The 70,442-nt window shown below is 46.9% G+C and overlaps 3 protein-coding genes and 1 pseudogene across 5 annotated transcripts; all 4 read left to right on the top strand.

Annotated features, from left to right (window-relative positions):
• Positions 1–11,439: 11,439 nt before the first annotated feature.
• LOC103301696 (D-3-phosphoglycerate dehydrogenase-like) lies at positions 11,440–13,083 on the top strand (annotated as a pseudogene).
• A 9,249-nt stretch (positions 13,084–22,332) lies between these two features.
• On the top strand, positions 22,333–48,233 carry FATE1 (fetal and adult testis expressed 1). Of its 3 annotated transcripts, none has more exons than XM_054726199.1 (7): positions 22,333–22,414; positions 27,489–27,559; positions 43,101–43,427; positions 44,139–44,266; positions 46,364–46,470; positions 46,865–46,943; positions 47,685–48,233. In XM_054726199.1, exons 3-7 carry the CDS (start codon positions 43,322–43,324, stop codon positions 47,814–47,816), a joined length of 552 nt encoding a protein of 183 aa, XP_054582174.1. In that variant the 5' UTR covers positions 22,333–22,414; positions 27,489–27,559; positions 43,101–43,321; the 3' UTR covers positions 47,817–48,233. The 3 variants fall into 3 exon arrangements, with proteins under 3 accessions (XP_054582174.1, XP_027991264.1, XP_008156943.1); XM_028135463.2 differs by lacking the exon at positions 22,333–22,414 and adding an exon at positions 25,839–25,880 and having other exon boundaries at positions 47,688–48,233; XM_008158721.3 differs by lacking the exon at positions 22,333–22,414 and adding an exon at positions 25,839–25,880.
• Positions 25,840–28,016, top strand: PRRG3 (proline rich and Gla domain 3). Its single transcript, XM_028135461.2, has 3 exons — positions 25,840–25,880; positions 26,970–27,130; positions 27,489–28,016. Exons 1-3 carry the CDS (start codon positions 25,874–25,876, stop codon positions 28,014–28,016), a joined length of 696 nt encoding a protein of 231 aa, XP_027991262.1. The 5' UTR covers positions 25,840–25,873.
• Positions 48,234–63,047: 14,814 nt separating the features above from the next.
• Positions 63,048–68,164, top strand: CNGA2 (cyclic nucleotide gated channel subunit alpha 2). Its single transcript, XM_008158713.2, has 6 exons — positions 63,048–63,157; positions 63,358–63,450; positions 64,084–64,254; positions 65,372–65,479; positions 66,304–66,410; positions 66,759–68,164. Exons 1-6 carry the CDS (start codon positions 63,048–63,050, stop codon positions 68,162–68,164), a joined length of 1,995 nt encoding a protein of 664 aa, XP_008156935.1.
• Positions 68,165–70,442: the final 2,278 nt, after the last annotated feature.

Here is a 70,442-nt window from a genome sequence, read left to right as displayed (position 1 = left end):
ACCCTACAGAATCAAAACATGTCAAAGGCATGGAGGCAAAGGTCAACAGACAGGACAGACAAATTGCAGTATTTAGAAATGTGAAAGTGTTTGTGTAATCTGTATAGGGCTCTACCCCCAGCCAGTGGGGAAGGTAGCAGGGAGCGGGGCTGGATGCTCAGCTTTGATGAGCCTGACTTCAGCTGAGAACCGGGCTTGGGTCTCTGGGTTAGAGCTCCACTCACAAGGAGATTTACACCCAGAACCTTGAAGCATATGGTTTGCTAGGAAAGCCTAGGGATGTTTATGGACAGCAGTGGAGTGGGGCAGGAGGTGGGGCCACCCAGTTTAGTGCTGCTCCTTTATTCTCTTCCCATCACCTGCCTGTGGCAATGCCCATCAATTTCTATCTGGGATGTGATGCCAAGGAAGGCAAGACACTGAACTTTTATTTTAGACTTCTACCTGCTACCCACTTGCTCTGAAACCTTGGGCAAATCACTTTGTCTCTGGTATATAAGAACAAAGATAAGAGGTCTGCTCTAAATCAAGGAACCAATGAATGAATGAGTGAACAAATGTCATCAGTCTATCCCCTGAGTCTGGCCCCTGTGCCCCACCCCCAAGCTCTAATAAAGACACACAGGGGGTGCCTTGTCCCTGAGAGTAATGACATACTATAGAGACTGTCCACCCCTTGTTGTATTCACCTCCCCCTCCTCTCCTATCCCAGTCCTTTCTCCTGAACTTACAAGCATGCTCAGGACAGAAGTCCCCTAGAAACCACCTTTAAGACCCAACTCCTCCTTTGACTACTGCACTTTCTGCTTCCTCAGTCCCCAACCCCCACTTGAGAAGTGACCCATGATTCCCAAACCTCAGTACCCCACCTCTGCTCTTCCCGCTAGCTTCCAGACCTTTAGATCCCATTGAATGCTGGACATCTCTCCATGGGTGTTCCCCAGACAAGTCAACATCAACACAGCCAAACACAGGTTCTTGAGCATCTCTTGAAACGGACTCCCCTCTCAGGGACAGGCACTTTCATCCTCTCAGTCAGATGAGCCTTGACTCCTCCCTTTTCCCAGTCTGTCTTCTTGGGCATACTTATCTGTTTCTTCCACTAACACAAAGTAGGGAACAAGGAAAGTGTTACTAAATGAGGGAATAAATTAATTATTAACAGATGACTTGATAGTCTTCACTGCCTTATGTTCCCAGCAGGGTTGGGCATACAAAAGACACCAGGAAATATCTGTTGAACAGTGGGCTCTCTCCTCTTCACCAGAGCCTCCCCATACCCCTGGTTAAACACAAGTGCCTTTCCAGGCTCTGGTCACTTAGCCCTAGGGGCCTCTAGGTTGGGCCTAACTTGTAAGGCTATATACCATGGTAGTAACCAAGTCTGATGATTTGGTTCCCAGGGCCAACACATAGGTTGGGCTTCTTGATACCATCTTCCTGCACCTTAGGGTGCCAAAGAACATTCAGAGCCTATTCCTGTGGTTGATCAGGGCTGAAGAATTGTCCAGAGTCCAAACATGGGCCAAGAGCACAAGATTAGTAAGAACAAAAGATGTTCCCTTATCTGTGTCTTAGGGCTCATGGTTTATTTTGTTCCTGCCCCACACACCCCACCACCGGCCATCTGGTGGTACCTAGAGCTTGGGTAGGCAGTACCATTCACCTCCATGCCATAGAGAAGTTAAGTCAGGCAGAAGTACCACTGGCGCTCTGGGCACAGACCCCCAAACTTTAGGTGGGGCTTCGTCAAACTCATTTCTTATCATCTCTTGCCCCCTGGTGTATGGTTCCAATATTACAGCTCTCTTGTGGCCTTCCCTTGTGACCAATTTAGTTAACATTCCTGAGCACCTACTCTGGGCCAGACCCCATATGCCAGACAGAATTCTATTCTGAAGATTTCAGTCCAGCTCTTGGTCAGATCCCTGGTATATCTCTCTTCTCTACTCTTCAACTGTCCTCTGACTCATGATCCATCATATAATCACTTCCTCTTTCCCTTTGTCACAATTGACTGACAAATCCCCAATTTTGGATGAACCCAACTATTTGTCCTCTGTGTGCCAGCACTTAAGTGTCTCTGTGCTACTAGAGAGAATCACACAGATAGATTGTGTAACCCTATAGATTTATGATCTCCAACCTCACTCAGGCACACCTCACTACTCAGAAAGACTTCCATGTTTTTTGTTTTTCCAGTCCCATTCACAGAATGTTAATTTCCTCAAAGTCCCCATGTCTTTCCACTTTACTCCTACTTACTTTCCTTGTTCATATTCAATTTAGAAATTAGAAGATATTTAATGACAATTTCCTCATGATCCCATCACCAAGCCTATTAATCTACTTTCCTCTGTACTTAGCCTTTCCTTCTTTCCTCAAGCTAAAATGGTAAAAGTATCCCTTCTCCTTTCTAACACTGATACTTTGTGCATTCTGGATCCCATACCCTCCCACATACCCCTTTCTCCAACATCATTGAATTTCCCTTCTGTACTTGACCAGATCCATTAATGTAATATTATGTAAGCATGCTGTAATATTTCCCACCTTTAAAAAAATTCATCCCTAGATTCCTCCATCCCTCCCCAGCAATTGCCACATTTCTCTGCTTCCTTTCAAAACACTTGTCTGCAGGTACTATCTCCATTTCCTTCTTTTCTGAGGGTAGTCAACAACACACTCGAATCTAGCCTCAGCTTCTATCAGTCCACTAAAATAGCTCTTTCCTTGGTAGCCAATGAACTCCATCTTGTAAAGTTCACTCTCCACTACTGTACTCTAGTATTACTATGGCTTTCAGCAGTGTTGATTCAGTGCACAATCCCTTCTTTTTGTTAATACTACCTTCTTTAAGATTCTATGATACCTCACTTCTTTTTCTCCCATCTCCTAACTCACTGGAGGCTCCTTCTCACTCTCCTTTTGCTGGTTCTTCCTCCTGATTTATAAATATTGGAGGGTCTAGACCTTGGATTTTGGATTTTTCTCTAGCTCCTTCCTTCCACACCCTAGGTGATCACAACCAGTCTCATAGCTTTAAATTTTCCACCATGCCCTCTTCTCCTCTCCTCTCTCTCTCTCTCTCTCTCTCTCTCTCTCTCTCTCTCACTCTCACACACACACACACACACACACACACACACACACACCACAGCATTTCTTTACTAAACTAGACTCATATATGCAGTTGCCCACATTATACCCCTAAGCTCATACACCTAATTGGCATGTAAAGCTTAATGGGCTCCAAACAAAACTTACCTCCACAAGCTTGCTTGCCCCATAGTCTTCCCTCTTCAGGGGATGAAACCCTCATTCACCTAGTTCTCTAAGACAGAAATCTGGGGTTATGGTTTGAGTTGTGTCCCCCAAACATTCTTATGGTGAAGTTCTAACCCCCAAGTACTTCAGAATGTGACCTTATTTGGAAATAAGGTCATTGCAGATGTGATTAGTTAAGATGAGGTCATATCAGAGTGGGCTTCCAATTGAATAAGACTGGTGTCCTTATCTAAAAGGGGAAATTTGGACACAAACATACACACAGGGATAATGTCATGTAAACAAGAAGACAGCAATTGGGGAAAATGCTTCTATACTTCAAAGATGGCCTAAGATTTTCATCAAACCAACGAAAGCTGGAGTTGAGAACTGGAACAGATTCTCCATCACAGCACTTAGAAGAAACCAACCCTGCCAACATCTTGATCTCAACATCTAGCTTCTAGAACTGTGAGATAATAAACTTCTTTTGTTTAAGCCACTGTTGTGGACTTAATTGTGCTCCACCCCCTAATTCATATATTGAAGCCCTAAACCCCAATAAGACTACATTTGGAGGTATGGCCTTTAGGGAAGTCAGAAAAGTGGGTTCCTAATCCAATAGGACTGGTGTCCTTATAAGAAGAGAAAGGAATCTATATATATAAAAGGCTAATATGCAAAGTGTCCCCTCGAGAGTTTGACCAGGAGACTGGGAGTTCAATCACTCACTGTGCTCACCAGGGGGAGGCTCGGAATGAATGAAAGCCCGGGCCGGCAGCCGGAAGGTCCCAATTGGCTCTGATCACCGGCCAGGCCTAGGGACTCTACCCATGCATGAATTTCATGCACCAGGCCTCTAGTACTAAATATTCCTCTTTCACTGTGTACAAACAGAGGAAAGTCCATGTGAGAACACAGTGAAAAGGCCAGAAAGAGAGCCCTCACCAAGAACTGAATTTAGCAGCACCTTGATTTTAGATTTCTAGCCTCCAGAACTGTGAGAAAATATATTTCTGTTATTTAAGCCATCCACTCTCTAGTATTTTTTATGGCAGTCCAAGCTAAGACAACCACCCAGGTTGTGGTACTCTAGCAAAGTAATGCATTTGGGATCATCCTTAGCTACTTCTATTTCCAGAATTATTCATATCCACTCAATATCTTATCTTGTTGGCTCTATCTACAAAATCTATCTAGAATCCACTACACTTCACTCTCAAAGCTCCCACCATTATCTCTCACATGTCTTATTGCTATAACCTCTTAAACTGGTCTCCTTTCATCCATCCTTGCTCCTTATAGTCCATTCCCTATGCAACAATTAGAGTGGTCTTTATAGAATATAAAAACCAAGCATGTCACTTGCTTGCTTAAAACCCCCCAATGCATTTCATTGCCCTTAGAAAGGTTATGAACCCCTTTCAAAGTCCTCTAAGGCCCTGCATAAATTGGCCCCTGCCCCCTCTGTAAACTTATCTCCTCGCACTGCCCCCACCCTTGTTCACCATGCCCCAGCCGCACTCACCTCCTTTATGGCCCTACCTAGATCATCAATCACTTTTATGTCTTGGGGCTTTGCACTTACTATTCCTTCTGCTTGAAATGCTTATCTCTACCCCCTTACACCCCCTTCACTGAACTATTTGTATGTCTTTATGTCTCAGTTTAAATGTCACTTTCCAGTGGCACTGTGCAATTTTGAGTGGGATTTTTTCCATTATATTTTCTAGCAGGTTATTGCTGATTTATAAGAAAGATATTGAGTTTTATAAATATTGTCTTGTATCTATTTGCCTTGCTTAAAACATTTCTTAGTTAATCATCTTTAGCTTTGTAAATAGGCAATCATAGAATTTGCAAGTAATGATACTAGCTTTGCAACATCATTTCCAATTAGCTATGCCTCTTGTTTCTTGGTCTAATCTTACTACATAAGTTTAGCTAAAACCCCCTACCTTGTCACAAACTCTCATAACAACACAAATGATCTCATTTTGTACTTATATATCATTTTATTAAATAAATGAGTATAAATGGATTTAAACATATTGAACAAATAACTATTTAGCTTCTGTTCACACCTCTGATTCCCCCACTCTCTCCAGAGTCCAGAGAACAGATGGACAATCTCTATATGTATACTGAAAGAAAAATGAAAGAAATGGCAATGCTCTCATGGTAGCATGTAGTGGTTTGTTGAATGGAGGTAGAAATGATGGAGACCATTTCTCACTACAAGGGGAGCATCAGTTCAGGCTTCTACTGAATCCCAGTTCCAAATGGATGTCACCTGTTGGGGAAGGGATAGGGTGAGGAAACAGTCACAGCAAAGGCCTGGGAGCTATGAAAGTGTTGGAAACCCCACTTCACTCTGTCAGCTTCTGTCCTTTCTGGGCTTCTGGTTTTATTTTTTGCTCCAACTAGAGGTATAAAAAAAACTAAGAAAATTATCTGTGAAATATCTTTTTAATTCCTGGATAGATGAGGCTTTCTATGTTCAAAAGAAATGGAAATAGTCACAGAGGAAAAACAAACTAATAGATTTGTGTACATTGAAAAATAAACTTCTGAATGCCAAAAAGATAAGCAACAATAAAAGGCAAATAAAAGAGTAAATATGTGTTACATATCATTGTACCTAATATGCAAACAGTATATGTGAATCAATAAGGAAAACACAAGATTGCAGCAGAAAAATGAAAACACACAGATAATTCACAGAAAAGAAAATGGTGAATGAACATGTGAAAAATTAAACATGACAAAAACAAACTAAAACAATAAAAAATTTTATTGTTTAATAAATTTTGCAAAGAAAATGGAATTACACTATTTCTTGCTGGTGAGGGTGAGGTAAAAATAACAATTACTACACACTGGGGTTTCTTACAACCTTGTTGTATAGCAACTCAGCTCTTTAGGGACTCTTTAAAGCTGCATATTCTTTAAACAGGAATTTTAGTGCTAGGGACCCTTAATTCTACTTTGAAGAAGTAGATGCATATTCTCACTCACATGAGAATGTGGTAACTAAGAGACCCTAAAGGCAGAGGCTGGGTAGAATCTGTCTCTAATCCACATCATTACTGATTTTCCAAGAAGCATTCAGTGGTTATTTATTGAACTGAATTAAGATAAAAAAATGAATAGAAGTATAAAAAAGCATAATTAGACTACTTTGTCTTTGTTAGCTACGACCTACTCACTCTAAAGTTCACCAAGACTTAGCTGCTGGAGGTGTCCCTCAACTAATTTAAGGATGATTGAACCAAAAGGGTTAACACATTTGAAACACCAACCCCAATACTGGAGACGTAAGAGATGCTTGACAATTTTCTTCACTCACTTAGCTTCCTGCCCATGTTAAGAAGAATAAGAAGAAGAAAGAGAAGGAGGAGGAGGAGAAAGAGGAGGAGGGGGGGGGGAGGAAAATAGGAATATTTATTTTTATAGGATATTCATTTGCAGCATCATTTACAATAATGAAAAATAGAAACAACCTAAGCCCTCAATTACCTGAGGAATCATTATACAGATTTTTTAAATCTTCATAAAATGGAATTGTTTATATCTATTAAAAATATTGCAAACAACTAATAGTTACTTAATAAAATTCAACTTGTATTCCTGATTAAAATATCAAAGAGTAGTGAAGTAGGAATAAAAGGTTCTTCCTCAACATTCTATGTTAAATATATCTCAACCAATGGTAAATGAAATATTGCTGTGCACCATGAATCATTAGAGTAGAGGCATTGCCACAAAAGCCAAGGAGCATTGTAGTAGCATTAGAAGAAGAAATAAATGGCAAGCATATTGCAAAGGAAGAAAGATATTTTTCCTTATCTGCAAATTCTATGATCGCTTACTTAGAAAACTACAGATAATTAACTAAGAAACATTTTTTAGCAAGGCAGATGGATACAGGATAATTTTACAAAAATCAGCACTTTTCTCATAAACCAACAATAACCAGCGAGAAAAAAAGTTCTCATTTACAATTACAACAAATATATAATATACTAGAGGCCCAGGGCACAAAATCCCTCAGTCCAGCCTGCACCATCTCACAGTTCAGGAGCCCTTGGGGGATGTACAACTGACCACTTAAGCCTGCTCCAAGTTGTCAGTTGGACAGCCTTAGCACTGCTACAGAGGTGGAAGAGGCTCCCGCCAGCACCTCTGTGCTTGCCAGCCTTGAGCCCAGCTCAGGGCTTCTGGCTGAGCAGTGCTCCCCCTGTGGAAGCACACTGACCACCAGGGGGAAGCTGCTGCATTGAGCATCTGCCCCCTGGTGGTCAGTGCACGTCATAGCAACTGGTCATTCAGCTGTTTGGTTGATTTGCATATTAGGGTTTTATTATATAGGATATAAACTGAGTGGCCAGATTATTATGATCTCTCAATGCATAATAACCTAGTCACTCAGTGTGTGTGTGTGTGTGTGTGTGTGTGTGTGTGTGTGTGTGTGTGTGTGTGTGTATTAGAGGCCTGGTGCATGAATATTATATATTAAATATAATAGTATATATTATATATCAACATACTATATAATAAAGAGGTAATATGCAAATTGACCCTCATGCCCTCACACAAGATGGCCGCACCCATGTGGTCAAAGATGGCCACCACAAGATGGCCAGCAGGAGAGGTTAGTTGTGGGCGACCAGGCCAGCAGGAGAGGGCAGTGAGGGGGACCAGGCCTGCAGGGGAGGACAGTTGGGGGGGACCAGGCCTGCAGGGGAGGACAGTTAGGGGTGACTGGGCCAGCAGGGGAGAGCAGTTAGGGGCAACCAGGCCAGCGGGGGAGGGAAGTTGGGGACAACCAGGCTGGCAGAGGAGGGCAATTAGGGGTGACTAGGTGAACAGGGGAGGGCAGTTGCGGGCAACCAGGCCTGCAGAGGAGGGCAGTTAGGGGCAACCAGGCTGGCAGGGGAGGTCAGTTGGGGGCAACCGGGCCTGCAGGGGAGCAGTTAAGAGTCAATCAGGCTGGTAGGGGAGTGATTAGGGGGTGATAAGACGGGTAGGCAGGCGTGTGGTTGGGAGCCAGCAGTACGGATTGTGAGAAGGATGTCGTATTGCCGGTTTAGGCCTGATCCCTGTTGGGTCCCAGGTTGGAGAGGGTGCAGGCTGGGCTGAGGGACTCCCCCCCCCCCCGAGTGCACGAATTTCATGCACCAGGCCTCTAGTATATTATATACCATATACAGTATGTCCTCAGGTTATGTCAGAGATCTTTTCCTACAGCACGATGTAATGCGATTTTCGCTGTAAGTCGGAACCCACCTACATAAGCACCTACATCACTCACATGGAGCACATACACAGCAGTAATGAAGTGAAAGACTAAAAAAAATTTAAAAGATAACAATTCCTGACCTTTACTTGTGGTAAATAAATAATAAAAAACATAAAGCACATATGTACATATGTCGAAATGATGGAACATTTTTTAAAATAAATAAATGGGAGATGGCGAGGTAACCACGAAACAACATACATCGAGTCTGACATAACCCAAGGACTGCCTGTAATATCCTATATAATATGGTGCACTCCCACGGTGTGGGGGGTGGGCACGTACTGCTCAGCCAGAAGCCGGACTCACAGCTGGCAAGCGCAGGGGCGATGTGGAAGCCTCTCCCACCTCTGTGGCAGAGCTAAGGACCCCTCGGGGCATGTCTGCCTGCCAGCTTAGGCCTGTGGGGAGCGGGCCTAAGCTGGTAGGTGGACATCCACTGAGGGGTCTCAGACTGCGAGAGGGTGCAGGTTGGGGTGATGAACCCCCCACCAGTGCACAAATGTTGTGCACCAGGCCTCTAGTAATAAAATAAAGTAAAATAATATTATTTACAAATATGTTAATATATTAATATACAATATTCACAAACCATTAAAATATGCAGCACCTATAAGAAGAAACCTAGAAAACCTTACTTACTGAGGAACATCACACAAGATTTAGGGCAATAAAGAGGAATTACAAGAGCTTCATTGAAAGTATTTATATTGTAAATATATCACTTTTCCTAAAAATTAATATATAAATTTAATGCAATTACCACCAAGATAATAATGATATTCATTTTCTTTTGTGGCTTTATTAAATTAATTTAGAGTTTAGATAGAGGAGTAAATAAGCAATAATGACATTTTGGAGGGAACGAAGTAGAAATATTTGGGGGCAAGGGGTGAGAGGGTGTTTGATCTACCATATATTAACAGGTATATTAAAGCTGCATTGGTCCTAATGGTTTATGACTGGCATAGGAAGAGATGGACTAGACCAGTGGACTAAAACTAGGAACATAGCCAACGATATATAAGAAAGACATGGTAGGACTGGTGCTTCCATCAATGTAGCTCCAAGAGTTATTTTAGAAACATATCTTTAGCGAGGCTCTCTGGTCAGTAGAGAGGGCATGGGACTCTTGAAGTCTGAAGAAATAATAATTGTCCATATCAATGAAATGTCAGGGGGTGGTTAAGGGAATATTATAGGAGTCCAAGCCTCTAAGCCACCCCTTTTCTCCCACACTGGTGGAGAAATGTGGGACTCCACAAATAGATTAAACAATTAGAAAATATAGCTAATCCTTAGCTTAAGTCTTAAATAAGATTCAGTTCCAGACAGATTAAAAATGTATGTGTTAACTAATGAAAACATAAAAGTGTGTGGTTCAAACAATATATATTTTTTAATGTTGGGGGTGGAGAAGGCCTTTGCAAGCATGAAAGAAAAAGTAGAAAATGGTCAAGTATCAAAGATATGTGTACAAGCAAGGTCATAACAGCATTGTTTACAAGGGAAAAGAAAGAAATGGGAACAGGAATAGGAAAGACATAGGAAATATGGGAGGGAGTGTTGGTTCAACCACACTCTATATTGCATTGATAAGGAGAGACACCCATAAGATCACCAGTTCTTGTTAAAGGAAAAAAAGCAGTTCACAATTCCTTTGTGTTTGTGAGGAAAATGTGTATATCCCAAATACCAAACTGATTTTCACCAAGTGGTGGGATTATGGTGATTTTTAACTTTCTATTTTATATATGTCTCTTTTGCCTTAATATTTTTATAATGTGAATGTTATGATTTTTACAATCAGATAAAAACAAAGGAAATAAAAAATATTTACATTGTATGAACTAAATGATGTAAAATTGGATTTGTGTAGTGAAAAATTAAAAGGTAATATATACAAATTTTAGTAATGGCTTTGTCTAGCAGGATTGTGAGTGGTTATTTCTAGAATTGCCACAATGAGAGCAGATAATTTTTATAATCAAAACTGAAAAAATATGTACAATTACTAGGCTATGTGGTGGAAAGAGATGAGAAAGGCATGAAGGACTTGAGGGTACAGAGAGGAGCTGACAATATGGTGGGGGCGGCAAGGAAACCTGGAAGAACCAGAAAAATGTCAGTGGTAGCGCTGTGAAGGAAAGAAAACAGGCTGGGAAGTAATAAGAGGAGAAGTGGCCTCATCTGACTTCCTCTTTTACCAGTCTTCCAAACGGAGCTCCTGTAACCTACTTGTGCCCTAGTTCCCACAAGGGTTAGGTGACAGGCAAAACAAGTGGTGGGGTACTCTGTTTCTGAGAAGCCAATTTCATAGTGCAGCAAAGCAGTTGCATAGCAGTTGTGGGTAAGGTGAGGAGAAGGCATGGTGGAGTCCCTCAGTGGAACCAGGGAACTGGATGAGAAGCTGCCTCATGGCACTTTCATCTCTATAATAAAGAGCCAGGTTGTAATATCATTACCACCAAAGCTTGACCAGACTGGAAGTCAGTGCTGGGTTGCCATGGCAACCCAGTGCTGATGCTTCTGCTGCAGGCACAGTGCCCTAGCACTGACTGCTGAGGAGGCTGTGAATCAGGGCCATAGAGAGGCCTGAAGAGAGAAGCACGGACTGATCCGTTGCCTCTGTGGCAGCTTTTGACCAGCACTTGCCTCTCTCTCTCTCTCCCAGTCTGGCCAGCAGCCGCACATCCATTTCTCTCCAGGACTCCACAGGTCTGCTGATCATCCCCGCCTTTCTGATCAGGCCCTGTTGATAGGCCCAGAGATGCTGACTGGCATAGAAACTGATCAATCAGAACCAAATCTGGGGGCTTAGTGGTGTTTCTGTCCAGGGAGAGCAGTAGATCCAGAGGCTGGCTCCAGCAATGGCCTTCGCAAATCTACAGAAAGTGCTCATCAGTGACAACCTGGACCCTTGCTTCTGGAAGATCTTGCAATATGGAGGGCTGCAGGTGGTGGAGAAGCAGAACCTGAGCAAAGAGGAGCTGATAGCCGAGGTGCAGGACTGCGAAGGCCTTATCATCTGCTCAGCCACCAAGGTCACCGTGGATGTCATCAATGCAGCAGAGAAGCTCCAGGTGGTGGGCAGGGCTGGCACCGGCATGGACAATGTGGATCTGGAGGCCGCCACGAGGAAGGGCATCCTGGTCATGAACATGCCCAATAGGAATAGTCTTAGTGCTGCGGAGCTCACCTGTGGGATGATCATGTGTCTGGCCAGGCAGACTCCCCAGGCAATGGCTTCAAAGAAGGATGGCAAATGGGACTGAAAGAAGTTCATGGGAACCAAGTTGAATAGAAAACCCTGGGAATTCTTGGCCTGGGGAGGATCGGGAGAGAGGTGGCCGTCTGGATGCAGTCCTTCAGGATGAAGACTGTAGGGTATGACCCCATCATCTCACCGGAGGTCTCGGCCTCCTTCAGCATTCAGCAGCTGCCCCTGGAGGAGATCTGGGCCCTCTGTGACTTCATCACTGTGCACACCCCTCTCCTGCCCTCCACAACAGGCCTGCTGAACGACAGCACCTTCGCCCTGTGCAAAAAGGGTGTGTGTGTGGTGAACTGTGCCCATGGAGGGATCATGGATGAAGGCTCTCTGCTCCAGGCCCTGCAGTTGGAGCAGTGGGCAGGCGCAGCGCTGGACGTGTTCACGGAGGAGCCGCCTCAGGACCGTGCCTTGGTGGACCATGAGAATGTCATCAGCTGCCCCCACCTGGGTGCCACCACCAAGGAGGCCCAGAGCTGCTGCGAGGAGGAGATCACTGTCCAGTTTGTGGACATGGTGAAGGGGAGAGCCCTCGCAGGGGTCGTGAATGCCCAGGCCCTTACCAGTGCCTTCTCTCCACACACCAAACCTTGGATTGGTCTGGTAGAAGTTCTGGGGACTCTGATGCAAGCCTGGGCAGGGGCCCCAAAGGGACCATCCAGGTGGTAATGCAGGGCTTATCCCTGAAGAATGCCGGGAACTGACTGAGCCCCACAGTCATTGTCGGCCTCCTCAAAGATGCTTCTAATCATGTGGATGTGAACTTGGTGAACTCCAAGCTGCTGGTGAAGGAGGCCAGTCTCAATGTAACCATCTCCCATAACCGCACTGTGCCAGGAGAGCAAGGATGTGGGGAAGGGCTCCTGAGCATGGCCCTGGCAGGTGCCCCTTACCAGGCTGTGGGCTTTGTCCAGGGCACCACACCTGTGCTGCAAGCACTCAGCAGAGCTGTCTTCAGACCAGAAGTGCCTCTCTGCAGGGGGTCTGTCCCTGCTCCTGTTCCAGGATTAGCCCTCCAACCCTGCCATGCTGCCTACCATGATTGGGCCCCTAGCAGAGGCAGGTGTGCAGTTGTTGTCCTACCAGACCTCAGTGGTGTCCGATGGGGAGACTTGGCACGCCATGGGCCTCTCCTCCCTGCTGCCCAGCCTGGATGCCTGGAAGCAGCATGTGACCGAGGCCTTTCAGTTTCATTTCTGACCTTGGGGCTCACCAGGACCAGCCTTGGGGGCTTTGTGATTAACATTGACAGGTCACATTCCTGGGGCTGACACCACTCATGTGGTCTGACCCCTGTAATAACCACTTAATAAACAGCCCACCCTTCCCCCGTCCCCCAAAAAAAGAACCAAATCTGGGTCAACTGTGAGGAGCCAATGGCTGCCTAGGAGGAGGAGCTTTTCATGCTGACTGGCATAGAAAATGACCAATCAGAACCAAATCTGGGTCAACTGTGAGGAGCCAATGGTTGCCTAGGAGGTGGAGCTTTTGACGCTGACTGGCATAGAAACCGACCAATCGGAACCAAATTGGCCGGCGGAGGAGGGCAGTTGGGGGCGAGATCAGGCTGGCAGGGGAAGGCAGTTGGGGGCAATCAGGCTGGCAGGGGAGGGCAGTTGGTGTGAGATTAGGTCGGCAGGGGATGGCAGTTGGGGGCAAGATCAGGCTGGCAGGGGAGAGCAGTTGGGGGCGAGATCAGGCCGGCAGGGGAGGACAGTTAGGGGTGATCAGGCAGGCAGGCAGGCAAGTGAGCGGTTAGGAGCTGGCAGTCCCAGATTGTGGGATTGGGCCTAAACTGGCAGTCAGACATCCCCCAAGAGGTCCCCGATTGGAGAAGGTGCAGCCTGGGATGAGGGAACCCCCCCCCCTCCATGCATGAATTTCATGCACTGGGCCACTAGTATGAGATAAAAAGGCAAGATTAGTGGCTTGGTGGTTGAGCATCTACCTATGAGCCCAGGAGGTCACAATTTGATTGATTCCTGGTCAGGACATATGCGTGGGTTGCAGGTTCCATCCCCAGTGCAGGACATGCCAAAGGGGTGTGTGTGACAGATCTGAAATCAATTATATATATACATATCAATGTTTCTGAAAGTTTGGCCTTGCATCCATATCATCAAGTCTCACTGGCATGTTGGAATTATATTTTTATTTGGAATGTTGACCAAAACATGAGAATTTCCATGATTAAATAGCAACTCAGATGATTCCTGTGCATCACAATTTTGAGAAATACTGGCCTAGATGTTCCTTTAACCCTAATCAGGGCAGATGGCCAAAGAGACAATGATTGCCCAGTGAGAGGGAGTAAAATCCATTTCCAGGGCAGAGGTGCCAGGGACCTTTTGGCCAATGAGGGAACTTTGCCTTCCTCTTTAAGGAAGGGCCAGACTCCAACCTCAGTCATTTCTTCAGCTGTTCTCAAGTTCCCAAGACTCTGGACCCTCAGACCTTGGCTACCTAAGGAACATCCTAGGCCACATGCAGAGGGAATCCCAGGTCCCCCCTGCTGAGAGGCAGTCTAATACCAGCTGGGCAGGAAGAAGCTGCTGACACCCCTAGTCCTACAACTTCACTTTTTGTCCCACTTCCCCTGCCAGAGTTTAAAAAAAAAAAAAAACACATCAGAACTTGCTGGGAGCATTTCAGAGCCCCAGGTGTGGGTGGAGAGTGAGGGTAGAAACTCCCTTGTGATGGTATGCAGATTTCCAGTCTGAGTCTCACCTTTGGAATGAAAGAAATTAACCCAGAAGCACTCACTGTGCCAAATCATTTGCCCAACCCAGTGAATTTGTGTAGCTAGTATTTATTGACACCCCCACTGAACCAGGTACTGTATTAAACTCTTCACTTACATTATCTCATTCAGTCCTTACAAGGACATTTGAAAGTGAGATCTCTTACTCCCATTTTTCATTCTCTAGACAGAGTCTTTTGCTCAAGGCACACAGCCAAGTACAAAGACTCACTTTGAACCTGGGCAGTCTGACTCCAGAGTTTATTCTCCCTAACCAAGAATGGTATAAGAAATGGGGATGGAGGGCCTGGCCAGAGTGTCTCAGTGGTTGAGCATTGACTCATGAACCAAGAGGTCAACGGTTCAATTTCCTGGTCAGGGAACATGCCTGGGTTTCAGGCTTGATCCCCAGTGTGGGGCGTGCAGGAGGCAGCTGATCAATGATTCTCTCTCTTCATTGATGTTTCTATCTCTCTCCCTCTCCCTCTCCCTTCCTCTGTAAAATCAATAAAAATATATTTGAAAAACAGAAATGGGGATGGAAGAAGTGTGGGGAGATGGTGTGTGGTCAGGGATGGGCCTGTGAGAAGATGCAAGATTGAGTGAGGGGCAGGCAGGGGTGTTGATAGTGACTGCAGTGCTAGAAAACTGGAGCTAGTGTAGGAGTTGGGATGAGAGTGAGGAAGGAGGCATTAGATACAGTAGGGTGTGAGCAAGGACCAGGTCAAGGAGAGGATAGAGCTCAGGGACGGGGCTTGGAGGGGATGTGTCTAGAAGTGAGGATCAGGGTTGGGGGAACTTTTTGGAGAAAGTAAGTCTCTGAACAATGTGAAACTTAGGGAGCAGATGAAGCTCAATGATGAAGTTCAGTTGAGGGTTAAGGAATATATGAGAAGCAAAGATGTCATTGGGTGCTGGTCTGGGGTCAAGCCCAGGAAGGATGTGAAGGTAAGTGCTGGGGTTGGAGTGGGAAGACTCCAGGAGAGTGATTGAAGCTCCATATTGTCACCATGGGCTGGCCTGGGGTGAGAATATCACAGCCTGAGAGGCTTCAGGCTTGGATTAGAATTAGGATGAGGTAAGAGTCACTGCCTTGGTTTCCACCATCGCACCTTTACCAACTGCCTTCTTAGGTACTCTCTCTGTTTGCTTGTTTATTGTCTCTTTTTCCAACTAGAATGGAAGCAGGGCATAAACTTGGTCTGATTGATTCACCCTTATGTCACCATAACCAAGCATAATACCTGGAACACAGGAGTTGCTCAATTAAATGCTCAGGGGCAAGACTCAGGGAAGGGATGGCAGATTAAGACATAGGGTGTGACTTTTGCTAGGATGTAGACTCCGTGGTGAGATGACTTCCAGGATGAGTGATGTTGAGGGAGGAGTGAGGGTCTGGAAAGATGTGAAGCTCAGAAATGAGGTGCCTTTCAGGTTCATGATGAGTCAGAAGAATGGAGTGAGGGGTTGAGGAGGAGATAAGACTTCAGGAGATCTGGTATATGTACATTCTTTGTGATTTCAATATCTACATAGATAATTCAACTTTCTGTTTTCTGTTTCAGTCCCTTGACCTACTCTCCACCAATGCTCTTCCGTGCTCCCAACTCTCATGGTCACATCCTAAGACCTTGTCATGATCTATCATCACCACCTCTCCAGGATCCCCATTATATGATGCTTTCTGAAAACCAGCTCATTCCTTTTAGTATTACATGAACTCCAAAAATCCTTTGACCACATTTGGGACCCTTTAAACAACAATCCTACTGTTTTTTCACTATCCTTTACCAAACCCCGACTATCCTTATTTCCATCCTTACCCAGCCTAAAATTCACAATCAATTATTGTTGCCCTAAATCCACAAGAAACTTCTGTGTTCCTCTCTCTGTCATATCTTTGGACTCATTTAGCAAAATTCAACCTGATAAAATCCAACTTTCCAACTACTCTGGATTGAATGTGGCTGGAGAAACCCATGCAGACATGCTGAGTAATTTCACTTTAAATTAATAGCCATTAAACCTCAAGTGGACCCTTAATGCAGACCAATAATCCTGCTACATTTCCAGCCTCCTCATCTCCCAGAAGACTATTTCAAGCCTTCTCTCCTTAAACCACCAACAGCCCTCTCTCACCCCCACTGGCAGTTGGCATCCTGGTGTCCTGTTTTGCTGACAAAATAGAAGTAATCAGAAGAGAACTGCTCCAAGCTCTACCATTACCCCTCATACCTACCTGCATCTGTGCACCTCTCTCTTTTGCATCAACAGTTTTTCCCTCTTTACTGGCTCATTGGCACACAAACATGTTACCATGATTTAATTTTTTCCATGTTAAAAAATACTTTTTGTCTCCCTTATAGCTCCCAAACCACCACTCTCCCCTTTCTCTGCTGTCCTTTACAGCAAAACTCCTCAAAAATGGTTTTCAGTCACTACTCACTACTTTCAATTTCTCTTTTACTACTCTTGATTGAAAGCACTCTGATCCACCTTTATGCCCCCATGTCTCCCTGGACATTGCTCTTGAAGGTTACCAATGACCTTCATATTAGTAAACACAATGGTCAATTCTTTATCCTCCTCTTCCTTGCTCAGTCACTAGGATTTGAAAAATTGATCACTTTCATGGTCTCATTTTCTGGCTCCTTCTCATCTACCCCATCTCTAAATGGTGGACTGCTCAGGCTTGATTCTTGGGTTTTCTTTTTCTGTATTCACTTCCTCGCTGATCCCATCCAGTCTCATGACTTTTTTTGTTGATGGGTATTTTTTATTTTATTTTTTATTTATTGTCTAAAGTTTTACATATGTCTCCTTTTCCCCCTGATTGAAACCCCCCCCTCAGCCATTCCCACCCCGGGCAAACCCCCACTGCCCCAGTGTCTGTGTCCATTGGTTATGTTAATATGCATGCATACAAGACCTTTGATTGCTCTCCAACCTTTCTCTATTGATTTTTAGAGAGAGTGGAAGGGAGGGGAGGGACACAGAAAGAGAAACATTGATGTGAGAGACACATGGATTGGTTGCCTCCCACGTGAGCCCCAAAGAGGGCGGGGGATCAAACCTATAACCCAGGTACATACCCTTGACTGAGAATCCAACCTGCGACTCTTTGATTCATTGGTTGACACTTTAACCACTGAGCAAAACAGGCCAGGGCCAGACTCATGACTTTTAATACTGATTAGATCAGTGATGGCGAACCTATGACACGCGTAGCCATTTCTGATGACACGCGGCCGCATGCCGAGGATGAAACATTTGCTGCTCCTGAGGATGAAACATTTGCGACTAGAGTCTTGGAGTTAGTTTTTTCCTCAAAGTGACACACTACCCGAGTTATGCTCAGTTTTTTGGCAAAGTTTGACACACCAAGCTCAAAAGGTTGCCCATCGCTGGATTAGATACTACTTATTTTCCAATTATATCTCCATCTCTGATGTTGCTTCAAACTCCAGACTCCTCATCCAACCTACTTCATCATTCATTTTCTCAGAGCTGTCCTTGACTCCTGTCTTTCTTTCATAGCCCATTATCAATCTGTCATCAAACACTAATGATTCTACCAGCAAAATCAACATAGAATCTGCCTACATCTCATTGCATCCACTGCATTAGCTCATGTATGCCACCACTGTCTCCCACCTGGATTATTTCAATAGTCCCTAAATAATCTCCCTGCTTCCACCCTCATCTCTCTTCAATCTGTTCTCATAAAGCAGTCAGATTGATGATATATATGAAAATAGAAATTAGATCATATTACCATTTACTTCAGACCCATCAATGTCTCTCCACCTCATGCTAACAGCTAAAGTCTTCACAATGACCTGTAAAACTGCATGATCTCTAGCCGCCCCCATCATGGCTTCTCTGGTCACATTTTTCACCAACTCCCTCTCTCACTCTCTTCATGTCAGCATATCAGCCTCCTGCTCTGACTCAAGGAATTGCTAAGGCATGCCTCTGATTCCGGGGCTTTTGCACATGTGGATCCTGGAACATTTGGCCCCTCATCCCCTTTAGGTCTTGGCTCAAATGCTATCTTCTCAGTAGTGTCTTTCATGGCCACTATATTTAAACATTCCATGACCAAAGACCCTTCTCTGCTTAATTTTTCTTCATAGCACTAATCATCACTTAACATCCAGTATTTATGACATCTTTATTTGTCTAATCTCCATGATAATAAGAGCTTTTGTTTGTTTGTTTTGTTGATTTCTGCAATCCTGGGTCCTAGAAAAGTACTTAGCACACAATAGCTCTGATTAAATACTCTGCTCGAGGCTAGAAGTCTGAGATCTAGGTATCAGCAAGGTCAGTTTATTCAGAGGCCTTTCTTCTTGGCTTGTAGATGGCTGTCTTCTCCCTGTGTCCTCACATGGTTTTCTCTTTGAATGTGTGTCTTAATCTCCTCTTGTTATAAGGACATGAATTATATTGGACTAAGGCCCAGCCAAATGGTCCAATTTTATCTTAATTGCCACTCTAAAGAGTCTATCTCCAAATATGGTCACATTCTAGGGTAAGGGGGTTAGAACTTCAACACATGGATTGGGGGTGGGGGGTGGGGTGGGCAGCACAATTCAGCCCATAACACTTGGTTAATCAGTTGGCAGAGGTGAATTGAGGCTCTTATGGTATATGAATCAGGGTTTAGGATTAGAGATCAGAGATGGAGTGAGGTTTAGTGAGGACATAAGGGGATGGAGAGCAACAGAGTTCATAAAAGGTTCAATTCTGGAATGAATGAGGTTTGGGCAGAGTAAGGCACCAGGAGTGAATGAGGCTGGAAGAGGGTACTTGCCTCAGCCAAAGGATGACACACAGGGATGGGATTAGGAGAGGCTATGTAGAGGAAGATGAAGAAATTGGTGCATTGAGGGATGAGGTCAAGGTTTGAAGAGAAAGGGATGAGGAGGGTCAGAAGAGTGGCAAGGTGGTTAAGACCCTGAGATAGGGTCAAGGAAGTTGGGAATATCACTGATGGGCAAGATCACCTACATGCTTTGCAGGGTCCAGTGCAGGTCTCTTTTTCAAAAAGTATTGAGAACTGCAAGATGGCAAAAGCCAAGCCTTAAACCAAGCATAGGGAACATTTCTAAGTATTGGACCCTGTCCAACTTCATAGTTCCAACACCCATGAAGCTGGTCCTGCCAAATGGGATCTAGATCAGAAATGGATACAGGTTAGAAGTTTGAACAAGGTTGGAGTAGAAGGTCTGTCCTCTCACACCATACTAGGAATTTTTATTGAAATATGATCTGCCTTTTGTCCTCTTTTGAAATTCTTAGCAACCATATTGTACACTTCTTTTTTTGTGTGGCTGGGTCCTCCCATGGTCCTTAGTGCACTACATATGTGATATTGATGTGTGCCAAGGTGAGTTTGTTGAGATTGCCAATGCAGCGACTAAGAGAAGGGTTCATGATGAAAGTGATGGAGATAGGGGAGAATGAGTGAAGGCTCACAGTAAGACGAGAACATCTCTCCAGAATTTAGATAATAAGGATCTAAACTGTGCCAGTAGACGCGGGGAGGTTAAAGTAACCTTGATTTGGTTGGGAACAACAACAAAAAAAGTGCACCAAATCGCCCAGTTCCTGGCTAAGGCAGATAAGTCAGTGGCCAAGCCCTTCCCATCATAGTGCAGAGAGGGGCTATTCATATCAAGGTCTAAAAGCAGGGGAGAGGTGGGGAGGAAGGGCCTCAGCCCTCCCCAGACAATCCCCAGAAGTGCCTGAAGCCATCTCAAGGGGAGTTAGAAAGACTTCTGAGAAAGCCAGGATCTAGAGGAAGCCAAGATTCAGGCTCCCCATAAAGGAAGCGGGGGGAGGGGTGGGGTGGGGGAAGGGTGGGGGAAAGGGAGCAGAATTGCTGGTGGTGCTGGGGATATCTTGGTGTTAAGGTGAAGGCTGAGCTTCACTCCAACTCCGCACATTAACCCATCCTCTCCCACCTCAGCTTTGCAAGTATCTAGTCACCTTGCTGCAGATGAGGCTTTGTGTTGGATGCTAGGGACACATGAAGAGACAAGGTGTCTGACCCCAAGCTAGAGGAGGCAAGTGTGCACCCCATGAACAACCAAATGCAGTACATCTGGATGTGGCCAAAGTTGACCTGTATTAGACTCATACTAAGCACCAGGCGCACTTGATATGATTATCCCATTTCCCCTCCTTACCACCTTTTGAGGCAGGTACCATTATCATTATTCTCATTTGACAGATGAGGAAACTGAGATGCAGACAGGTTAAATCACTTGCTGAGGATCACAGTGCTGATCAGTGGTATTGCCAAGTGGTACCACAGGCAGCATGCTGCAGAGATGCTGCTCTGAATCCTCCCCACCCTTGGCATCCACAGATGCACCCCCATTTATAGTCTCTGCAGACTGAATGCTGAGAACGTAACAGTCAACACAGGTGGGTGTGGATAATCCCAGAAGACCTCAGAGTAGAGATGTCATCTGAGCTATGTGGGAAGAATGAATACAGTGCACAGAGGCTGGCAGTGGGAGGAAAGGCATTCTGGGCTGAGAGGGAACTATTAGACTGGTGATATTGGAGCCAAAAACTTATGTAGGGGGGCTGGGAGGACAGCAGAAGCCATAGACCCCTTCTTCATACACTGAAAGCTGTGCAAAGTCTCCTGTGAATATAGTGGTTAAGATCAGGATGGGGACATGGTGGTGGGCTAGGAGACCCAGAAAGTGAATTCCTAAAGATCCCCAAATAGTTTCCCCTATCAACCATGACCCAGGTTCCCTCCCCGTGAACCGAGGGTGCCTCTAAAACATATACAGTCTTTGGGCCCCAAAGAAGTCCTATTCTCATTCTCAGGTAATGTTGATTTTTTTTTTCCCTGTGGTAGCTTACTCCACAGGCTAGGGGCTGTGCTCCTTTTGCTTTCAATGGAGGAAGGGTGCCAAGGGTCTATCCTGGGCAAGGAGGGAGCTCCTGCAGCCATGGAAGAGCAAGCAAGGCAGGGGAGGACTCAGAACTGGAGGCAAAGATGGAGAGGAAAGCACCTTTGAAAATGAGGGGAGGGGCAGGGAGAGGCGACGCTTACCCCCACCAAGGCTGCTTTATGCTAGTCCTGGGAGCTGCACTGGAACAGACCCTGGGGAAATGGAGGTCCTCCCCTGCTCTTTTCCTAGTCACTCTGCAGCAGGACAGGTTGCTGTTTCTCTGCCTGGAAACTGCCCCAAAGCACGAAATTGGGAGGGTGCGCCAACTCCAGCTCTTGGCTGGGTTCCAGTGCTTCAGAGAACAAAAAGAGCCCTGAAACTCAGCAGGGCGCACCTGCCCCTCCTAGGAAGCTTTGGCAAAGGAGATCCTGAGCTCCCTTAGAACTGTCCTGCCCTCTTTTAGCAGTCCACCTCCTTGCCTGTTCTCCCTAGACTGTGTCATCCCTCTGCTACCAGCGTCTTGTCCTGAACCTCATCCCATAGTGCTGCCTCCTGAGTACCCCCACTCCTCCACCCACCCAGCACTCTCCTTGCAGGCCCAGGAGATTCCCTCCTCTCCCCCTCCTGCACCTGAAGAGTTTTCCAAGCCCATTTCCTCCTTTATTTCGCAGCACTCCCTGGACAGGATTCTCCCCATTTTCTAAATTTGACAGGAGAGAAGCCTGCTGTGCTGGGGCAGGGTAGGGAGAGTGTAAGTGAAGAAGCCAAGGTCACCCAGTCATTGGTGGAACGCAGCCTAGACCCAGCCTTTCTTCTGCGGGCCCATTTGAGTCCTGGCAAGGTGGACCCAGGCTGCTGTCCCAGGCCCCTCTTTCTTTGGCTGGCATTCTGGGGCGGGCTGGCCAGAATGACAGGTGAGCCAGGGTAGGGAACAGTTGGGGGAGTTGGGCTTCTCGGGGACACCTGGTGCGCGGGCCTTGGGCGCGGCTGCCTGAGCCCTTTGCGGCGTCAGGGTTTCCCAGGGCCTGCGCCCGGGAGCGGGACGGGACCCGCACGTTTGACTGAGGGTCCCTGGTGCTCCAGGGGCCCGCGGGCCAGGCCCCGCCCCCCAGGCACGGGCGGGGTCAGGGGCGGCGCTGGCGGAGTGGGGCGCGGGCGCGCGGTGCTGGGTGCGCGCCGCCGCCCCTCCGGCCCAGCTCGCCCGCGGGTCCTCTCTACCCCCCTAGGACCGCTCTCATCGCCCCCAACCCTCTCCTCTCCTCTGCCCGGCGGCCCGGTGCGCGGTGCGGCGCGACGATCGCGGCCTGGCGATCCGGGGGGCAAGGTGGTCTTGGCGCTCCAGGGTGGCGCGCCAGGCGTGGGGCACGAGGCCAGATTTGGCGCGGCGGGGTGTTGGGGGGTGGGTAGCGGCGGAGCCCCCAAAGGAAAGCAGGGCAGGGGGTACCGAGGTAATAGGCAGGCCTGTGCGCCCGGTTGCAAAGGGCTGAAGCTCCAGAGGCACTTCAGCCCCTGGCAGGCAGGGACCCGGGCGCCCCGGGCGGCGGGAGGGCAGCGGGGCGGGGAGGGAGGAAGGAGGAGAAGGCTGGGCTGGGCCGGGGGGCTTGGCCGACGGGGAGCAGGTGGGCGGGGACAGGGGCCCTGCTGAAAGAGGCGCAGCAGCGAGGTGGCGGGCTGCGTGCGCAAACAGGGCGTCCGCCTCCTGGGCCCGGAGAACGGTGAGGCCATTTGGGTTGGGTGCCTCAGCCCCGAGGGCACGGTTCAGTGTTCAAGACCACTGAACTGGGCGCGGGGCACTATTGGGGGAGGGTCTGGAGGTCCGGCCGGGCCAAGGCGTTGGGGTCTTGAGCAGACCCGGGAGATGAGTGTTGCTGGGCCAGGAGTTAGTGGGCAGGACGCTGTTGCGGGCTATGGAGGGCAAGGACAGGTACTTTGAGGGCTGGCATGAGTGGAAGGGGACAAGGAGGGTCCAGAGTTTGAGTTAGAGCATAATTTGGGAGTCCCATGTCACTGGGTGGGTTGATGAGTCATAAGATTTGGAAACCACAGAAGCTTTCGTGGGGATCAGTTCTAATTGAGGGAAATAAAAAGGGTTTGGATTTGGAGAAGTGGTTTGGAGGCCATGTCTTGGGATTCCAGGTCTGATGGCCGCCAGTCCCCATACAAGGAACTTTGGGAGCCAAGTCCCTGAGTGCTATGATTCGGAAGCTCCAGCCTGGAGTCTGGAGGTCTTTGTCGTGGCCTTCCTTCCTTTCTAGGCCTTCAGGATTCAGCTGTGTTCCTGTGGAGAGTGGGTTAAAAATTCATCCGGCCTACAATCAGCCTTACAGTATTCACCAGGGGCAGGAGGAACATATACATGCGTGACTGCTGCAGCGTTCTCTGTCATGGAGCCCTCACGCTTCCTCACTGTTGCTATAGTAACAGCCTATCGATGGTGTATTTATAGGTGAAGAAGCAGGCGCTACATTTGGGGGGAAGGAGGGAGTGGAGGCCTCATAGCAGCAGCAGCAGTGACGTTGGCTACAGAATTGTTAATAGAGTGTGGCTATACCCTGTGAGCTATTTGGGGGAGTTGCTGGCTTGTTTGAAGCTTGAAAATGAACTAATGACTTTTTTTCAGGTGTCAGGATAGCACACATTCGGGGCTATGAGATGTGTGGGTGTGCATGTATCAAAGTCAGGTGTTTGGGTGCAAGAAGTGGCTATTGTAAGCTGTTATGTAATTTTTCCACATAAATAATTTAAAAAAAACCAATGCTGCAGTTCTCTTTGATAAGCAATTAAACACAGTTTTCTACCTTCATTTATTAGTAAAGCCTTTACTCATTCTCTTCAAACCCTGGCACAAAGGCTCCATTTTTCTTCAATCAAAAACCTTGCTGTTAGGCATGCCACACCCACACCCTGGCCACATGACTAGCATTGGCTGTAGGGGAACCTCTGAGATCTGCAATGGAAGCAGAATTGAGATCTAACAGTCCATCTTCACTCTCATAAACATTGAAGGTTAACTTTTCTCACAATAGTAAGCCCATCGTTGACAGACTCACATAATGATTGTTTTGGATGGGATTGGTGTGGGGTTCAAAAGAGAAAGTCCCCCTTGACATGTTGTTTCCATAGATGGATGAAAGATGTGCTGTTTTTTCTTTGGTTTTAATTTTATTTATTATTTACATCCTACCCGTTTGCCAAAAGGATTGGAAGATATATTTTAAATGTACTTGAGATTCTGTAAACATAAATTAAAAAGTGTATACCGTGTCACAGGGGGAGAAGCATATGTGCTGAACAGCTGGGCATCCAGGGCACTTGTACGCGATGGTCAGTGTTAATGCTGAACTTCCTGGCAGCCTAGGAAAAAAAGGGTAGCACAATGGGTTACACCGTTCACATGTCCTGCATCCAAATAGTCATGAAACTAGAGCTTCTGCTTGGGGAGGGGAGCAGTGGGGTGATTGCTCCCAGATGTGGACAGTTGGGCCAGTGCTCTGGAATATGAGCATGAGTGGGAGTGTATGTTGGGGAGAGCAGTGTGCTGTGGCTGGGGTTTACATACTGGCTGGATAATTCCTGAGCAGGAGCACAGCTTTCAGAGGCAACACTTGTATTGAGTTAACATCTCAGTTTTGATCTCATTAGTCAATGGCTTGGTACACTGCTGCAGTGTTCTTTAATGCAAAGAGGAGAGATGGCTGGTTTCAGGAGATCTTTGCCATCATGTCTGGTGAGCATGAATGTAGCAGGTCACCTTCGTTTGGGCCATGACTTTTGGGCCATGTTTTGCTGCCATGTTAAGCTTTGCCAGTACCTGCTCCTCAAAATGTGCTGCCTGTTTTTAAGAAACGTGCTTGTCATTAGAGGTATCTGGGACTTGCCATTGTGAGCAAAATTAGTTTCCAAAATGTGTCATCTCTCTGTTACTGTTGATTTGCTTTACCTTGCCTAAGTCCTGGTATCTCTGAGGTTCTTTAAAACTCAAAAGTGCACAGATTCCTTGAGCAAAGTGAGAAAGGGGGAACCTCAGCCTGTAGGAGTTTCTCATTTTTAAAGAAAAAATTAAGGTCTAGGTCTTCTAGAATATCAGAATATTCTTGGGGAAAGAACTAGAAAGATTTCTTTAGGCAGTGCAGGGCCTCGGGAAGCTCTGGAGGAGAGCTCAGGGAAGAATGGAAAGCAACAGAGCTGTGAGCAACTGTGCAGAGGGTGCTGTGCCTCATAACGTGCTGCTTTAACTTTGGCCAAGCCACTGGGGCTATGGTTCACATTCTAGTGCCAAAAGGGTGCCCTGTAGGTTTTGGGATGTCATTTCAACTGTGACTCTGCTTTTCTCCTTTTCCAGGCAAGAGAGACGCTGGTTCTGAGGGAGCACTATGGCACGTGAGTTTTTCTGAGCCTAGGCCAAGTGGGGAAGGGCCATGCCTAAGGGCTCATGGGAAAAGTGCATATCCACCTTTCAAGTCCTTCCCAGCTTTGCTCTCTCCTGATTGTCCCTGTGGCCCCTGTCTGATTAGCTTTTTCTGGAGTACATGCTCACTTGGAGCTGTGCATCTATCCAGGCCACTATGGCAGAAACTAATATGACTGGTCATGAGGCCTGGGAAAGGGTGCCTGCCTGCTGGCAAAGCCCTACCTATCTGGGCATGAGTGGGACTGTTTGACATGAGAACTAAGAAGTCTCACCTCTAGGTTCATATCAGGAGTAGATGTCACCTTTTCTTTTATTCTCTAAAGTCCTAGGTCAGGCTTATGGAAGTACATAGCTGGTATTATACCAGTCAGCTCAACTGGAATAATAAGTAGATATGGCTACCACTCAATGACATTTTTCCAGGAGGCAACTGTGCCATGTAGACAAAGATTTAGATTTTCCCTATAGACCCTGCTACCCTCTTCCCAGGCTCATGTACATTCAGTCCTCTGACCTACTCCTGTCTGGGTTTGTACAAGATTGACTTGGGCAAGGCTATTAATGCTGGGTGATCTGACAGCACAGGTGGTCGTTCAGGTGCAGGGAAGCCACCCTGATAGAGTCTTATGAGATTGTTTACTGTTGGTCACCAGCATCAGCCTCAAAGAAGATGCTGGTGACCTCATGATAAGGGCTCGGATTTTCTTGTTTTGAGGTGAGGCAGGAGATACTGGGTGTTTTTTCACTGACTACATTACTCAAAATCCTTCATGTCCATCCACACTCTACACAACATGCACTCTCCATTTTCCTCCATAGCACCAGAGACATACGTCTTATTGGGTCCATGGTATTCTAGGCAAATACATCATGGCATCACAGAAAGTCAGCCATTCCATCCCTGTTACAAAGGGCCAGCCATGTCTGTGATGGTGGCTAGCCAGCTGGCTTTGTCTTGCTTCCATCCATCATTGTGCTTCTGTGCATGGGCTGAGTCTGGTTTGAAGGAGCCCCTGGGCACCTCCCCATTCCAGGCCTCAGTGCAGCTTTCTCCTCAGTGTTTCTGGAGGCCAAGAATGCCCATTCGGTCCTGAAACGGTTCCCTCGTGCCAATGAGTTCCTGGAAGAGCTGCGCCAGGGTACCATCGAGCGGGAGTGTATGGAGGAGATCTGCAGCTACGAGGAGGTCAAGGAGGTGTTTGAGGACAAAGAGAAAACGGCATGTACCGCCCTATGGCTGGGTTCTGGGAGGAGAGGTAGCCTCAGGAATAAGACGAGCAGGCCCAGGTGCCTCAGATGGAACAGAAGCAGTGAAGGAAAGCCAGCCTAGTCCAAGGCAGGGCCACTGGGGCCATAGAACAGAAAACATGTCCTTAGAGTCCCATCGGCCTGACTCTGGGGGCCTCCTCCATGGGAGTGTTGCTCTTCATCCTTGGTGCATTCTATAGCCTCTCTGATAGCTCTTAGAGGCCAGTCAGATGGGGTGGGGTGGGGAGCAATCTTGCGGAAGGTCTCTGAGGTCCATCTGGGGCATGAGCACTTGTGCATAAGTGTAAATGGCCCTTCTTCTTTTGCAGATGGAGTTCTGGAAGGGATATCCTAATGCAGTCTACTCAGTCCGAGACCCTGCACAGAGCTCAGATGCCATGTATGTGGTGGTGCCTCTTCTGGGGGTGGCGTTGCTGATTGTCATCGCCTTGTTCATCATCTGGAGGTGCCAGCTGCAGAAAGCCACCCGTCATCACCCTTCATATGCTCAGAACCGGTACCTAGCAAGTCGCGGTGGGCACAGCCTGCCCCGGGTCATGGTGTACCGGGGCACTGTGCATAGCCAGGGGGAGTCCTCTGGGCACCGGGAGGCAGGGAGCAATCCGCAGGTGGTGCTGGGGCCCAGTCGGGGGAGCAGAACCACAGTCCGCCTTGAGAGCACCCTCTATCTTCCTGAGCTCTCTCTCTCTAGACTGTCCAGTGCCACTCCTCCCCCATCCTATGAGGAGGTGACTGCACCCCAGGAGAGCAGCAGTGAGGAGGCAAGTGTCACTTACAGTGACCCACCCCCAAAGTATGAGGAGATAGTGGCTGCCAACCCCGGCTCAGACAAGTAATGGGACTTGTGTCCTGTCTGGTATGAAAACCTCTTTCAGGGGTCTCCTATTTTCTTTTTAACTTTTTAAAGACTGTGCCACCACAAAACAGCCTTAGCCTCCTTGTTGCCAAATAATTTCCTAACTGTGGGTTTGTAGGAAGTCAGTTGTCAGAGACAGGTGGAGGGGTGTATGGAGCACACATGCCCCTGGAAAGAGCTACAGGCCAGAGAGCCCAGCTCTTCCAGAAGCCCCCTATGTCCCTCCATCCTGTCTTTCTGTCAGGGACTGGCTTCTCTTATGCCAAAGGAATCACCCCATAGAATTGACTGTGGCTAGAATGTCCGTAGGCTTGGGCCCTGGGGCCACACAGCTGGCTGAAGACCTGTCTGTGTCTGGAAGCCTAGGCCACAGAAATGAGAAAGAGGAGCCAGCCCTCAACTCCATTTCCCCTCAACAGTCCTGTGCTTACTGTCCTGGCTTACATTTTGAGGACAAGAACAGGACTGAACAAAAAAACAAACAAAAAGAGTTATCACAAATAAATAACGAACACAAGAAAACAAAACACTATAACCTAGGCCATTCATAGGAGGCCAAGGGAAATCAATCTCACAGATCTGTGATGCTTCTCTCCCCCAATGCCCACCCCCCCGATCCTCCTGACCAGGTTAAAATGAATGTCTCGAGTAACCTGGAAGGAGGACAGGGTGTGTGAAGGGTGAGGGGTAAGGACCTGGCTGTCAGAACTGCCTCCTCCAGATTGAGCAAAGGGGCCTGTGTGAACTTTGCTATCCTGGAATGGTAGCTCTGGTTCTGGTGTGCTTGGCCTCTCCCAGGTCTTGGCTCTCCAGATATATGCACTGGCTGTGCTAAAACTGCTACCCACTGGCATGAGTCCAATCATTAACCTGGGAAAACCTATCTGGCTGCCTCTGCCTGCAGAGTCCCTGGCCTCTGAATGGTTGGGGTACAGGCTGGGGTAGACAGCTGAAGTTTTCTCCTCATAAGGTTAATTGTCCCATAGCACATCTATACCATGAACTTGGCCTCCTCAGCACTGTGCTCTCTGGTTTTGAACTTTTGGGAGACTTCCCTTTTCATGAGTAGGTGAATTGAGTTGAAATTGAACTTTAGATGGCTTATTTTTTCTTAATGATGGTGCCCACCCGGGAAGAAGATCCTAACGTGTCCCATTTTAGAAATTTCTTTGTGAGGGAGATGGGGAAGCCCATGACCTGGGGTAGAAGGCCCATCCAGGATTTGCTCTGTCATTGCCAGGTGCTGGCCTGTTTTTATTAACCCCTTTCTGTGGCTCAAGAGCTGTCACTTTTCCATTTCAGTGAGGTTTTGGACAGCAATGGGGCAGAGGTGACCTATCTTTAACTGTCAATGACCACACGAAAGACTGTCAACACCCTGTCCCTCAACCCTTCATCTCTATCCTCTTGGCCTTGGCGCCAAACCATTTTTCCTCTGTGGTGCTTTTTTAAATGTAGCAAATTTTTTGGAGCCCAAAAGAGTGCATAGCCAGGGTCTCTTGGCAACCACAGCAGTTTAAAATCCACTGAGAAGACAAGCTCCTTTCTGTTTAAACAGCTCTCCAAGGCAGGCATTGGGCCTTTTTGTTTGGATGCAGCCCTGTCTTGTGGCCACAGATAACATCTGGAGGCCCTTTCAGTCCTGGACACTTGCCCTGAGACTTGCTTCAAGTCAGGAGGCTTGTGATCTTATCCCAGTGAGGCCACCAATTTGGACAACTTGACCTTGTGGTTGGGGTTTTTCATCCTTCCCCCTACCTCACAGGACTATGTGGAGGTTAACTGGGCTAATGTCTGTGTAGTATGGTTTGCCCTTAGGAAGATTCTTCTAGAAATGTGTAGGTTATAGGGGACCAGTCTTAGTGGAGGCCTTCATATGACTCTGATATTGAGTCTCAATCTGGGGAATCAGTCTCCTGCCAGTCGACCCTTTCTGTTCCTTCTCCCCACCCCACCCCCCACTCCTGAGAGCTCCCTGGTGCCAGAGGTGCTGACCAGGTGGTATTCAAACTTTCCTGTCTTCCTTGTTTCCTTCCTCTGGATCTCTAGCAGTACACTCCTAACCTTCTTCACAAAGGCATTTTTGGCCCAGAAAGCCCATGCTTTTTCCATGATGGAAGCTGGGGTCAATCCAATTTGGCCATGTTAGAGAACCTGAGGCAGCCTGAAACTCTGGGGCCAGCCCCTGCCATCCCAGCATTTTCTCGGGCTGGCACCTGTGTGTGACCTGAGAGAAGACACTTACCCCCACTGAGCAGAGGGCCAGGCATAGGGCCCATCGACCAGAGCCAAGGAATGCCTGCTGCCTTTGGCATCTATTGAGCCCTTCCTTAATGAGCTGCCAGATATTTGCAGCTGGGTGGATACAGAAGAGATCTGGAAGCAGGAACTTGGCCCAGTGGAGGGTGGCACATGTCCTTCAGGCGCTGAGCACAGGTTTGCAGGGAAAGCTCACTCAGAGGCATTTCCTTAAGGCCCTGTGCTCTCTGGTTCAGGTGCTTCATAGCATTCTTCTGAGTGGGGTTGCCACCATGGTCTCTGGGATGTTTTTTGCAGTATATTGTAGAAAAAGATTGTACAGTCCACAATGGTCATCATTCCTCGCGGTGCACATTTGGCTTTTATGAATGCTCTGTACATATCTTTCAAACTCTGTCTTTGTATAGACATAGATTTGATACAATGCTAACGCTGCAGTAGCCACATATTTGTTGTTTTTGGACTTGTGAGTGTGTGTGTGTGTGTGTGTGTGTGTGTGTGTGTGCTTTTGTGCACGTTGCCTTTTCTCACATGCTTATCTGAAACAATAGCCGGTGTGTGGCTATATTTGTACCAGGAAGGAGGGTTCCCGTCTGAAGGGAGGAATGTCCCCTGTCGGGGACTGGGTAGCCTGATGACAGGGCCTTGAATGAGGAAAGCTGAGATTTGCTGTCGGAGCCCTCCAAAGTTGTCACCTTTTTCCCCCCACTCACAAAAAGCTTTGGAAGAAGATGAAGCAGCTCCATCCTGGGGGCCTCTGTCTGCTGGGATCCCAACTCATCTGCCTTTTTTTATTTGGTGCCCCTGGCCGTGGCTCCTGTTTTGTGGGCATCAGCAGATGATGGAAATCTGAATGCTCCTGAGACTTTTAACTTTTAATTTTTTGGTGGAAAGATGTGTGACTTTTGACTTTGGGAAGGGCGGGGCTAGTTATTCAGATATTTTTCATTAACAAAGAAAAGGCTTTAAAAATTCCTTGAAATATGACTGTTGTTTTCAACCAAAAACTTTCTAAGAATTTTTAAAACAAGAGTCACAATCTTGTCCCTTCCCTGCTGCTCCCCGTCGCCCAGGATTTTCAAACCAAAAGCACAAGAGAAAGAGTGGAGCTCACAGGTTCCCAGCTGACATGCACAGCATTATCGTTGTACCCTGGCTGATGGAAATGCAACATAGAGCAACTGGAAGCCAGGGACCTCCTCTTCTACTTGCCAATCCCACTGCCATTTGTGTGAATTCCTTAGGGTGCTTTGGAAGACAGGAATCTGCCTGATTTATTGGATGTTGTCTTTTTTTGTAGCCTGAATATGAGGAATTCAGGACAGGAAAGTGTCTGTTAGGAGTTGGAGCCAGATGGTTCCTCTCTGGCTGGCTGGGATTTGATCTTTTGACAACCAAATGGCATCCCATGAGAAGAAGAAAAAAAACAACACTGCCTCTGGATTGTTCTTTTATCTGAGAGAGATTATCAAGAGAGACTCTTACTCACCTGTGCTCTGTCTTTCTAGGAGTATGTACTTGTGCTATGTCTCATGTGTGTGCCCTCATGGTCAAAGCCAAGATGGAGAGCTGGGCAGCAGAGCTGCTGGTATAGGGTGCTTTTCAGCTTGACAAGTAATGAAGTTCCATTGCAGGATTGCGCTGATTCAGAAACAAGCACATCTTCCCCACTGAACTCTCCTCATACTATTTAGTATAATTAGCTAATTTAAAAGTACTGTAATAAGACTGCCTGCAACTATGGTAAAAAGCCCATTAACTTGAAGCCCACTAATTCAGAACTTAGAGAAAATCACAACTGAAGATAATTAATGGTATCTGCAATTCTTGCTCTGTAGAAATGTTTGAAGTACTCTTCCCCTTAGTCAATTTCCAGGGTCATATGTGTAAGAGGGATCTAGTATATAATGAGTACCTTTTTCAAATAAAAGGCTCAGAATATTAACGATCCCTGCACCGTGCCTTCAGCTTTGAGGGTTCAGCAATTCTCATATGTAAGGCTCTTTCTGTACTGGATGATCTCTTGTCTCTCTCCATCGTGGGGATGTTGGGTATTGCAGCTTTTCATTCTATTCCTTTATTCACCTTGGAATCATATAGTTTGTGAACTACACTGCAATTTAAAGTAATATAACCATGTATCTTGCTAAATATTCTGTAAAGCAGATGCTTTGCTATCAGACTGGCCGTTGCTATCATTTGCCGCCCCCAAATATTCAAAGGGAGCATTTCCTTTCACAGGCTGTGGGCGGTGAGTCTCTCTCTAGCAAGAATTTCTCTGACAAAGATATCCAAACAGCACACCCCCTCGGGCTCAATGCCTCAACAGTTGTTCCACTGTACTGAGATATCTGCCCGTTGAACAGTGCCTGCTCTGCTCCCGCCCCCAGGCTTAGCATTAACACAGATATTCAAGATTGGGATAAATCCCACAGCTGCTTTTGCCTTCAAATCCATCTCCCCTTGTGGGTGCCACTTTCCCAGGCCTGAGCACACCTGCTATTTTACTCTGTGATTGTGAATTTGTGATAGTGGAAACTCATATGTGCAACTGAGCTTATAGACATGATTACTGTGAAATGGATTAATTTTGGTACCACTTTAAACTGTGCTCTTATTCATGTGTTGACCCATGTCAGCTGGGAATTCTGTGCATTCAGTAATACGTCAGGATTTCATGGAGCCTGGGGGCAACAAACAAACTTGCTTCGGATCGCTTTCTCTGTCTCTGTCTCTCTCATTGTAATTATTGAGTTTAGCTGTTAAATTTTGTCTCTTTCTGTACAAGATAATGAGTAATAATAAAGAGCAAATGTAATTCACTTGTGTTCTGTCCTCATCTATTTTGGATCCCCAGACTTCCATGGGGGATGGATGGTTGTGGGCCAAACTGGTTTTTCCAAAAGTCAGACTGTAGATAAGGAAACAGCCCAAACCAGTTTGGAAGCAGGAAGCAAAGATGTCCTGGGTCCTAATGTTTGTCCCCATGTGTGTAAGATGATCTCCTGCCCCACACCCCTGGGATGAAGTTTGTAAGATCTGTCACAAATCACATCAGCAACTTCCCTGACACCTGATCCCTGGTTACTAACAGAGGTGTCCCTGGCTAGGATGCCCTGCTTCTTTTTAGAGCTGGGGGAGGAGCTGGAAGGAAGGTTATTCCTATGTCCTTTGTAGGTGGGACATGATACTCAGACTTCATCCTGGCCCAGCTTCCTGAATTTTGAAGATGGCAAGAGTCAGGGACTATTCAGAGGATAATGATGCCCTTACCTCCCCCTTGGCAGAAGTGTGGTCTTAGCCCCAAACACACTCAGGTGTTGGTGCAGAGTGAGATATGGCCATAGGCCATCATTGGCACAAGTTGTGACAATCCCCAGTAATGAAAGTAATTCACTCTTTAATAGGAAAAGCCATGGTAGTGATGAGACAATAGCAATAAAATTCAGGGCCTCTTTTAAGGATTTAATGTAGATGCTAAATGCCAGGAAAGAGAGCCAGAGACCTTAAGTTCCGTTCTTATCTCAGTCTGGACCCCAGGCTTCCAAAGTCCCTCTTGGGGTACTATCCAAGGAACTGAGCCTCCCTTTTTGATCTTCCAGCTGTATCATAAGACCATAGATTATAGAGACAAGGCAGTTGGATTGCTTGTAGAGGCTTAGGGAAAGTCAGGGGCATGAGGGATCTAAAGGGGTGATGGTAAGGAGAGACAGTCTTACTCCAGTTTCTCCCAGTCCCTGCTGGAACAGACACAGGGAATCGGGTCAGGGGCAAAGACTGTGCTTCGAGAGTCTGGCTTGGAAAGGTGAGACCCCGCTTCTCACCCTTTTCCTCACTGCCACACCCTTGTAGCAGTTGGCCTGAGACTGCATGGAGTGAAAGGACAGGACAGTGGGGAAGATCCATTGTGTTTGGAATGGGACTGCCAAACAAAGCCTTCCTGAGGAAGCCATGCCCAACTTAAAGACTGAAAGCTGAGCAGAAATCAGTTAGCAAAGAGCATGGAAGACAATTAAACCAGGCAGAGGAGCAGCCCATGAAGAGACCTGGAGTCCAGGAAGGCCACCATGTTTTTAAGGAAACAGAAGAAGCCAGAGTAGCATAAAGAGAAAGACTTGTGCAAGATGAGGTTGGAAAAGTAGAGGGAAGCCCATGCAGAGCTCCCTAGGCCACACTCAGAGCTGTAGTCTTTATTCTAGTGATAATGGCAGGCCACTGAGGAGTGCTTTCAGGAGCAAGGTGGCATGACCAGGCCTTTTATATTTAAAACAATCACTCTACCTACTATGTTAACAACAGACTAAAAGGACCATGACAGGACCAGAGAGATAACGTAGGAGGCTATTGCAGTCATCTAAGCAAGAGATAGTGATAGGATTGGCTAGGTTGGTGGCAGAAAAGATAGATAGCAGTAGACTACTGAGAAAAATCTTTGCTCAAACACTAAATTATATATTTTGGAGGTTGTATTAGGGTTCCTCAGAGACACAGAATCAATAGGAGATATATATATATATATATATATATATATATATATATATATATATATATCGAGAGAGAGAGAGAGAGAGAGAGAGAGAGAGAGAGAGAGAGAGAGATCTTTTTGCAACTGACCCTTGAACAACACTGGTTTGTATTGTGTGGGTCCACTTATACACAGAATTTTTTCAATAAATAAGCAGTCTGTCCTCCATATACCTAGGTTCTGCATATTTAAAAAAAAGATTAAAAAAAAAGCCGGGAACCTGTGGATATGGAAGGTTGACTATATGCATTGCTCTATGCCATTTAAAAATATTTTTATTGATTTCAGAGAGGAAGGGAGAGGGACAGAGAGATAGAAACATCAATGATGATAATCATTGATCAGCTGCCTCCTATACATCCCACACTGGTGGCTGAGCCCATATCCCAGGCATGTGCCCTGACCAGGAATCAAACTGAGACCTCTTGGTTCATAGGTCGATGCTCAACCACTGAGCCATGCTGGCTAGGTGTTCTATGCCACTTTGTATAAGGGACTTATTCATCTGTGGATTTTGGTATCTGTGCAGGGGGTGGTGGTGGTAGAAAGCTATGGGAGTGCGGAATCCTGGAAACCAATGAAGGAAAGTGTTTCTAGAAGGAGAGGACAAATATGTGAAATGCTTCCCAGAAGCTGAGTAACATGAAGAGTGAAGCAGATTCATTGGACCAAGCTGCCAGGATGTCATTGGTGACCATGGCCTAGGGGATTTTAGCTGAGAGGTCGATGAGGAAGCCAAACTCAAATGAGGAGAGAAATGTTTGGGAGGTAAAAGAATGGAGACAGTGTGCATAGTGGGGGCAACTATCAGGGTGTTGAGAGAGGACTATAGCATGAGTGAAGACAGTATATATATATATTTTTAGAGGCCTGGTGCACCAATTCATGCATGGGTGGAGTATCTTGACCTACCGGCAATCACCATCTCACCCAGTCCTGATTGGGCTGATTGGAGTAGCTGGCCAGGGGGAAGGACCGCGAGAGGTTGGCCAGCCATGGGAGGTTGGCTGTGAGAGCGCACTGACCACCAGGGGGCAGCTCCTGCATTGAGTGTCTGCCCCCTGGTGGTCAGTGCACGTCATAGCTACCGGCCGGTTATCCGATCATCTGGTCATAACAGTCGCTTAGGCTTTTTTTAAAATATATATAGATATTCAGGTCATTTTAATTCAGCAACTATTCAATGAGCTCCTACATGTGTCAGGCAGTGCACTAAGTGCAGGGGAGAAAGACAGGTGAGAGAAGCCTACAAAGTGCTGGGAAAGATGTGTCAGTGTTTCCATGCTGGAGATAATCATCATGGAGAGGTGAGGAGCTGAAGGGCCAGAAGAATGCAGAGAAATCACTGATAGAGCTGGGGCTGGAGTGTGAACATAGGGGACACCAGCCTTGCTATTGGTATGGACAGCTCGTCTTTGGTAAAGGGCAAGTAAGAAGGCCTTGTTGACTGTGGGAAAATTCTTGTAGCTCAGGCTTTAAGCACTATCTCTGCTAGGAGGTGAGTGCTTCACATTCCATGAACCCTAACCTGCCTTTCCTAGGTGGGATCACTGATGTACATTGCCTCAGGTCACCCAGCTAACTGAGGAGCTATGGGTCAAATCCTATGGCAGAGGGAGGGGGCACTAGGACTGTAGAGCTGGGTTCTAATTCACCCAAACCTCCCTGTTGTGCCTGCTGGCTCTGTCTTGTGAGGGTGAAGGCATGTCAGAGTGACGTGGATCTAGAGGATGTTTGCTGAAACTCTCTTGAGCCAGTTCCTCCCTGGGACTGCCCCCTGTTTTAGCAAGGACCCTGGGTTGCCAGTCTGAAGACACTGGTTTACATCTTGGCCTTGCCACTGAATTGCTAAGTGAACTAAGTCATGTCCCAGTCACCTCTGAGCCTCAGCTTGTCCATCTGTCAAACAAGGGAAACTGGGAAGAGTGTCTGCTTCAAAGGCTTTTCACCAGTTTCTTGTCTGAAAAAACAAGCAGCTTCTCAGGCTTGTTTCTCCTCTCCTCCATGTCTTTTTGCAGCTCAGAGGGGAGGCTGCTGCTTGTGCTTTTGAGCTGGTCAGCATCTGAAACTTTGTACCACTTTTTCCACCTTCTCATTATTGTTGGCCATTTTCCTTTGGCCTCTGATTCTCCTGAATTTTATATACACATCAGTTTTCAGTCTCTGGATATGGAAACGATAGAAATCAGACGCAGTTCGACCTCAGGAGTCACCCCACAGGCAAAGTTAAGGGCTCTTCAAAGTCATCTGGTTCAACCCCCTCCCTGAAGATCAGGAAAGATGTCTTTCCCCACCTGCTTCCCTATACATGGGACAAAATTGACCAAATAGACAGGTGACTAAACCCCACTGGGTTTCCAACTTTGCTGACAGCTTTTGGGGGAAAGGATTCTTGGGCTAGCAGAGAAGAAGAAGGAGCAGCAGGAACATCAGCTGGCAATACTATAAGGCAGGAGGCAAGCTGACCCCTGCTCTTAGCTCCACATGCAGGGCCATCCTGAATTGTCCGTTGGGCTATCAGCCAGCAACCATTATCCTTAACTCATTGCAGCTCCACCTGAGTTGTTCTGGCAGCCCATCCCTGAAAAGGGAACCTTTTAGGGGCTGATCTGAAGAGGAACATAGCATCCCAGCGGCCATGGGCCCGCTTGTAGATTTGTCAGCCAGGGCTGTGGCTCAGTGTCTTTAACCCATCTCTGCTGGAGTTTGTTCCCCACAGACTAGACCAGAGTTCAGGGGACATGACCAACATTTCCACCCAACTTGGAGAAGATTTTTCTACTAAATCTGAGCTTCCATGAGAGGTTGCAAGTTATCCTGGAGGTGTGCAGTCAGAGGCTGCAGGTGTTAGGGAAAATGGTTAGCCGCCCCCCGCCCCCTCTTAAGCTGACAGAACTCTAGCGAACCATCGTATGCCTAAGGAGGCAGAGTGTGGCAGGATTAAGGGCAGGACCACCACAAAAACAACCCCTGCTACTGTCCCCACAGACCTTTGGACTTTCTGCACATCCTCATGTTTCTATCTGCTCTCAGAGCATGAGCTCCATGAGGACAGGGATCTTACCTCCAGTGTCTAACTGTAATCAGTATTTTATTTTATTTTATTATTATTTTTTTAAAATCATCACCTAAGGATATTTTTCCATTGATTTTATAGAGTGGAAGAGAGGGAAAGACAGAGAGAAAGATTGATGTGAGAGAAACACATCAATTGGTTGCCTCCTGCATGAGCCCTGACCAGGGCCCGGGGCCAGGGAGGTGACTACAACTGAGGTACATGCTCCTGACCAGAATTGAACCGGGGACCCTTCGATCTGTAGGCTGACACTCTGCCCACTGAGCCAAACTCGCTAGGGCACACTAGTCAGTCTTGATTCAAAACAGCCATACTGGATGAGAGGAGCCCACACTTAGAAATCTAGTAACCTCCCTGTAACCTCCTGCTGGCTGCCTTGTCCCTATGAGGGCTGGGTCCCAAGGGCTACCCTAGGTGTCCTGCCACTTAGTCCTCTCTTCTTATGAGGTGACCTTCCTTCCCTGGGCCAGCTCAGTCCCTGCAGTTTGTTCCTCTATCCTTCCTGTCTCTTTAAGAAAAGGAAAGACAGCTGCAAGGCTTTGCTAGTCCCCCTTCCCTTTTCCCTTCCCCTTCCCCTTCCCCTCTGGATGGGGGAGGGTCTGGGGCTCTAGGGATGACCTCAGTACCAGCTGCTTCCAGGAGCAGAAAGAAAAAGTGTTTACAGGTTCATAAGTTTTATTATCAGGTGGAGAGGAAGCTCCCAGATGCCTATGAAATCTGGGTTTGCAGCCAAAATCCAGCTTGTTTGCTTGCTTGGGTTTGGAATTGTAGCTGCCTGAGATGGGGCTCCAAACAGAAGAGGCAGCAGACAATTGTGCCCTTTGGCATTTGAAATTATATTTTATCTTCCTTTCTCCTTTTCTTTTTCTTTCTTTTCTTAATTATCAATAACCTGCAGTAAAAGTGTGATAAAATCAAATCAAAGGGTTTTAGAGAGCTACAGTCTAATAGTTTCCTGTTATTTGTTTATTTATTTATTTACATTCAATATTATTTTGTATTAATTTCAGGTGTACAGCATACTGGTCAGACAATCTTATACTTTACAAAGTGTTTCCCTGATATTTTCACTACCCACCTGGCACTATACATAGTTACTGCAATACTATTGACTATATTCCCTATTCTGTACTTTACATCCCTGTGACTTTTCTGTAACTACCAATCTGTACTGCTGAACCCCTTCATTTTTTCACCCAGTCCTCCAACACCTATCCCCTCTGTTAACCATCATTCTGTTCTCTGTATCTATTATTAGTCTGTTTTTGTTTTGTGTGTGTGTGTGTGTGTGTGTGTGTGTGTGGTGTGTGTGTGTTTTATTTTTGCTGTTCATTAATGTTGTTCTTTAGGTTCCACATGTAAGTGAAATCATATGGTATTTGTCTTTCTCTGACTGACTTATTTCACTTAACATAATACCCTCTAGGTCCATCGATGCTGTCACAAATGGTAAGATTTCACACCTCCCTGAAACCAAGCAACACAATTTGAAACAGGATTTCAGCCAATCTTTCATGTGAAGATGGGGGTCTGAGGCTCAGGGCAGAGGAAGCAACTTGCCTAAGATGACCAGTGTCAGATCTAGAAGTCACTCCAAGGTGTACTGACCCTGGGCCTGGGTCTCTGCCAACCACCATTACTACTTGCAAGAGAGGTGGGAACAGGTAGCATACAGGCCATCAGACCTCAAGCTGCTTGAGAATCTAAGTAGAGTACATGATTGGTTAAACAACTGGGAGAGGCCAGTGGTGGGAAGGCATTGGTGGAGGTATGAGGTGGGGCAGGCAGAGAGACAGACACAAGACAAGGGCCAATTAGCAGATAGGAAGGCAACACCTGCCTGTGTTGCACACTTGTTCTGTCAGGGGCTGGACATCCTCTAGATTTCAGCACAAACTTGGATGCAATTAACTGTGTTTGTTTTGTCCCCAGTGGATGCTCTGTGCTCACAATCACCTTTAGGGAAAATGATGATATGTTTTCTTTGGGGATGTTTAGCTTGAAGGAAGGTAAAGCTTTTTCCCCCATCCCTGTTAATAAAGGTGCTCTTATTTTAATAAAGATCCAAGCCCTCCAGCAGATAGTTCACAGAAAAGGAACAAAGAAGATCAATAAACATGAAAAGTTACTCAGGTTTAGTCATAATTAAAGCAATATAAATTAAAGTAACAATGCAATAGCTATTATTGTTCATCCATCATAATGATGCCTTTTAGAAAATTTTATAATACAGTATCTTGATAAAGCTGTGAAGAACCCAGCACTTTCTTCCCCTTGGTGAGTTCCCACTTGGTGCAGCCTCTTTGGAGGGGACATTGATAATATAAGTCAATATTGGTCAAAATTATCAACACATATTCTAGGACCCCACAATACCTCTTATAGCACCTGCTCTACAAAAACATGCACCCAATGTGTGCAGAGGCATGGCCAATAATGCTCACTGCAACATTTGTTTATAAAAGTGAAAAGCTCTAGGCATCCCAATGCCCGTGAGCAGGCCAATAAACAGGGGTGCAGCAAAATGCTTGCTGTGTTTAAAAGATGTGAGGTACATTTGTTCTGACATGGAAGATCCCCCAAGGAACACAGTTCACTCAAAAAAATTGCAGAACAACACATATCTCAAATGTATGATCTCATTTATATAAAACACTGCGCGCGTGCACACACACACACACACACACACACACACATCTAAGCCAGATGTTCTCTAGATCCCACCCTCCTTTTTCAGAAGCATATGTCTAATATCTGAGGTGAGAAGAGCTTTGGGTCCCCTGGCCCCATCTTCTGGGAACCTTCCACTGGGGTCTAGGTCTCTGCAGCCCATCACTGACACTTGGCCATGGGCCATTCTCCTGGTCCCATAAGGCTTGGCAAATCTCTCTGAACTCTAGATACTCTAGTCCTTCAGGCCCCCGAGGCTGACATACTAGACAGTGGGGGCTTTTCAGAGTGTTTGGAATGAGAGTTTGTGACTGTTTCAGAAGAAAATTATGATGAAGGGAAAAGTTTTGCAAGCTAAAGAGACATGTTAAGGGACAAATTCAAGCCCCTTCCTCTGTCTGCCCTTAAGAAAGCCACATATCCTTTTGCTCTCCTGGCAGCTTGCCTGTGGCAGTTTGTGTCTTCTGTCCATGCTCTCCTCCAACTCAAATCTCCTCTCCCCAAAGAAGGTGTGAGAAAGAAACAGCATGCAAATTTTGTCTCCTACTGCCCCGCCCTCCTTGGTGCCCAAGGTAAAGTGCCAGGGTTTCTGGGTGTAACTGGAAGATTGGAAGGGAAGTCTCCCTACCCGTTTTGCTTGGCTTTAGTTGGTGGGTTCCTCTGCCACTAGGGGGGCAGTGCCTCTGTAGGCCTAGTGCCCCAGTTCCCAGGAAGTCCCAACTGGTCAAGACCAGTTGGAAGTCAGAGGGTAATCTGATTTGAGGTTAATAATGCAAAGTCCTGCCTGTGCCTGTCCGCACTATTTTGACTCTGCTGACTTGAGTGTTCTCCCAAACCAGCCAGGAGAAAATTGTTTATCATTTAATGGGGAGACTGAGGCCCCAAGGAAGGAAAGACTTGCTCAAGCTCAAATACCAAGATCATGGTGAGGATGAGCAGAGCATAGGGTGGCCAGATAAAATATGGATACCCAGTTAAATGTGAATGTCAGATAAACCATGAATATGTTTAGTGTAAGTATGTCCCACATGTTACATGGAGCATTCTACACTAAAAAAAAAGATATTTGTTGTTTATTTAAAATTCAAATTCAGTTGACATCCTGTATTTTTATTTCCTCAATCTAGCAAGCCTGCTCCGGCAGAAATCCATGGCTCATGCTTCCCAAGCTCCTGAGTCCCACGGAGTACACTTCTCTGCCCCTAAGGTGCCCTCCAGAAAGCTCAGATTTCATGGCAGTTGCTCTGCTGGAGCTGGGAAGGGCTTCTTCAGGGGCCCTCAGGAATGCAGGCAGGGCCTATGTCAGCTCTGCTCCAGGACTTGCTTGAAGAGGGTGGCGTGATCTTGGCTGCCTGTCCCCTTCCCTGGCCCCACCTGTCTAGCTCTGGAACCAATCTCTCTGGATCAGAGCTGACAAGGGTGTGGGGATAGGAAGAGATTAACCAAAGAACTTATAAACAGAAATGCATAGCCCATGGACACAGACAGCAGTGTGATGAAGGCCTGGAGTTGGGTGGGGACTGGGTAGATTGGGGAAAGGAGGAAAAATGGGGGTCATCTGTAACACTATCAACAATAAAAACAAACAAACAAACAGCTTCTTCTTCCCCTGGAGGCCCTGGGGTGTTCCCAAGAGCTAACCTATAGGACCTTTGTTGGTCGTATCAACCAGAGGTCTTCAGAGAAAAGGAACCAATAAGATGAATGAATGTATATGTACACGTGTATGTGTATGTATATAGAAATTTACTTAAATTGGCTCATGCCATTGTGGAGCTGACAAGCCCAAAATTTGCAGGGCAGGCCAATAGGCTTAAGTGGGAGTTGATGCTGCAGTCTTGAGACAGAATTTATTCTCCAGGTAACCTCAGTGTTTGCTCTTAAGGCCTTTCAATTGATTGGATGAGGCCTACCAATATTATTGAGTGTTAGTTGTCTTCTTTACTTAAAGCCCAATAATTGTGTAAATATTAACCACAGCTACAGAATACATGCACAGCAATACCTAAACTAGTGTTTGATGGAATAACTGGGGAATAAGCTAGCCAAGTGGGCACAACTTCACAGTGGTCTAATCAGCAAGGAAACTGAGGGAGAATTTAGACTTAGATCAGAGGGTGAAGGGCTTCAGAACCCTGGAGGCTATAGTGTTGAGTGGCAAGTCCTCTCTCCTGCTCTTCCCTCCTTTGGTTCTCACTGTTCCTGCACATGCTGACTTCAGGACATCCATAGGCCATCTCCCCCGCACCTGGGAACTCTGGAATGGGGGAGGCAGGATGTACTCTGCAGAGGATGCCTTTGGAGGATGCCTGTAACCAGAGTTGGGCTTACAGAAGGCACGACAGGCCTGAGATCTAACCTTGCTCTGGCCACTGACTGACTCTGGGGTCCTGTACCAGTCCTTGCCTCTCTCGAAATTGTGGAAGATGAACCCCATATGTATTCCAATAGGTCAAATCAGGTGACCTTAGAGCCAGGGAAGTTCTCACAGGCAAACATCCTGAGCCTTATCTCTTCTCCTATGTTGCTTACAGAGTAGCAGGGGAGAAGGCCACAAACCCAGCCAACAAGATACAGCAGGAACAGAAGGTTCTGGTCTAACGATTGAGTGTAAATGGGAATCTGGCCCCACCCACACGTCAGGATATATTTCCCAGAGTTCTGACACCTCAAAGTGCTCATTTTCAGAGTGCTTCTTCTCTGCCTTGCCCCTGTGCATCCTTGGTCGTCGCTTACAAGTGAATAACTGGTTGTTATGGCAGGAGGCCCCCTTAGCATCAAGGAGGAAATGGAAATGTCTATGGATGAAGACCTGATTCTTGTAAACCATGGTAAAAGTCAAGAGCACCTGGTGATAGCAGGTGAGGATCCCCTGAAATGTCCCGTCTCTTAACTATCTGCACCTGTGCATGTGTGATGGAGAAAGTACGTGTGTGGCTTGGCAGACACTCACCTATATGCATGTACGTGTTTTTGAATGCATGAGTGGATATGTGCAACTGTCTGTATCTTGGTGTCCATATACATGTATTCGTAGCTTCAGTGAAACAGAGCTGGAGGGAAATGGGATATGAACATTTTTCAGACTCAACATGTATGGTCCCTTCTTTGTCCAAGCCACCATGTGCCTATTGCAAAAACTCAGAGGGCTTAATACAAGATCAATCAGATCAATTTTCTCTCTTAACCCTCCAATGCCTTCTTCTGCCCTGTTTTTATCATTTTGGAAACATATCTTTTTTTATTTGAATCTATAGTTGATGGCCTGTTTTCTGTTTTGTTCCCTTACTCCCCTTGTATACACATAGTATCTTGATTGCTGTGATCTTGTCTCTTGGTCATTTCACTCTCCCCGGTAACTTACCACAGAGCTTGGCCCTCAGTAAATACTTGCTAATCTTTTGAACAAATGAACAAACTGGGGCCTGGGTTTGGCCAGTGGACAGCAGTGAGTGGGTGTTGAGTGATTCCTAAGAAGTTTGGGAACCCAACCTCTTTCTGGGTGTCCTGTGCCCATGAAGCCTTGGTAAAGCCTCTATGGGTGTTCTTAGGGCCTTTGTTCTTCTTCCCAGAAATAATAGATCATGGATCCCGGTCCCGGGGTACCTCTCAGCGGCGAAAGAAGTTGGAGTCAAAGGCTGCTGGCTCTGCTGGAGGCCAACACGTTTGGAATGTGACTGACTCCCGGCCCAGGAAAATGGTACTTGATGCGGCCCTTGGCACGTGGTGGCTGGGTTGGGGTGGTAGTACTGGTAGGGGCTCCAGCCTGATGATGGTAGTTTGAACAAGGCAAGATGTTGACTTGGGGGTGGGGGGAAGAGGGAGCAGGCAAATGAGGATAGGGGCATTCAGCAAGAGGTCAGAGCCATCTTTTCGTAGGCTGGGTGTTAAGCCTAGAGAGTCCAGAGTGCCTTGAGCAGATATATTTATTCTGCAAAACTCCAGTGTCTGTGAAATGATACTTCCCTTTGTTAAAGAATTAAATAAGTATATATTGCTCTCTCTATAAATATGTCTATATTTCTGTATTTATATATAAATATATTTCTATATATAAATATATAAATATTTAAAATACAAATTTATTTATTTTGAATGTTTTATTTTTTAATACAAATATATTAAAATACAAAATTATATATATCAGGACTGGGACAATGGTAAGGCAAATGAGATTCCTTTTGCTTCCTGGCTGTTAGGAAATCCAGTCAATGGAATCTGACCATTTTGTAGCCAATCCTTTAAGCTACAAAAGGGAATATTCTAGAAAAAAAATGGTGGCCGTATTGTTGCAAAGGATACTGGGAAAAGGCAGCTCTTTTGGAGAGGAGAAAGACCTGTTTGTTCTAGGGAATCATTTGAGCCCAGTATTTCTGTAGCCAATTCTGTTAGCTACATTCACCAGTGGATGAAGGCAAGTTTTAGAAAAATGGTTGTTACACTGTTGCAAAGGTTACTGGGGAAAAGCAACAAGGTTGGGGAGCAAGAGGACCTAACTGTTTTAAGGAAGTAAGTTCCTGACTGCCAGCCAGGTTGGGTGGGAGGGGCAGATAATTGTTGCATGTATATACCTTCAGTCAATGCCCCTGTTTACCACCTTGGTCTTCAAGACCACCCCAGTGTCCCTGCAGCCTCCAAGTTTGGGGCCTTTCTGAGCGCTGCCAGGTGGGGATCCCCCTCAGTTGCTCCTCATTTGTTTCTGAGCCACACTGAGGCTTGCTTCATTCCTTATTGATACTTTCTGAATTCTACAATATTGTTGAACTCTTTCAGTCTCTGTTGCCTCTTCCATTATCTTCTTTCCTATGGGCTTATACCATTTTACTGTCTTCACTGTCACTTTAATGGAGTCTTAAAGGGGAGCAATGTCAAGTATGAGAGGTATCACAGTGTAATGGTTAAGAGAACAACCTCTGGAACGAAATGTCCTGGGTTCCAATTACTGCTCTGCTACCTATCAGTTATGTGACCTGGGCAAGTTTTTTTGACCTCTCTGTGTCTCTGTTTTCCCAACTTTCAAAATGGGATGATAGTGATACCTGTTTCAAAGAGTCATGATGAGGATTTAATGGCTTGATATTGGTAAGGGCTTAGAGGATGACATGGTCCTTGGCATGTGGTTAGTGTGTGTTAAACAAACATATCGTGAGATACTTCATCTTGTATGGGAAACCCAGAGCTAAGGTTGGAACCCAGATGGGTCTGTCACCTTCTGCTCCTCTTGCTCACACTAGCTTTTTAAGACATGAGATACCTCTGGCCCCTGAGCTCTGGGCCAGAGACATCCACTTCAGTTATTAGGAAATGGATAGAAATGAAAGACATGAGGATGGCTGGATTCACCCAGAGAAACAGAAAGAGACTATGGTTTCCCAGTAGCCAGACTTTTATCCTGAGTTCCGATACCATGTGCCCTTGGGGAAGTGCAGTCATCTCTCCAGGAATCAATTTCCTTGGCTCTAAAATTGAGGTTTTCTGTCTCCTTCCATGGTTGCTGAGACTCAGCTGTTGGCATGTGATGGTGCTGGCAGAGGGACCCCTGTCACTGCTTTTCCTTCACTGCAGCCTAGATGACCAGGAGCTACTGGGGATCATGGTGTGGGTAGAATGGTGGCAGGCAGACAACTTGTGAGCCTCCAAGGCTCCCCTAATGGTCTGAAGCTTCAAGCCCCTGATTCTAGAGGATCAGACACCATGTGACTCCTGGGGGGCAGATGCACCTGGGCAAAGTGTGGGGCAGCCAAATTTCTCAGCTGGTGCTATGAAGGTTACTTTGACTGACCATTCCTTTACTTAGGGTACTCAGCTGCCGGTACGCAGAATGGCGAGAGAACCAGGCCATGGGGATGGTCATCCCCGGGAGTGTCCTGGCAGCTTCCATGGCACAAGATTCCATTACGAGTGGTAAGATGGATCCCAGAGACCCTACAAGAAGAAAGGAGGAGCTTCCTAGGCAGGGACCGGAGTGGGCCAGAGAGTCAGACTGGCCAGGAAGGGCTTGGGATCAGCTGGCCATGATTGTTGGAGACCTGTTGCTTCCTCACCACAGCTCCTGAGCCTCCTGGCCCCTTGCCTATTTGAGTTCTCTGAGTGCTCTTCAGCTGGGCTGGGCTGGGTTCCAGCCCTCAGGCCCTAGGACCTGCTTACCAAAGAAGGGGAAGACTAGAGGCTGACAGAGTCACTGTCCAGAGAAACCCCTGATCTTACTCACTGGCCCTCCTGGCTTTCCTGTGCTTTCTGCCAGGCCTTGCCTGGGACAACCAGCAGCTCTGAGTTGCTGTATTTTCTTATTTCCCAGCAACTCAGAGGAAGATATGATTGCAGAGATTGGCTTGGAAGAGACACATGAACTGGAGATAGAAGCCATAAGAAAGCAGGTGAATGTCTGCTGTGCTGGGGACTCACTTGGTGGGTGGAGGCGTAATCATAGTGCTTTGGGGGCAGGTGGGCCTCAACAGCAATAAATCATCCCCCTTGAGGTTGCATAGCCATTCCAGTTATCTTACCCTCTAGCAGCCCAATTGAGGTCAGGCTCTCCTGCTCTACTCTCAATGCCCATGGCACCTAAGTCCCATCTTTCTGTCAGCCTTAAGTCAGCTTTAACACGAAGAGAAAAAGACAACAAAGAGGGAACGGAAGAGGATGGTGGCATCTATTCAGAGAGAATGGCTGAGAGGTCTGAGATAGGAGTTTTGGGTGGGCAGAGACTGCAGAAGCCATGGACATGGATGTGGGTGTGGAGGGCTATCAGCCTAGTGGCCCTCTGTGGCCCCTGAGTGTTACCCCATCTTGAAGCTCTCACTCCAGTGCTGCTGCTTCCTCCACACCAGCTCTCCTCAGGATTAAAATGCCCTTCCCTGCTCACCCTGCAGTTGGCTTCATCAAGACAACTGACACATTCAAAGGAGTGTGCAAAGCAGCTGGGCCTGCCAACATAGGCAGCCCATCCCACTCCAGGCCCCTGGTATCAGTCGCTTCTTACCCAGAGGTAGTCCCTCGCCACTCCAAAAGGCAGCAAAGTCCCTTCCTGTTTGAACTTCATACTTTTTTCCAATTGGTGGGCGGTGGGCTTCCCTAGAACAGCTTTGCTTACCAGCCTGCTCTTGGTCTCTCTGCAGCAGCGTGTGAACAATGAGCGTCTGAGCACCCTGGAGGACCAGGAAATTGCCAGAACCCAGAGGGAAGTTATGCTCTTCAGCATGCTGCTGTCGGTCTGCATAGTCAACCTGTGGCTGTGGATTCGCCAGTGATGCTTCACCAGCCATCCTACCAACAGAGCTTTCTCCTCCTTCCCTTTATTCCTTTCTTTCCCTGGGCCACCCTTGCCCTTCCTCCTTCTGTTTCCCAGCAGCCCCCAGCAGCGGCAGGGCCATTTTCTAACTCTGGTTGGATCCCCTGCTTGGGGAGGCCTTTAGCTGCTGGGAAGTGCAGGAAGATCCGAAAGGGCTGAGATGCAGCCCTTTGGAGGGTGAAGGGGGGAGGGGGCATATGATCCTCACAGTAACACCAGTGGCAGGTGCTTCCTGCTTGTCTATCAGGACTCCACAGTGACCATCTTGTCCCTTTTGTTCCATCCTATGTGGCAGGGGCTTGGCTATGTTTTCCTGTTTCCTTCCATGTTGTGCACAGGGTTCTGCACAGAGAAAATGCTCAATAAAAGTTCAGTGATGGCAAACCCTGCTGGCTGAGTTTCTTGAATCCAGGACTCATGTGGGGCTCTGATTATCCCTCCTTCCCCCCTGCCTCTGTTCCTAGCCCTGCAGGGGCCTCCTTAGGGGCACGGCTTACAGGTCCTTCCTGTTGGGCTCAGGCCAACAAGTGCCTGTGGGGAAGTGCTTCTGCAGCAGCTTGTCCGGGCCAGGTGTTACAAAGACTCAATCAGAGGAAATCTCCCGGAAATGACCAGAAAACTTTTCACTTACCCATGAGGGAACTGAGTCCCAGAGAGTGGGAACATGGCCCTGAGATTGTCCAGCAAGACCAGGACAGGGCTGGGTCTGAGATGTGTTCTCCTGAGCCCCTCCTACAGACTTGCTGGGATGAGGGAGGCCACAGGGAGGGGCTTTGAATTTTATTCATCCATGTCCACAACTCTGTGAAGCTCATCTCAGACAGGGTAGATTGTTGGGTAGGGCAGTGCTGGGGACAAAGGGATACATGCATGTCTCTTGGGGGACATGGACCCAGAACATTCCCATTGGCTTTAGTGACTAACCAGACCATCCCCAATCCCCAAACTTATCATGAGTTCTCCGTTATAAAGAAGAGAGAGTGTGTTAATCATTGTTAGTCATGAGATGTAAAATGAACGTGACTGCATGCATATGAGAGAGAGAGAGAGTGAGAGAGTGAGAGAGAATATAGAGAGGAGAGGGAGGAGTGGGAGGAAGAGTGAGGGAAGTGGGGTGAAGGGAGAGGGAGATACTTGTCTTCAAGCCTACTCTGCCCCTACCACACCCCTTTATGGTTCTCCTTTGCCCCCATAAAATGAGAGGATTCCTCCACTCCTGACTCTTTGGGAATTGCAATACTTCTAAGAACCAGGAGGCCTGGGTAGAACCTGGAGGCTCTCTGCCCCCTACTAATGGGTCCTGGAGTACCTGGAATAACCAGCAAGCTAGGAGGAAGACTGGGGTTCCTCCTCGCAAGTCACACCTCCACTCCCCACAGCCTCAGGGCAGACCCAAGGTCTGGGGACTAATTAAAAGGAGCAGCCCACTGTTAAGGTTCAGTGAGGAACAGCATGAATAGCTTCTTCCCACCAGTCCAAACCCCCACTGCCTTTGATGACATGGAAGGTAAGCCAAGCAGAGTGGAGTTGATTGGAGCTAAGGATGCCAGGAGGGCTGCCCTCCAGTGCTCCTCCTCAAACTGCCCCATTCTTCTGTTTCAGCTGGATCACACATGAAAGCTAAGAGGAAGAGAAGGCTATTATGGCATGGGGCAGTGCCTGCCTTTGGGACATGGGCATGTGTTTTTGTGAACAGACATGAACATGTTTGCAGAAAAAGTCTGGCTGAAAATATGTTGTGAAACAAAGACTCACCCTTGGGAGCAATTTAGCTGAAATGCAAACAGTGTGGTGGCCCCGTGGAGAAACGCCTCCTGGGCAGGGGAAGCTAAGGTGGAGCCCTTGCCTGAGACCTGGCTATTCCTCTACCCAGAATGAAGTGCGACTGGCTGTTCCTAGCCTTGCCTGTCTGCTCCATCTCCAGGGTCTTCCAGAGGGAAACCGTACCCAGAGCTACTCCATGCTGGCCTCCACCACAGCCTGGAACATAGGCAGTAGACCCCTCTGCAGGGTTCTGTGATGGACCCTATTGTGAGGGCTGACACCTCCTACCTGATTCTCTGAATATGATCTGTCTGGACTGTCTGCTCCCTTGATGCTATTTCCCTGCCAAGATGCCTTGGCCTTGCCCAAGCTCTCCAACCCTTCCCAACAAGCCTGGAACTTTCCCATGACAAGTAGAGGGGAGGCTGGGACTCTAATTGGGGGTACGGGAGTGTTTTGTTTTTTTCTGCAGCATGTTGTTTATTGCTCCTCTGTGAAAATTCCCATGGGTTGCCCAGGCTTGGTGTTAGAGTGTTAAACACTGAGTGGCCAGATTATTATGATCTCTGAACGCATAATAATCTGGCCACTCAGTGTATATCCTATATAATAAAAAGCTAATATGCAAATTGTCCCCTTGACCAGGAGTTCGACCAGCAGGCAGGCCGGCCAATCGCCCATGTCCCCTCCCCCTGGCTGGACCCCACCCATGCACGAATTCATGCACCAGGACTCTAATATATATAATCTGAGTGGCCAGATTATTATGCGTTCAGAGATCATAATAATCTGACCACTCAGTGTATAGCCAGTTCCCCCACTGGATCAGGAGCTGTTTGAAGGCAGGGGATAGCTTCCATTGCCTTCCACATCCATGGCACCCAGGAGAAGCAAATGGCTGGCCAGAATGCCTCCAACCAGGGTCCCCAGAGAGCAATTCTGGTCTGATTACCTCCCGAAGGTCTGGCTTTGCCTTGGTCATACAAGTCTGGCCTTTAGGGTATGCCCTCTGCAGAAAAGCCTTCTGCATAAAAATCAGTCAATTTTGACCACTACTTCCTCTGGTGTATGGACTATGTGCCAGCATGTTGCATTTAAATAATACTGATTACACAAATCCTACTTGACAATGCCCTCTTGAAAAATGCAAACATTACAGGTGTACCTAACAAAGCCCCTTGCCCCCCAATGTCAAGCCACCCTAGAACTAACTCCTGTGTTTGGCTTGTTGTTCATCCTTGCAAACTCTTGCTGCCACATGCAGATATGTGCATCTGTATGTGCCCTGGGCTTTGTGCACAGGGTCTTACATAAGCTGCCTCACACAGTCCTCTGAGAGAGGGTATAGTCCCCCAAGCCATATGTGCAGGTGTGAAAATCTGTAAGCCTGTGGTTTGTGCTACCCTCCTGAGCAGGCCCCAGAAGAAGCTGAAACTCAATATTCCAGGTTTTCTGTTTCAGGTAGGCTTTCCAGCAGCTGGAGAGAGGCAGGCAGAATAAGGTGGGTGTGTGGGTGGGGGAGCAGACAGGGGCTGTGTTGTGCCTGGGAGCAGTCTAAGATCCTGGCTTCTTCAAAAGGAGCAAATGACTCACCATCCAAGGGCTTTTGCCTACTTTCCTTTTCCCAACTCCATCCTCCCTTGGAGGCCAAGTTCAGGGAGCCCTGGAGGAGAAGAAATGTACTTCCCCTCAGCCCTACCCCACACCAGGTACCTCTTCTCTCTCGGGTTTCTCACTGGCTTGCCCTCTGGCTAGGTAGGCTGTCCAAGACTGTTACTAAGGCTGGAAGGCAGGTGCATGAGGGTAGTGAGCTGGTGGCTTTGAGTCCCCAGACACAAAGCTGAGTGATGCATGCTCTATGTAAGAGAGGGCTCCTCAGGGAGCGTGGGAGGAGCTGGCTTCTGGGTCTGGGCAGACAAGCAGCTTCTATTGCTGGGCAGCCCAGCATCCAGCCCTCATCTGCTGACAGCCTGGAGTGTGTAGGGCCCACAGTGAGAGGGTCAGTCATCCAGCCAGGTGGCAGGACAGCTTCTCCAGTGGGCAGGTGCCACCCTGGGCCAGGGCCTTCAGCTTGCCTTAGCTGTGGGCATGAGTACCTCTGGGTTACAGCCAGCCTCCCGTGCTGGCATTGGGCAAGGTGGGATAGCTCTCTGACTGAGAGGCTGCCAGTTTCATGGGAGTTCAAAGAACCTACTGGCCTAGAGACTGGAGTGCCAGGTGGTCTCTGCTGGCTTCAGGTGCTAATGAATCCCCAGGGGCTCATCTCTGATTGGAGGCTTCACAGACAGACCAACGGATGCTGACTCTGGCCAGAGACACCTGCCTCTGAAGCCATCTGATTGGTGAGGAAAGGGGCTGGCATTGGGCTGAGATAGCAACTGACCAAAGCTGACACCTTCCTGTGGCCACAGGCCAATGGCTTCCATGGGGTGGTGACTGGAGCTCATGAAAATGTGCAGATCTTAAGAGTCAGGTTTGACATGGGTCCATGCGTGTCTGATCTGCCTAGGTTGCTGAGGGAAAGTAGGTGTGTGGAGAACCTTTGTTGCTTGTCAAAGCAGCCAAATTAAATCCTGGGACCTCTAGGAGTATGGAGGCACTGAGTGTTACCCTAGACCCGTGGTCAGCAAACTGTGGCTTGCGAGCCACATGTGGCTCTTTGGTCCCTTGAATGTGGCTCTTCCACAAAATACCACGGCCTGGGCAAGTCTATTTTGAAGAAGTGGCATTAGAAGAAGTTTAAGTTTAAAAAATTTGGCTCTCAAAAGAAATTTCAATCGTTGTACTGTTGATATTTGGCTCTGTTGACTAATGAGTTTGCCGACCACTGCCCTAGGCTAATCCCAAAGCATCTGAGCCTTTGTATTCCCATAGGAGAGTGCCAGGGAGGGTGACTGGAGAAGGCTTGGAGCAGAGAGGCTGAGGGGCTCCCTGGCCAGGCAAAGTTTGGTGGGAGAGAGGGAAGAGCCTATGGGTCTCAACACTGTGCCAGACTCCATTGTCTGCCTGCCCAGGGCATTTCCAGGCATCCCAGCCTCAGAGCATGAGGAGTGTGCCACTTGGATCCATGGTTCTCTGCACATGAGGAATAATGGAGGTATGGGTGAAGGGTTACGTGTGTTTCTCCCAGAAAGCCTGCTTGGATTGTAGTCTTTGTTTTTAGCCCTTTGAGTTGCATCCTGGAGACCCTTGAGGAAAAGTACCCACTATGGGTCTCTTATGCTTCTGGAGCCTTCCCCCTCTGCCATTTGGGCAAATACATCTGCAGCTTCTGGCACCTGAAGATTCTAGCACCAGGCAGCAAGCCTGGGATAAGGCTAGGCTCCCCATTTTGGCTATGCAGCTGAGCTTGCCCTTCATTTCCACTTGAGCCCAGACCAGCAAGTGTCAACTCCACCCATGTCAGACAGAGGCTATTGGAGGCAGTCAGTGCTTGGGTAGCCTGTTTTCTAAAACTCCTACCAGTGTCTGGGCCCTACTATTAGAAGAGCATGGGCAAAGACCTTAGCGCCACTTGTCAAATGGAGGCTTCCAGGGTGGTGGCTGCCTTCTACAGAGGGAGAGACACTTAGTGCTTGTATTGGGCACATGTACTTCAGGTTGACCCCCAACTGTAGCTGACAGAATATGTGTACCTAATTGGCCCTCAGGCACTCTGGTGGCCTCAGAACTGCCAGGACCAATCCTGGCCACACCACATCAGGTTCTAACATGGTGTGGTCCTACAGGAGATGAGACTGCCAAGATAAGTCTAGGGAGATCTAGAAGGGGTTGAATGCCCAAATGCAGAATTTGGAATTTATCATGTAGATGACACCTCCATTCATTTAACAAGTACCTGACACTATCCTTAGTCTTGGGATTCAGCAAGGAACAAGTCACACCTGGTCCCTGTGCTTATGGATGTTATCATAATGTGGGCGACAGACAATAAGAAAGTAAATAAGTGTCAGGACATGATAAATGTGTGATACAAATAAAGTGGGGGAAAGTGGACAAGAAACAAGACGTGGATTTGGGAAAATGCAGAGCAAGTTTAGGGAATATATTCATTCATTCATTCATTCATTCACTTTCCAAATATGTATGCTTGACAGTGGGCTAGGCTCCATGGATTAATGATGAAAGAAAACAGACAAGTCCCTGCTTTGAGAAAGTTTATTTCTAGGATGAGGGCATCTGTCCATTGGTATTCAAAGCAGGAGTGACAGACAGATCCAGGTGTGGACTTATTGAACTCACCCTGGTGGTGTGAAAGGTAGAGAAGAGGAAGGGCTGGGGATCTAAGGCTAAGAGACAGTGAGAACACTGCGACAAGAGTTGAGGCCAGGACTAGGGCAGCAGTCAAGATGGACAGGGAAGAAGGTCCTGGAGAGATTTCAGCAGAAGAGCCAACAGGATTTGAGGCTTGGGTCGGAGTATCAAAGATGACTCCTGTTTTGGGATTGAGCACATATGGATGAGATGTATTTTTCTCAAGAGAAGGCATTGGGAAGATAGGGGCGGGGGCTGGGGTGAGAAGGTCATGTCAGTTTGAGATATTTGGAGTCCCAGTGACTGCCCCCAGGAAATAGAGATAGCCCCTGGGCACCTGAGAATGTGGAACACAGGAGGAGTTTCTCAGTGAAGACAGCATGGTCTGGGATCTGGCCTGTCCCTCTAGGAGGAGCTTCCCCTGGGGTATGAACTGAACATGGCTGATGTCAGATATACTGCCTTGGCCCCATCTTTGTAAAGAAATAAAGCCTCCCTTGGTAAAAGTGGCCCAGTCATGGCAAGTTTCTGATGTAATGACATCCACACTAGAGGCTCCATCCCTTTGTCAAAGTAATGACCAACCATGCTGGCCTGCCAGGCTTCTTGGGCAAAACCTTGTCTTCTCTGTATTCCACTGGAGATTTCATTTGCTCAACAAATAGTTCTCAAGCATCTATTTCATGAAGGTGCTAGGCTGGAGCCTGATCTCAGGGTGGCTGATTATAGCCAAAGGTGAATCAGAATCAAGGACCTACTGCCTGTCTAATGAGTGCCAAGCAATCTATTCATTTTTAGCGTGGTGCTGCCTACCCCAGCCCCTGAAACTCTCCTTGTCCATGGTTGGACTCCCTCCAACTATCTCCCTAGGCCTTGGGCACAGGGGTGTCATTGCAGCTTCAGCTCCACACTCAAAAGTCAGCCTTAAGAACCTGCTGAGCCTGGTGCAGTTCTGACATAACTCTCCTTTTGCTGCCCAGGACTTTTTCCACTGCAATGACCAGAATAGAATATCTGGAGAACTAGTCTCTGGGAGACTTGGAGCCTGCCTCTTTAGGCTGTTAATTATGGAAGAGTTCCTTTCCCAATCATAGTAAAAAAACTTTGATATTAACTTGAATCTGAGACCAGGCCTTAGAGTATAAAAGAAGCTGGAGCACCTGGCCACCTGGAGGGTTTCATGTTCCTTCTGGGAAGACCCACTGGAGTAGTCTCGCTTACTAGTAGCTCTATCTTCTGGACTCCTCAGAACTGCACTAAGGTCTAACCTTTATGTATTCTCCCCCCCCCCTTTCTCCCTTTTCCTTACCCTCCCTCCCTTCCTTCTTTCTTCCTTCCTTCCACCAATATGTATGGAATGCTTTCCAGGAGCCAGCCCCAGTGCTATGTGAGGATGCAGTATATATCAATGCAGACACTCATGCTTGCCCTCAGGCGATGCACACTCTAGTACAGGAGGGTCCTGGCAAGAAAGGTGGCATAGTCTGGACTGAGTTTTTGCCCCAGGACCTTGAGAAAGTTTGCAGGGAACTATGCACATGCAGAATGAATGTGGACATGCTCTTCAGGGAGAAGTGTGAGTGCCAAGCTACCCTGAAGCCTCAGTCTCCCATAAATGTCTGTTTAAGGGTCAATGGTGATGAATTCACTGTGATTGGGGGAAAGGTGAGTTGTGCCTGTCCAAGGGCAGCTGGAGTATAATGTCCAGTTGTACGGAAAGCCTGAAGCTCAGAAGAAAGGCGCTGCTGTCATTCTCATCTTTGTTACTGGACATTGGATGCCATCCTTACTTTTGTGACTGTACATAATGTGTTTTATTTCTCTGGCTACTTTCAAGATTTTCCTGTTATCAATGAATTTGTGCAATTTGATTATAATGTACCTTGGTATAGTTTTCTTCATGTTTCTTGTGCTTGGGTATCATTAAGCTTCTTATATCTGTGGGTTTATCCTAAATGATAAAAGCCTAATATGCTAAGTGTCCGGTCATCCAGTCGGCCATTCAACCAATCAAAGTGTAATATGCTAATGATATGCTAAGGATGCTCAACCTCTCACTATAACATGCACTGATCACCAGGGGGCAGACAGTTGACCAGTTGACCGGTCACTATGATGTGCACTGACCACCAGGGGGGAGATGCTCCATACAGGAGCTGCCCCCAGTGGTCAGTGTGCTCCCACAGGGGGAGCACCACTCAGCCAGAAGCCTGGCTCATGGCTGGTGAGCATGTAGCATTGGTGGCAGGAACCTCTCCTGCCTCTGTGGCAACACTAAGGATGTCTGACTGCCGGACTGCAAGAGGGCACAGGCCAGGCTGAGGCACACCCCCCACACACACAAGTGCATGAATTTCATGCGTCGGGCCTCTAGTAGTTTTATAAAATGTGGACAAACTTTAGTCATTATTTATTTTATTCTTTTTTTAAAATCCTCACCCAAGGATATGTTTATTGATTTTAGGGAGAGAAGAAGGGGGAGAGAGTGAGAGAGCAAGACAGAGAGAGAGAGAGAGAGAGAGAGAGAGAGAGAGAGAGAGAGAGAGAGAGAGATCAATGCGAGACAGAAACATCCATCAGTTTCTCCTGTATGTACCTGGAACAACCTGGGATAAAATGTGCAACCTAGGTATATGCCCTGACCTGGAATTAAACCCACAAACTTTTTGGTGTATGGTAAGATGCTCCAACCAACTGAGCCACTGGGTCGGGGCATTGGCCGCTTTTTCTTCAAATATCTTCCCCCTCCCCTCCTTAGAGAATTTCAACTACACCTATATTAAACCACTTGAAGTTGTGCCACAATTTGCTGATGTTTGCTCTTTCTTTTTCCTTTTTCTGATTTGATTTTCTCTCTGTGCTTCATTTTGGGTAGTTTTATTGTGTTGTTACATATATATATATATATATATATATATATATATATATATATATATTTCAGAGAGAAAGGGAGAGGGAGAGAGAGATAGAAACATCAATGATGAAAGAGTATCATTGATTGGCTGCCTCCTGCATGCCCCCTACTGGGGACTGAGATTGCAATCTGAGCATGTGCCCTTGACCAGAATCGAACCCGGGAACTTCCAGTCCGCAGTCCAATGCTCTATTCACTGAACCAAACCAGCTAGGGCTTATTGTATTGTTTTAAATTTCATTAATCTCCTCTTCTATGGTATCCAATTTGTAATGAATCCCATCTAATATATTTTTCATCTCAAAATATGTAGTTTTCATCTTTAGAAAATTGATTTGGGTCTTTTTTATATATCCCATAATCCTTTTTTATATTTTATAATTTTACCTAACATTTTGAGTATATAGAATGCAGTTATATTAAGTGTTTTAATACCCTTGTCTGGCAATTTTATATTTGTGTCAGTTCTGGGTTTATTTTGATTGATAGATTGTTTCCTCTTTATTATGGACAAACTATGTATATTCCTGCAATTTCTAGATCAAATAATAGGAATGTAAGTTTTTGAGTGGATGCCACACACACTGAGTTTCCCCTTGTTGGGTGCTGGATACTTCTTTTATTTCTAAAAACATTTTTGAAAAAATAAAAATAAATAATGATAAAAAAACAAAAACAAACAACAATCCAACACAGCCCTGGCTGGTATGGCTCAGCTGGTTGGAGTGTTGTCCTGTACACCAAAAGGTGGCAGATTTGATTCGCTGTAAAGACACATATCCAGGTTACGGGTTCGATCCAGGTCAGGGTGCATACGGGAGGCAACCAGTCGATGTTTTCAATCTCTCTCTCTCTCCCTCCCTCTCTCTCTCTCTCTCTCTCTCTCTCTCTCAATAAAATTTAAATAAAAAGGAAAAGAAAACCATTTTTTGAGATTTGTTCCCATTATAGATGCAAGACACTTCTGGATCCACTCCCCAATACCCCGTGAATCATTAGGTTTTCCAGTCTAGTTGGTAGCATCAGAGACTATTTCAAGCCTTGGATTAGGGATAGGGATAGGACTCTAGTTTTTTTTTTTTTTTTGGGGGGGGGTGGTTCTTTCCTCAGGTATGGCTAGCTTCCTCATAGAGTGTGCTGAGTACTTGAGAGGATTCTCTGAAAATCTCCAGAATTCTCTCTCTGTGCAGCTCTCTTTTCCAGTATTCTGCTTTGCAAACTCTAGTTGCCTTGGTGTCCTTGGGTTCTCTTCTCTGTCTTCTCAATCCAGGGAATCTGTCAGGCTCCACCTGAGTTTCCTCTTTCTGTGCCATGGCCTGGAAACTCTCATGAGAGAATAATCTGGAGCAATTGTAGGGCTCACTTCATTTGCTTCCTGTTTCTTAGGCATCACTGCTTATTGTTGCCTAATGTCTAATGTTTAAAAATAGCTGTTTCATGTATTTTGCCTAAGTTTGGCTATTTTATTCTGGAGAGCATGTCTGGTTCCTGTTATTCTGTCTTGTCCAAATTCAGAAGTGTTGTATATTCCTTTAAAATCAGCTAATTGTTGTAGTAGAAGCCTAAGCTGAGTAATAGACTACATGAAAAACTTACTTTTTGAGCATATACCATGTGCCAGGCAAGGAGAAAAGGTGGTATTTTGAACTAAGGTGTTAATGATAGAGATAGTGAAAAGTGATTGGATACAGTGATTGAAGGTGAAGTTCACATAATTTGCATAGGTAGAGAGTGAGGACATGAAAGAGAGGAGTCAAGGATGGCTTTTAGGTTTTTGACTCAAATAAATGGGAGAATGACATTGCCTTTGTTAAGATACAGGTGAGCATGGGAGGATAAGGTTTGGAGGGGAAGATTAAGAGCTCAATTTTGGACATATTCAGCCTGAGATACCTATTCAACATCCTAGTGGTAATGTCAGAAAGGCAATCTGGAGTTCAACGGATAGACTGAGCTGGTATTATAAATTTGCAAGTCATAAGCATACAAGATTGGATGAGGAAATGAAGACATAAAAGATAAGGATTCCATCCAAAGACTGAGTTTAAGACACTCCAAACTTTACAGTTTGGAAAGAGGAAGGGGCTTCTTCAGAGGACACTATAGAGAAGTGGCCAGTGAGGCAGGAGGAAAACCAGGAGAAGGAACCCATTATTTCAAGGAGAGAGTGGATAAACTGTCAAATGCTACTGAAAAAACAAGTGACTCTGAGGATGAACTGTATTCCTGGCTGTTTTCTCTTTTATTCTTGGAGCAACACTGGGGTCAGAGACTGACAGATTCATCTCCCTAACCTCAGCACTTAGCACTGACTTGGTGCACAACAGATGCCTTGGGAATATGTATGGACTGCTTGAGTGAAAAAAAGAGCATTGGGCAACAGTGAACTTTTAAAAGAGTTGCAAACTGGAAGTTAGTAGCTCTTCTATTCTTGGGTATATGACTAACTTGTTCCTTTTGTTCCTGGCCTTACCATCTCTAAAGGAATTGTCTTCAGAATGCTCTCAACCAGGGTCCAAGACACTTCTTGGATCAGGCTGGATTTTCTATAAAAGTCTTGGACTGGCTGTTTAATTTGTGGATGAGGATTAAAGAGACCCAAAAGTATAATAATTGATGTTGGGCTATTAACAGAAGCACTTTGCCTTACTGTTGGTTTAAAAGTCTCCCTTCTTGAGGATTCCACTTTCCATCTAGGACCTCTGCCCACCTTTCTTCTCTTTGTCAACGACATGGTCTGATGTCTTCCTCGCCCATTCCAGTCCTACCCTCACACTTGTTTGGTTTCCCCTATGCAACCCCACAGAAGCTATTATAAACCTTCTGGCTTCCTCCAAAGTCTGCATCTATTGCTGTCTGATGCCTCTCCCATATAACTGAGAATGTTGAGGTTTTATATGAGTGATCCTCTTCAACTGTCTCTCACTGCACCCCTCTCCTATCTAAAATCTTTGTCTATCACCTTTTCCTCTCTTAGCCTGTTCTTCAGTGGCCCTTTCCCCTGTGTGCTTGATAAGTCTCCTCTCCCCAACTCTCATACACAAATCCACCCATTATATCCATCTTTCATGAGCTCCAACCTTAACTGGAATTGGTCACAAGCACAAATATTTTAATTTTCTATTGAATCCCTCCTCAAAACCTTTACACTTGTTTTGTTATCTCCTGTCCGTAAAAGGATAAAAAAAAAAATAGAAACACAGAGAACTTTTTGCAACCTCATGTGATCCAGTTTCCACCTTATCTTTGCCTTTTTTCACTCATTCAGCATTCTAAAAAGAGTCAGATACATTCTCTATCTCTTCTTCCTCACCTCCTACTACTTATTCTGAAACCCTAAAAAAGATGTCTTCTTTTCCCACCACTCCTGAGGCTGCTCTGCATAAGGGCACCAGTGAGGCCTCTGTTGGTGGATGCAGGACTCCTCCAGCTCTCATCTCTATAGGCAGCCTTGCTCTTCCTGACATGGGGGCAGGGTGTTGGCCCTATAGATTCCTTTTCCTGAGACTCTTTTCCCTGAGACCTGTCTTCCTCAGTTTCCTTCACTTGGTCAGTTCTTCAAGCCATCGGCCACCTTTGCAGCTTCTTAGAACTCTCCCCTCAACCTCCTTCTCTGATCTTATGCTATGGAGGGAGGGTTGGCTTATCTCCCTCTGAGAGCTTTAACTTCCAGCAAACCCTAATTGTGTCCATGTCTCCCCTCTAGTACAGACCCCAGTGAGTGCTGGGTCAGTCAGAGAGTGCTGCAGCAGACATGGAGTGACAGTGAATGCTCGAGACCAGAACAGGGCCTAGGGTACAGAAGGCAGTAGTTGGACAGATCTTTGACACTCTGGGGGACAATTGACTGAGGACAGAGGCTACTTGGATGTGATGGTTGAGGAAAACAAGAAGTATGGTTGACATCCAGTTTTCTGGCTTGGGGGACTGGGCAGAGGGCAGGCCCTTCTAGGAGGTGGGTACATTGGAAGAGAAGCCAATTTGTAATTAAGGGTGTCAAGTTCAGTTTTAGCTATGTTGGGTTTGAGGTGCCAAAAAAGAGCAGTGGCTGTAGATATGGGTGGGGAGCTTGGGAGAGATGCCTCATTTGGAATGTGATGGTAACTGAAGACTTGGGACTAAATGAGGTTTCTTGGAGAGAGTATGAGAACCGCTGGCCTGTTTCCTGGCAAGTGATCTGAGGGAGCAGTTCTGATGCAGGAGAGTGTGTGTGGCAAAATAGCTGCTTCTGGCAGTCAGACTCAGGGAAGGGCTTGTTCCTGGCAGAGAAGGATCCGGGATCATGGGAGAAGAATCTCTCTTGGTGCCAGAACCTTAGAGAAGGCATAAATGGTGTCATGGCACCTTAGCTACCCTCTTGTGGGATCAGGGTCACTGCTATTGCCCATTATCAGTAAGGAGGGGAGGAAGCCAAATGCTGGCAGGCAGGGCCTGTACTGTCTCTTTATCAGCGAGAGACTGTCCCACGTTCTCTGCCTGGTGCTTGCAACTTCCCTGGGCTGTCCTTGGTCTCCTTTGTCTTATTTTTGCAAGCACAGCTCACACTCCAGCCTAGATCCAGCTTCCCTATATCCCTGCAATGGACTTGCCTTTGACTGATATTCCTCTACCACTGCCCTTCATTCACTGTGATATAACCCTTCTTAACCTTCAAGATTCCAGAGGCCAGATCTGAAACCCTGATCAATATGAGTGGCCCCAGCTTTGTTTGTGTTGCTTGGAAGTTTCTGTCTCCATGGTCTGCTGCCTCTAGGGTCCAAACAGGTTCCTCTGCCTCAGGTGCCCTTATTAGCATCCTAGTGCTATAGTCCCACAGAGAGCTGCCAGAGCATCTCTGAAGTTGTTTGTTATTACCACTCACCACAGAGGCTGACATGCCTGCTATCACCATGGTGACAGCTCCAGAAGCTGGAACAAGAGGTGGGGGCGGGGGCCAGGGTTGCTCCAGCATAGGGACCACAGGCAATTTGGCAGGTGTTCTGGCCAAATCTGGTGGGGGCATACCAATCAGCCTCAGCAGAGAAGAGTTGCTAGGAATCTATTTTGCCCCAGCTTCCCTGACTCCATGGCAGACACTGTGGAACACAATCTCCTGTCTCTCTTCTGGATTTTCTCCTCTTAAGTTGTTCCTTCTTAGTCTATTTTGTGGACATCTCCTACCTTACTCAACTCTTAAATATTGGTGCTGTCCAGGGCTCTGTCCTGGACCTTCACTCTGTATTCTCTTCCTGAATGATGCCACCCACTTGCTCTCCCTTGTTTCCTACACCCAATCCTTCTCTGAGTCCTGTTCTTTTTACTTCCTAAATATTTCTCCACTCTGCCTTGTCTCAGACTTCAGCGGTACCCTCTTCTCTAGCCTTTTCCCTACCACATCGTTTCTGCTCTTGCTCCCCTATAATCCAGTCTCCATCTAGCAGCCACAATGATCTTACTAGAATATAATGCTGTCCTTGTCATGTTCCTTATCAGTCATTCCAAGACTTCTCATAGCCCTAAAGAGAGAGAGTCCTGACTTGGACCATTGCCTGTGGAGCCTATTGGAGCTCTCCCTTCTCTCCTCCTCATGCCCTTCCCCACCCATGGGGCTCCTCTCTGTCCCTCAGCTTGAGCAACATTATTTGAAGGTGCTGGAGCAAATGTGATTTGAATTGAAAAGAAGGAACTCTGGTTGAAAAAGTCAATGAGAGATGAGACTCCTACCTGAGGAGCATGAACTCTGGGATGATCTTGGGATAGGAGAACCAGAGAGCTGGGGGGTTGGGTGGCAGCTTCTTTGGGCCAAGGAGATATATCTCCTCTCATGGGGCAGGAGTTTTGGGGCAGGGCTGCTTTGGAGGTGCTCAGTAACCTAAACATGTGCCACACATCTTCAAATCAAAGCAAGAGAAGATGGCTTAAACAGTTTTTTGTTTGTTTTGTATTATATCTGATAGTTCACAGTCAAAGGCTTCACTGGAGTAAAAGAAAAAGAAACACATTTTTAAATTTAACATCGGTTGCCTTTTTTAATGACCTATCAGAATAGAGAGAGCAGTATCATCTTCTTGGTGCTTAGAGACTGGCACTTAGGCAATGCTGTGTCCCCCTGCCCTGCACTGCAAATCAGTAAGTTGTGCTGGTGTTTTCCAGGTGGGCCCTGGTTCTCTTCTCACTGCTCACCTTCCGCTCTCCTGACTTATATGGGTGTCAGGGTCCTCTGTGACCTTACTCTTTGCCCTCTCCTTGGCAGGTGAGGATCCCAGTTGTACATGCAGGATGACAGAAAAATCTAATGGTGTAAAGAGCTCCCCAGCCAATAACCACAACCATCATGCACCTACTGCTATCAAGGCCAATGGCAAAGATGACCACAGGAAGAGTAGCAGGTGAGTCAGCAACATTTCAGAGATGGCCTGGAGGCTGCTATGTCCTTAAGCTCTGCCTCATTGTCACAGAGAAATCTTTGACTCAAGAACATCCTCTCAAGGAACCATGGGATGTCTAGGCAAGTCATAAGAGAAGACAGTGCTGATAGGAGACAAGGTATGCTTAGAGAACCTTTGGTCAACTGCTTCTTCCTCTGTAGGCCAGAGTCTGCGGCTGAAGATGACACCTCCTCAGAACTGCAGAGACTGGCAGAGATGGATGCCCCCCAGCGAGGGAGGGGTGGTTTTCGCAGGTGGGTTCCACCATGGCCCTGATGCTATCCCCTCCTGCCCACAGGCACTGGCAAAGTGGATACCATGGCTTTCCTTCTTTCAGTCCCACTGGACCTTCCCACGGAGACATTTGGGAAACGCTGTCAGTGCTATTCTAGTTCAACTCTTTCTTCCTGAGTATGCTCCTTTGAACAACCTTGGAGTGGCCAGAGGAGGCTTCTCTTTAGACTTACCTGTCTCTGTGTCAGGAGGGAGAGATACTTCCCACAGAGGGGCCTACATAGAGGGCCCTGAGATCTGAAGTCCAGAGCTGTAGGTTTCATAGGGAAATCGGAAAGCTTGGAATAACCATCTTTCTGGCCTGTCCTCTCTTAGCACAACCTCCATCTTGTCTTGGAGATCTCTTATTTGTTCTTAACAATTAACTGAGATGGTACCTCCTACAGGAAGTCTTCTCTTTCCCCTAAGGCTGCATTCCAAGTCATGTCTGAGTCCCAGCTCCCTGGCCTCAGCACTGGCCTTGATCCCAGTTCTTGGCACTGGAAAAGAATGACTTGGCCCATTTCCCATCTCCCTCATCAGACACTGAGCTCCTGAGTACAGGTTCTGAACACACAGTTCTTTCTGACTTATCATTCCTCTCTCACCTCTAGGATCGTCCGCCTGATGGGGGTCATTAGAGAGTGGGCCAACAAGAATTTCCGGGAGGAGGAAAATAGGCCTGACTCATTCCTTGAGCGTTTCCGTGGTCCTGAGCTCCAGACCGTGACAACACAACAAGGGGATGGCAAAGGCGACAAGGACGACGAGGGCAAGGGCACCAAGTATATCTATCCAACCTGTGGGACTAGAAGGGCTCCCAAACATCCAATTGGAGGGCTCGGTGGGGTTTCTTATGTCACCATGAGCAGATTGGGTTATATACCAAGCCCTGCCATGGCAGGGAATGGGGTAGGCAGAGGAGATCTGTTACAGTTTTAACTCTAGAATATTTCCATTGTCCCAGAAAATAGCTTTTACAATAGCCAGTGACCCACTTGCTATAGGAGCCTGTAGTGGCTTTTCCCCTAAGCTGCCCCTTGCCAGATGTCCTCTCTTTTCTCATGAAGCAAGTATCAAGGACACCTGAGTGTGGGCAGAGGGAGGGCTCAATTGCAGCTTCTATTCCAGCAGCAAGTAAACATAGAGTAGGGCACAGTTACAGAGTGCTGTTGAGAGTGTGCCCATACCAGTGCCAATGTGGGCGCAGAGGTGGGCCTTTGAAGAGGCCATGCTGGAGGCTCACTGGCAGGGAAAGCCTAGAAATAATTGAGCAAAAGGGGGTGGGGAGAATAGAGAAGGCAGAGCTGGAGGATATGTTGTTGGAGGAATGAGTAGGCGACTGCAGATGTCTGGCCAAGCCGACATTCCCTACCTCTGGCCAGTGTAGGATAAGAGTTCTTGCCAAGGCAGGATACAGCATCTGGGAAAGTGATTTGGGGGCTGGAGGCCAGGCAGCAAAGAGAGAGGGCAGGGTGGGCAGGAAGCACTTGGCACTCACTTGCTTGGTGTTCCTCTTTCTTCCCGGGAGGATTGTAAAAACAGGTCCTGAGCCCTCATTACAATCCTGTGGAAGTCCCTCACCAGGCTCTGAGGCCCACCCAAATAAAAGCATTACTCCTTGTCATTCCCTCTTAGCATGGGGACTTCAGAGGATCTGAGAGCCAATGGGCCTATGGGGGATTAAAATAGGAAAAGGAGTGTCCTTTGCCCATCTGAGCTCTGCTCAGATATCCAGTACCAGGCTGTGGCTCTCTGAAAAACAGGGCCTTAAGTCAACTTGCCCTTCACCCTGCACATCCCCTTAGGCATTGCTTTTTAGGGACCCCTGACCTCTGGGAGTGGGGGTGTTGCCACACTGAGTGCCTGATTCACAAGCCTGGCCTCTTTCTGTCTCCTTAGGAAGAAATGTGAACTATTTGTCTTGGACCCAGCTGGGGACTGGTACTATCGCTGGCTGTTTGTCATTGCCATGCCTGTTCTCTACAACTGGTGCTTGCTTGTGGCCAGGTAAATAGGGAGGGTCTGGGAAGTGGTGGCCAAAGCACTCCAATCCTCAGGCCCAGGGGTTGAGAGCATACCAGTCCCAGCTGTGGACACAGAGCTTACCCTAGGCCTCTTACTGCCCTATTTAAAGCCCACCCCTCTCAATTAATATGCTACAACAGTTTTATGTTTATCCTTTTATCCTTTTTTCTGGTGTCTGTAATCTGTTTCTACTTCTCTATCCCACCAATACTGTCCTAGGTGAGGCTACCTCCTCTCTCCCTGGCACAACAACAGCCCTACACCCATTCTTTGCAGACATTCTTGACCTCTCCAGCTCATTCTCTACACTTGCAACTAGTGTGGTTGGTAGAAACTGGGATTTGATTATGTCACTCCCTCCTCACAAACTCTTCATGGCCCCCTATTGCCCACAGGATGAAGTTTAAGCCCTCAGCATGGCCTTCAAGGCCCTCTGGACCTGGCCTTCTCTCTAGCTCCACCTTCTGGAATACCCACCCCCAGCATTCATTATTTTAAGATCACAACATGCTATTTTCTCAAGAGAAAATTTCCTCTCTCCATTTTCAACCTATGGAGATTCTTCTTGCAGTCTCAGTTCCAAAGCCAATCTCTACATTAGCATTCCCTGATAACATTTTCCACCCACCGTCCCCCACCCCAGTCATTCATTCAGCAAGGATTTGGCTAAGCAACAGGCTGACTGTGACTCATCAGTTCCCCTGGTAGCCATCCCATGCTTTGCACACAATGGGCACTCAGTTTGGGGCCTCTAGGGGAACTTGGCTTGGAATTGAGGGGAAAAGCCCAGCCCTGTTTTCCTATAGAGCCTGCTTCAGTGACCTACAGAAAGACTACTATCTAGTGTGGCTGGTGCTGGACTACTACTCAGATGCGGTTTATATTGCCGACCTCTTCGTCCGATTGCGCACAGGTAAGTGAGCAACTGAAATGCACAAGCAGGAGCATGACTCATATGTCCAAAGGCCTGAGTCCAAAATTCCAAGAAGCTCTCTCAACACAAGTTTAGACTCAACTGCTTGGCTGGGACTTAGGTTGGTGCCTGCCCCTTTTTGAATCTCATGGTCCTCACATGCCTAGTGAGCTACAGACCAGGGGATGCTCTCTTGAGGTCTTTCTGGCCATCCCTGCTACATGAGTTTCCTATACTCCTCCTTGGGAAGGAGAGTTGAGTGAACAGGTTGTCCCTTGCAGAGTATTAGCCTATCAGGAGGGAGAGGGCTGAAAGCAGAGGTGATATGTTGGTTTGCATCTCTACTAGGTTTCCTAGAGCAGGGGCTGCTCGTCAAAGATACCAAGAAGTTGCGGGACAACTATATCCACACTCTGCAGTTCAAGCTAGATATGGCTTCTATCATTCCCACAGACCTGGTCTACTTTGCTGTGGGCATCCACAGCCCTGAGCTGCGCTTTAACCGCCTGCTACACTTTGCCCGCATGTTTGAATTCTTTGACCGCACTGAAACACGCACCAGTTACCCCAATATCTTCCGCATCAGCAACCTGGTTCTCTACATCTTGGTCATCATTCACTGGAATGCCTGCATCTACTATGCCATCTCCAAGTCCATTGGCTTTGGGGTTGATACCTGGGTTTATCCCAACATCACTGACCCTGAGTATGGCTACCTGGCTAGGGAATACATATACTGCCTTTACTGGTCTACACTGACCCTCACCACCATTGGGGAAACACCACCCCCAGTAAAGGATGAGGAGTACCTATTTGTCATATTTGATTTCCTGATTGGCGTCCTCATCTTTGCCACAATCGTTGGAAATGTGGGCTCCATGATCTCCAACATGAATGCCACCCGGGCCGAGTTCCAGGCCAAGATCGATGCAGTCAAACATTACATGCAGTTTCGCAAAGTGAGCAAGGAGATGGAAGCCAAGGTCATTAAGTGGTTTGACTACCTGTGGACCAATCAGAAGAGTGTGGATGAGCGGGAAGTTCTCAAAAACCTGCCAGCCAAGCTGAGGGCTGAGATAGCCATCAATGTCCACCTATCCACACTCAAGAAAGTACGCATCTTCCAGGATTGTGAGGCTGGCCTGCTGGTGGAGCTGGTATTGAAGCTTCGTCCTCAGGTCTTCAGCCCTGGGGATTACATTTGCCGCAAGGGGGATATTGGCAAAGAGATGTACATAATCAAGGAGGGCAAGTTGGCAGTGGTGGCTGATGATGGTGTCACTCAGTATGCCCTGCTTTCTGCTGGGAGTTGCTTTGGAGAGATCAGTATCCTTAACATTAAGGGTAGCAAAATGGGCAATCGACGCACAGCCAATATCCGCAGCCTGGGCTACTCAGATCTCTTCTGCTTGTCCAAGGATGATCTTATGGAAGCAGTGACTGAGTACCCTGATGCCAAGAAGGTCTTGGAGGAGAGAGGCCGAGAGATCTTGATAAAGGAGGGGCTGCTGGATGAGAATGAGACGGCAGCCAACATGGAGGTAAATGTGCAGGAGAAGCTAGAACAACTGGAGACCAACATGGAGACCTTATACACTCGCTTTGGCCGCCTGCTAGCTGAGTACACGGGGGCCCAGCAAAAGCTTAAGCAGCGCATCACGGTTCTGGAAACCAAGATGAAGCAGAACAATGAGGATGATTACCTTTCTGATGGGGCGAACAGCCCTGACCCAGCTGCTGCTGAAAAGCAGTAAGGGCTAGGGCCTAACTGCCTCTCCAACCTTGACCTTGACCCCAGGAGCTAGAAGAGCCATGTAGGTCTTCACATTTGAATACATTACCCCCAGGTTGCCTTGAATTTTCCCCAAAGCCTATCTGTTACCAGGTTTTGGGCTCAATAACCCAGGAGCCCTCCTCTAACTAAGTCCAGCTATCAGCTAAGCTTTTGCACAGTGCAGGACCTTGTTGGCTTGCCTTCCAGGAGCTTCAGCCTGCCCCGTTCTGAGGAAGAAAGAGGAGAGCAGCTGAACTGTCTTCAAGGGGTCTCTCCTGGGATGGGGAACCTAGGCAATAATCTATGAAGGAACTGATCTGCAGACAGAATGGTGTGCACTCTGTTGCAGTACTCCCCTATCTTTGGGTACCTTTGTACTCAGGCACTTCCCACTTGATTCTGGTCCTTGCTTTTTCTAATATATGTTCTGAATATCCTCATTTCCATGCACAGGTATATAATTCAAATACTGGTTGTGGACATTTATCACAGGCATCCACTGTCTGTCTCTCAGGCAAAGAGTGTGGAGGTGGGCAGGGAGAAGGGTTCTCACTCAGGCATACCTCTCCCTGCCATGCACTCCAACTTCTGCTCAGTTGATCTGTCTGCCTGCCACCAGGACTGGGATCTCTGAAGTCTTCTCTGGACCAGAGAGGTGATGATGCTTCTGGCTTCTGGTCCATTCCAGGGCAGAAAGTGAGGATCAGTGTAACTGTCAGTCAGCCAGTGGGCAATGCCACCAGGAGAAGGTGGTGGCCAGGAGCTCTGGCCATCATCCCTCTATGCAGAACATTTCCGAAAAGGTCCTGAAAGCTGGCGGTGGGTGGGATACTCTTCAAGTAAATATCTGCAATAGAGGCACTTACAAGTTAATAAATTCCTTTGAATCATTTGTGGTTATTTCTCAACTTTGTTACTCACATTCTTTCCCTTCCTCTCTCAACCCCTCTCTTTTTCCCATATTTCTCTTTCCTCCTTATCCAGGGCTTACTCACCTGGAATACGCTCTGATGTCTTCCTCTGCCTGCCTAAACCCTCCTGGTCCTTCAGGAGTCAGCTCAGGCACCACCTTCTTGGGGAAGGCCCCCTTGACTGCACTTGCTTCCATGCTATGCAGTCAATAACCCCTCTCTCTAGGCATTCACAGTGCTCACTGGCTCATATCACACTGTGTGGTTGGTTTTGAAAGATCTAATTTCCCCTGCAGACTGTGGGCTCTGAGGGCGGGACCAAGACAGTCTCCCTCACTGCTCTGTCTGCAGCCTTGTCATTGAGGAGAATGTTTATTCACTGTGGCAGTAATCAGATACACCATAGCTCTACAGTTCCATTAGCCAGCAGCCACATCTTAACAGAAACACTAGCTATGTCTGGGAAGTTGGGGAGGATCTCCTGAAGAAGCAGATATTTGAGTGGATACCACTGGATAATCAGGAACCTAAAGGACAAGTGTTAATTGGTGGGAAAGAAAATCTAGGTGCAGATTCAAATGCCTTTGTGCTTACTAGTTCTCCTCCCCTCCCCTTAACTGTGGTAAAATGCACATACAATTTTCCATCTTGAATATTTTTAAGTGTGCAGTTTGGTAAAGTACATTCACATTTTCATGAAACAAATTTTCAGAACTTTTTTATCTTCCCAATCTAAAACTGTGTCCCCCCAACTCCCCAGTCCCTGACATCCAGAATTCTACTTTCTGTCTCTATGAATTTGACTACTTTAGATGCTCATAAAAGTGGCATTATACACTATTTATCCTTTTGTCACTGGCTCATTTTACTTGGTTTAACATCGTCAAAGTTCATCCATGTTGTAACACATGTCAGAATTTCCTTCTTTTTTAATGTTGAATAACATTCCACTGTATTAAACAACATTTTGTTTAGCCATTCATCCATCAATGGACATTTGGGCTGTTTCCATCTTTTAGCTACTGTGATTAATGCTGCAGTACACATGAGTGTACACATATCTGTTTATGTTTATACTTTTACTTCTTTTGAGAATATATCCAGAAGTGGAATTGCTACATCATATAGTAATGCTATTTTTTATTTTTATTTTTTGAGGAAACACCATACTGCTTTCTCTAGTAACTGCTCCATTTTACATTCACATCAACAATGGACAGACTTAGTTTATTTTTTTAAAATATATTTTATTGATTTTTTACAGAGAGGAAGGGAGAAGGATAGAGAGCTAGAAACATTGATGAGAGAGAAACATCTATCAGCTGCCTCCTGCACACTCCCTACTGG

This window comes from Eptesicus fuscus, chromosome 1 (assembly GCF_027574615.1).
Source record: "Eptesicus fuscus isolate TK198812 chromosome 1, DD_ASM_mEF_20220401, whole genome shotgun sequence".
Classification (NCBI taxonomy): domain Eukaryota; kingdom Metazoa; phylum Chordata; class Mammalia; order Chiroptera; family Vespertilionidae; genus Eptesicus; species Eptesicus fuscus.
Note: the sequence above shows the minus strand (reverse complement) of the source record. Positions and strands in the feature narration are given on the sequence as shown.

Coding starts and splice junctions, on each gene's coding strand:
- PRRG3 (XM_028135461.2), top strand. Junction 27,131..27,488: donor TTGAGGACAAAGAGAAAACG/GCATGTACCGCC, acceptor CTTCTTTTGCAG/ATGGAGTTCTGGAAGGGATA.
- FATE1 (XM_054726199.1), top strand. CDS start 43,322: ATGGCAGGAGGCCCCCTTAGCATCAAGGAGGAAATGGAAATGTCTATG. Junction 43,428..44,138: donor AGAGCACCTGGTGATAGCAG/GTGAGGATCCCC, acceptor TCTTCTTCCCAG/AAATAATAGATCATGGATCC. Junction 46,471..46,864: donor ACAAGATTCCATTACGAGTG/GTAAGATGGATC, acceptor CTTATTTCCCAG/CAACTCAGAGGAAGATATGA.
- CNGA2 (XM_008158713.2), top strand. CDS start 63,048: ATGACAGAAAAATCTAATGGTGTAAAGAGCTCCCCAGCCAATAACCAC. Junction 65,480..66,303: donor TGGTGCTTGCTTGTGGCCAG/GTAAATAGGGAG, acceptor GTTTTCCTATAG/AGCCTGCTTCAGTGACCTAC. Junction 66,411..66,758: donor CTTCGTCCGATTGCGCACAG/GTAAGTGAGCAA, acceptor CATCTCTACTAG/GTTTCCTAGAGCAGGGGCTG.